We start from the raw sequence: 71,162 nt of genomic DNA on the forward strand, positions 1-71,162 counted from the left end.
CCTGGTGGTGTAGGGGCGTCTAGTTCTGCGTTCGTTGGGTGCTGGTCCGCTCTGGCGCTCTACATGCGTACATGCACTTTGACTAGGGAGTGCTCGATTATTTGGGCACTGACCGCCCATTGCGTGCATGTCCGACTATTGGAGCTAGCGCGCATGACAGAGATAGACAGCGCTGGATGGGTGCGAGCCGCGCTTGCATGCCTGCGAGTCAGAGCGTGTGGGGAGCAGCACCTCCTGCAACATACTAAAATCAGGTGAAATAATTGAAACATACGTTTGCAACATGTCTATAACCACTGCAACATATGCAACATACATCTAAAATAGTTGAAACATTTAGAACATACACATGCAACATGCGTGTATAGTCACTGCAACATATGCAACATCCAAATTAGACAGCTAAAACATTTGGAAAACACACATGTAACATACGGGTATAGCCACTATAACGTATGCAACATTTGATGAAACGCTTGCAACATATGTTTGAAAAAGCTAAAACATTTGAAACATACACTTGCAACACACGTGTATAGCCATCGCAACATACGCAATACCAGATCTACTTTTGTGAAATCCAAATGAAAAATATGCAATATATATCTGAAATGTATCAAACATTCGGCTACAACATTTGCGCATCTACTTGTTGTCGTCCAATGATAACTCATTGACGCAGGCATGGGGGTGCGCAGCGTGAGGCGCGGGTGGCGCGAGGCACGAGCGGGGTGTGCGGCACGAGGCGGGTCTGCCGTGAGGTGTTGGGGCGCGAGGCGCGCGGCACGAGACGGTTCTGTCTCGATGGAAATGTCTAGAATTTTTTTTAAAAAAATGGACCGGTCAGACCTGATCCGCAAGCTAGCAAAAGCGCGTGTTCGATCGGCCGAACGCTCGGTAGAGAGCGTCACCCCAACTGAAAGGAAGGCGCAAGGAGGGCTTTTACCGGCCATGACTATGCCGCGTCTCTCCCCACGACGCACGACGGGTGAGCACGCACTCCCTTCACTCTGGCATGCACGGCCTTATCTAGTTGGTGGCTCGCGCATGCTAAGGCTTGGTTTAGTTCCCAAAAATTTTCACCTTAAACCATCACATCGAATCTTGCGACATATGCATGGAGTATTAAATATAGACGAAAAAAACTAATTGCACAGTTTGATTGGAAATCGCGAGGCGAATGTTTTAAGACTAATTAGTCCATGATTAGCCATAAGTGCTACAGTAACTAACATGCGCTAATGATGGATTAATTAGGCTTAATAAAGTCGTCTCGCAGTTTCCAGACGAGCTATGTAATTAGTTTTTTTATTAGTATCCGAAAACCCCTTCTGACATCCTCAAAACATCCGATGTGACATCCAAACTGGTGATGAAGCTATGCCAAATAAAGTCTTACTTAGCCGAGAATCCTGCTCTCACGTATGAATAAAATGGGATAAGGTGATGAAGCTATGCCAAATAAAGTCTTACTTAGCCGAGAATCTCCAAGAGGTATGGTAAAATTAATTCCCCTAGGTCGCCGTATAGGGTGGATTTGAACTAAAAAAAAAGAGTAAAGTGCACCAACGGTCCCTAAACTTGTACCGTTGTGTCATCCCGATCTCTAAACTCATAAATCAACCGTTTAGATCCTCAGACTTGTTCATCTGTGTCATCTCGGTCCCTAAACTTGTTCGACTGTGTCATCCCGGTCCCTAAACTTGCAAATCACCTGTTTAGGTCCTCAAACTTGTTTAGTTGTGTCATCCCGGTCCCTAAACTTGGTTTTGAGTCTCATCTGGGTCAAAACTGGGTGATCTAAAAACTTTATATCAAAAAATAATTCATAACTTTTTCATATGAACTCGAATGGAGACAAACTTTATATCAAAATTGAAGCCCTCGACGCGATCTACGACTTTGTAGTTGAAAAGTTTTTGAATTAAAATTGTTTAGGGTCCCAAAATATTATTGTATGTTTATAAATTTTAAAAATTGAAATTTAAAATTAAAGTTTGGGACACTAAATGACTTCAAACAAAAAGCTTTTCAACTACAAAATTGTAGATCGTATTGAGAACTATAACTTTCATATAGACTATATCAATATCCAAGATTGTTTGATAATTTTAAATTTCAAATTTCAATATCCAAGATTTTGAAATTTGGAATTTTGAAATTTGGAATTTTGAAATTTGGAATTTAAAATTATCAAACAATCTTGGATATTGATATGCAGCCTGTTCGTTTGGCTGTGGCTTGTCGTAAACGGTCGTAAATTTCCAGTCAGAACAATATTTTTCTCTCACACAAACCAACCAGCAGTACTTCTTCACAAACCAGTAATGATATGAACCAGCCAACCGAACAGACTTGTCGGTGTTTCGGACCGGGGGGTCCTCAACCGACTAGTGAATTTGTTCTGCGTGCTCCCGATTCCGGATGGTGATGCAAAGAGACACAAGGTTTATACTGGTTCAGGCAATCGGCGCCCTACGTCCAGTCTGAGGGATAGAACTTGTATTCCTTGCACCAAAGTACTCGTAGTAGGGGGTTACAAGCTAAGGGAGAGAGGGAACTAGTCCCAGGTCTCGGCAGGGTGTCGTGTGAGCCGTCTGAGACGTTGCTCTCAAGCGGCTGGAATGTGTGCGTGTGTGTGTGTTATCCGGTGTTCCCCCCCTCTAAGTGGCACAAATCCTCTCCTTTTATAGTTGAAGGGAGGACGAGGACAGTACATGTATCACTATGCGGCGTCGTGCCAATAGGAGTGGCACGTTCGAACCCTGTGGCCTGTCCCTATGGCGGCGTGGTCGTAGGAGTGATCCGTCCTTGGAATACTGGGGCGACGTGGTTGTCCCATCAGATCCTGTGCGTCGTGGGAGCCCTGGGAATGTCTTGGAGCGGACGTGGCGGCGAACGTGCAAGCCACGGGGGACAGATTGTGCGCGAGGCTAAGGCCTGGTCGGTGCCGAGGCTTGTACTACGGTGGGGGGTCTCGGCAGGCACGAACCCCGAGATTGCCGAGGCCCCGGTGTACAGTGCTGAGGCCTTGAGCGGACGGCGGATCGTGGGTGCAGCGTTAGGACATAGTGGCCGATAACCCCCGTCATGCCCTGTCCCAGGCGCTGATCGTGGACACAGTGTTGGGACACAGTGGCCGGTGATCCCCGCCGTGCCCTGTCCCGGCCGGTATGGCGCTGATGCGACTTCGGGTCGTGTCGGCCATTCTGTGACGTTGAGCCGCTGTTCAGCTGAGATTGCGGGAGTGGTTGAAAGTATTAATGAGACGTGATGCGCTGTCGGGAGGGTCGGCCGAGGCGGGGGCGATGGACCGTGGACGAGCCGGCCTCGAGCGACACGGAGAATGAGGCCTCACGCGAGACGGAGATCAGGCTCCTTGCCGAGGCCTCGCGCGAGAGGCCTCGCGCGATACGGAGAATGAGGCCTCGCGCAAGACAGAGAATGAGGCCTCGCGCGAGACAGAGATCAGGCTCCTTGCCGAGATGGAGAATGAGGCCTCGCGCGAGACGGAGATCAGGCTCCTTGCCGAGGCCTCGCGCGAGAGGCCTCGCGCGATACGGAGAACGCGCCTCCTGCCGAGGCCTTCCGTGGAGAGCCTCGGGCGAGGCGGAGACGGTGCTCCCTGCCGAGGCCTTCCCTGGGGAGCCTCGCGCGAAGCGAAGTTGGCGCCAGGATGCCGAGACCTCCTTCTCGGGGCTCGAGGCGAGGAGGGGGAGGACCCAGTGGGATTTGGTCGTGGCGGGTGAGGGGCCCACGACTTACCTTCTAGCTTTTATTTTTTAGATGGGACTTTAGCGACCTATTTGATGTTTTGCTTGGGGTACCCCATTCTAAGGTACCCGACAGTAGCCCCCGAGCCTCGGGGGGAGTGCGTGCACTCCCCCTGAGGGTTTGCCGAGGCTTGGTTCATACCTGCCCCGTAGGAATTGGGGTTTGTTTTTTGAGGTTCTGGTGGGTGCGCGCGAGCGCACCCACCGGGTGTAGCCCCCGAGCCCCTGGGGGAGTGGAGTTACTCCTCCAGGGGCTTTCTTCATTTCCATGTCTGAACGAGTAGTTCTTATTGCATTTGCTGAGCCCCCAAGCGCAAGTTCGGGTTGCGGGGGTCTCGGCGAGGCTGCAGGAAAAAAGCCCTCTAGCCTCTGCGCGGAGCGAGAGGTTCGTTAGGGGTCCCCTGACTTCGGGTATGATCCTCACGCTTCCTTTCGCTCGGAAGGAGGGGTGGAATGTGCTCGGCTACCCTCGATGGGCATGAGCGTGGACACTTCCGGTGAGCTGTTAGCGGGTAGTCCGAGTGGAGGCTCGAGCCCCGTTCACTGGGGGACGGCTAGTGGTCTAGGGACGCACTCCAAGAGTACCAGGGGGTTTCTCTAGTGGGTGCAGAGGCCGTTCGCGGGCCTCGGTGGCTCGGTGCCTCCCTACGGTGGGATCCCATTCGGATACTTCCCCACCGGTCTCGAACACGACTTAGGACGCCCCGAGCGACCGTTCGCTCGGGTCTAGGCCATTCGTAGGCTCGCCCCAATGTCGTCCCTGACTCTGTTGCCCTAGGGCGGCTATCAAAACCTTTTGGAGGCCCAGCCTTCGAACCCCTGGACCGTAACGGGCTCAGCGCCCTTTTATCGTGTTTGTAGCGAAACCTCTAGCGCGGTTTTGGACTATTTGTCTTTGTCTTGGGTGTTCTGGCCCTTTCATCTGATCTTCACGTGTCCTTTTCGTTCGGACGGAGGGTTAGTTTGCCGAGCCCATTCTGGTCTCGGCAAGGTTGCAGGAAGAGCCCCTAGCCTCTGCGTGAGAGGGCCATCGGGAGTTCTCCTGACTTTTTATACGCCCCTCGTGCGTGAGGGTTTGTTTGTCGAGGCCCCTTTGGGTGCGAGCCTAGGTCGTGGGGTCTTGGCATATTTGCAGGAGGAGCCCCCTAGCCTCTACATAGGGCGAGAAGGCCGTCAGGGGTTCCCCTGACTTTTTATGTGACCCTCGCGCTTCCTTTTCGCTCGGAAGGAGGGGTGGAATGTGCCTCGCTACCCTCGATGGGCACGAGCGGTGGCACTTCCGGTGAGCTGTTATCGGGTAGTCCAAGCAGAGGTCCGAACCCCGTTCGTTAGGGGACGGCTAGCGGTCCAGAGACACACTCCAAGAGTACCAGAGGATTTCTCTAGTGGGTGCCGAGGCCATTCATTGGGCCTCGGTGGCTCGGTGCCTCCCTACGGTGGGATCCCATTCGGATACTTTCCTGCCGGTCTCGGACACAACTTTGGGCGTCCCAAGCGTTTCGCTCGCTTGGCTCTCGGCCCGTATAGGCTCGCCCGCAGTCGCCCCTGGCTCTGTTATCCTGGGGCAGCTGTCGAAACCCTTTAGGGTCCAGCCTTCGAACCCCTGGATCGTAATAGGCTCAGAGCCCGGTTCCTTCCTATGAAAGGAACAGGCCGTGGGAAATATCTTCCCTATTGGCTCGGCCGCGGGTGGCGTGCCTTTTGAGGCAGTTTCATGGGGAGGCGAAACGACGCCTGCTGCCATAGTGGCCGAGCACGACGTGATGGACGGGATGTAACTGTCCTCGCATTTAATGCAGGAGACATGGGCGCGTGGGCCGCCGAAATCGGCTCATGGTTAACCGCGCCGGACGGGGGAAAACCTCCCCGATTTCTTTGCCCGTTCGTTTCACCTTCTCCCTGCATAAATACCCGAGGAATCTTGCCCCTCCTTGTCTTACCTTGCCTGCATTAGCACCACCTCCGTCGAGCCGTCGCCAAAGCAGCGGGTGCCGGGAAGAAGAGGAGAGAAGAGCGAGCCTAGGGAGAAAGCGAGGAAAAAAGCGAGAGCATGGGAGGGAGAGGGAAAAAACTCACCGCCGCGCCCGATTCCTCCATCGCACTCATGGCCGACAACGTCGTCGTTGTCGAGGCGGACCCTTGGGATCCGTCGGACGTCACCGAGGAGATGCTTCAGTCGCTTGTCGACGGTGGACTCCTCCGCCTGGTGACAGACCCTAGTAGGCCGGAGTGGATTGCTCCGTACGGCGAGCTGGAGCCGAGGCCCCGCGACAGCTACATCGTGAGCTTCGTCTCCTTCCACGAGCGCGGCCTCGGCGTTTCGGCAGACCGGTTCATGCGGGCGCTCCCGCACTACTATGGCATGGAGGTCCATAATTTTAATCCCAACTCCATCGCTCAGGCGGCTATCTTCGTTGCCGTCTACGAGGGGTATTTGGGGATCGCTCCCCATTGGGATTTGTGGCTCCACTTGTTCCGGGCGGGGCATACTACCAAGCCGACGGGCACGTCGGGCAAGAGGAAGGCATCGAGGGCCAGAGGCTGCACTCTCCAAGTGCATCTGGACCGCCTGCACCTCTACATCCCGACCCAACTCGCGTCCTCCAACCGCCGATGGTACATGAGTTGGTTCTACCTCCGCAACGACGACGGAGGACTTCCCCCTTATACTGGGCGGATTGTGGGGAGTTGCCCGGAGAAATAGAAGTGGGGTGTCCCGAAGGTCGACCAGCCCAAGCTGGAGCCACTCCTGGAGGGGCTGGTGAGGCTGCGGAGCCATGGCCTCACCGTCGCTGTGGTCGTGGCCGCCTTCCACCGCCGGAGGGTGCTGCCGCTGATGGCTCAGCGGCGGCGGCTGTTCGAGATGAGGCCGGGTGAGCCCGTCGAAGGCACCCGGATGTCTTCCTCCGCCCTCTCCGACGAGGAAATTCACCGTCGGGTGGGGGAGACGGTAGATGCGAAGTTGAGGGGCGGCAACCTGACCCCCTTCGCGATGCGACCGTCGTGGGGGTTCCTTTCGCTGGTAAGTCGAGTGCCGCGGTAGCCTCTGAACCTCCTCAATCTCCCTTTATCCCTTGTTTCCTTATGCGCGTTTGTCGTTTCTTCAGGGGATGAGGGACGTGCGCTCCTCCCCGCCACCCGTTCCCGAGGACGCGGGGCAGCGGGCGATCAACCGCGCTCATGTCGACGCGCAGAAGAAGCGGAAGGATGCTAAGGCGGCGAAGCGCACGAAGCACATCCTTGCGCGCGAGGCGTTGGATAAGCGCCGCCGTCAACAACGGAAGGATGGTCTCCCGTTGGAGGAATCCCCGTCGACGTCGTTGTCGACGGAGGCCTCGGACGGGAATGACAAGGGCGAGGTAGGGCGAGGCCCCCTAGACCACCTTCCTGACATCATGGAGGTGGCGCCCGGGGCGTCGGCAAGCAGCCCGACACCCCCAGGAAGGGGAGTAGAAGCGGACGTGGGGCCGGCGGTGGCCCTCTCCGGGACCGAGGCGCGGGCGTTAGGCAAACGCGCCATCAGCCCGATAAGCTCGGCGGTCGCGGTGGAGTCGGTGGCGGTGGAGGCGACGCCACCGGCCCGGCAGAGGACCGAAGGGGCGTCAGGGTCCGCTGAGGACCGACCAGCGCCGATGGATACGGATGCGACGCCACTACCGCCGCCTCCGCCGTCGCGGATGAGGTTTGCTGTGGCGAAGCTGGGGCTGCCCCGTTCAAAGTAAGTGTATTTTTGGCGGGGTTATGGTGTCTTCCGTTCGCTTTTTTGGTCTCGTGCTGACCCTGTAGGTTAATTTTCTTTAGTCGGAAGTGGCCTGCGGACGACCTCCCCTTGGTGCCCCTTAAGGCGCTTAAGGCGAGCCCCGGCTCCTCTGCCCACTGGGTGGCGGAGGCACAAGCCGCCATCCAACGCAGCGCGGCGTCGGTGAGGGTCGACCCAAAGGAACCGGCTGCCCAAGGAGGGGTTGCCGAGGTGGCCCCTACACGGTCGGATGGGGCCATCGTGCCCTTTGTTGCCGAGGCTCCCGGGGCCTCTGGGGCTGAGGCGATGGAGGCCCCAGCGCCCATGACCGCCGAGACCGCAGTGTCCACGGTCGGCGTTTCTGCGTCTGCCGAGGCCACAATGACGGAGGCCGGAGCCCCTGAGACCGCCGAGGCCATGATTGTAGAGGCCAGAGCCCCCGAGGTCACCATGGCCGTCGTGATGGCGGCGAGGCCGTCTGTGCAGGAGGCGGAGATGCAGGCGGCGGAGGCCTCGGCCGTGCCCTTGGCTCAGGGCCCGCCGTTGTTGCGGGAGAGTGCTCGGGAGGCGGAGGTCTATCCGATCTCCTCCGATGATACTTCCTGGGCGCGGGAGGTGGTCGGCGCCGAGGAGACCGATGCCATGGAGCAGCCGGCGCCGATCTTAGATGAGGGAAACTCGGCCCTCGTGCGGGTGCGACCCGAGCCCCGCGGGTGGGATCACCCGTGGGTACTGTGGTGGAGCCGGGACGACCCTGAGGGGGAGCCTCTGTTCACCCTCAAGGACACGGCCGAGGGCGGGCGCTAGAGTACCTTCGAGCAGTACCGCGAGCTGGCGGAGCGGTCACTATAGACGGCGCTGTCCGTGGTGGCCGACGAACTGCCCGGAGTCGCCCAGGTTCGTGTTTTCCTTTCTCGCACGACGTTGTTCTTTCCTTGGTTTTGTCGCAATCGACGACCTCTGCTCTGCCTCCTCAGGAGCTCGAGACTCGGTCCCTCGGGAAGTCGGTCTTCCTCCGGTGGGAGAGGGGAATCTGGGACCAGCTTCAGAGGCAGAGGGGCCTTCTTGCCGATGCTAACGAGCTTCTGTCAGCACGAAGCGCGGAGGTGGAGGACCTCCGCCTTCGCTATGCCGATGCGAAGGTCGAGGCGGCCACAACCCAGACACAACTCGCCCCCTTGGCGGCGCGGATCAAGGAGCTGGAGGAGGAGCTTACCCACGCCGTCAGCAATTAGGATGCCTTCAGGTCCCGGGTTGAAGAAGCGACGGCCTCGGGCAAGGCCCTCGCCGGGCAGCTGGGGGTAGAGGAGAGTGCGCATCGGCTGACCAAAGGCGCTCTGAACGAGGCCCTTGCTGCGGTTGAGGCCTCGCAAATCGAGGCTATGGTTTTGAGGGGGACGGTCGAGGGTGAGTTTGAGTTACCTTTTTTTGTTTTCTTCCCCTTATGTTCGCTCCCTAACTTCCTTGTATGACGCAGAGCTGGGGAGTGAAGCTTCCAGAGCGGCCGAGGCCTCTTGGGTCGAGGCCCAGCGGTTGAAGGAGAAAGCCAAGGCCTGTCAGGCCGAGACCCGACGCTGGGAGCTGAAGGCCAAGGGTGAGCTCCGTGGGCTTCCGTGCCTAACTTAGGTTGTTTTTTCTCTGGCTCGACCTCATTCCATTTTCCGTGGTGCAGAGTCAGAGGCGGAGATCATTTGGGCTGCCGAGGCTTCCAGCGCGGTGCAGACGGTGCTCGAGACCGAGATTGGGGAGCACGAGGCGCTAAAGTGTGCTGCCCTTTCTGCCTGCGAGGCCCTGGAGGTCGAGGGGGTTCAGTCGGGCAGCTCCCTTGGGAGCCGCTTGATTACGCTGAGCAGCCAGATGCGCGAGTGGCTCCGAGGGGTGCTGCACACGGGTGTCAAGCGGGCGATGGCCGTCATCTCCTCTCACTACCTTGGCGTCGACCTCCCGGCCATCAGTGATGGCTACGTTCTGCCTGATGATGACGAGGAGGCCCACGCGGCGGTCGCGAAGCTGCTGGAGGCGGCGGAAGGCCCTGGCACGGCGCTGGCGATGCTCTTTGAAGATGAGGTGGTTCCTCCCCTACCATCTACCGGTGCTGGAGGCCCTGAGCCTTAATCTGGGCCCCAGGGGCTATGTAAAGATAGAATAGGGGTTATTTTTGTATCATAACGTTTGTGGCCGTCGAGGCCTTTATTTCTGACGTATTTGTGTTTCTTAGTTGTTTTTCTCATGTTTCCGAGCCTTTGCCCTCTGTTGCTCCTGATCAGATTTCGTTTGCAAAACACCCCTTTAGGGCCTAAGCCGTCCCTTGAGCGAGAGGTAGTGAGGGAGTGCCGTAGCCCAGGGGCGTAGGCCGTCTCGCGACTCTACTGGCCTCTTGCTTAGGAAACAGACCTTGGTCCGAGGAGTCTCTACAAATGATTCGTCAGAGCCTGCTAGAGTCTTGGCGTAGGAATTTTTGTGAAAAAACACTAAGGAGTGGTGCGTGGGACCTAGGGGGAGTCCCCCATTTAGCCCCCGAGGGAGGCTTAGTTCTGCCGAGGCATAGCCGAGTCTCCCTTGTCGTGTTTATTGTACTGCCGAGACCTACGATGGGCCCGAGGGGTTTCTCGAAAAATAAGACCAATTAAAGAACGCTTAGTAATTGTATTTCGAGAAACGACATATACAATGCTTGGAAATTTAGGGATAAAAGCGATGTAGCTGTTCTATGTTCCAAGCGTTGGTGAAGATTTCGCCCTTCTCGTTGGCCAGCTTGTAGGTCCCGGGCTTCAGTACTTGGGCGATGATGTACGGTCCTTCCCATGGTGGGGTCAGCTTGTGGCGACCCTTGTTGCTCTGTGCTAGCCTCAACACCAGGTCGCCTACCTTCAAGTCTCTGCCTCGGACGCGTCGGGCCTGGTAGCACCGCAGGCTCTGCTGGTACTTGGCCAAGTGTAGTAGCGCGATGTCTCGGGCTTCCTCTAGCTGATCGAGGGTGTTCTCTCGGGTGGTGCGGTTGCTTTGTTCATTATAGGCTTGTAGCCTCGGAGAACCATATTCCAGGTCGGTGGGGAGGATGGCCTCGGCCCCATAGACTAGGAAGAAAGGCGTGAACCCCGTGGCTCGGCTTGGAGTGTTCCTCAGGCTCCAGATGACCGACGGGAGTTCGGCGAGCCATTTCTTGCCAAACTTTTTCAACCGGTTGTGAATTCTTGGCTTGAGGCCTTGTAGGATCATGCCGTTGGCACGCTCTACTTGGCCGTTGGTCCTTGGGTGTCCTATGGCCGACCAGGCCACACGGATGTGGTGGTCGTCGCAAAATGTCAGGAACTTTTTGCCGGTGAACTGCGTCCCATTGTCGGTGATGATGGTGTTGGGGACCCCAAACCTATGGATAATGTCAGTGAAGAACAGCACTGCCTGCTCGGATTTGATTCGATTGATCGGACGGGCCTCGATCCATTTGGAGAACTTGTCGATTGATACCAGTAGATGGGTGTAGCCCCCGGGGGCCTTTTGCAGAGGCCCGACCATGTCGAGCCCCCACACGGCGAACGGCCATGTGATGGGGATGGTTTGTAGGGCCAGGGCCGGGAGATGTGTCTACCGAGCATAGTACTGGCATCCTTCGCAAGAGCGTACTAGCTTGGTAGCGTCGGCGACCACCGTTGGCCAGTAGAACCCTTGGCGGAAAGCGTTCCCTACGAGCGTCCGAGGCGCCGCATGGTGCCCGCAGGCGCCTGCGTGTAAGTCCCAAAGCAGGGCTTGGCCCGCCTCGGAACTGATGCATCGTTGAAGGACACCTGAGGGGCTTCGCCTGTATAATTCACCATTGTAGAGGGCGTAGGTCTTGGCTCGGCGCGCAAGCCGTCGTGCTTCAGTTCGGTCGTCGGGAAGCTCCCCCGATCAAGCCAATTGAGGAACGGGACTCGCCAATCCGCGTCCTGATCAGTCTACGGAGGCTCGGCGTTGACTTCCATGACCTCGGGCTCGGTCGAGGGGGTCTTGGCAGCAGAGGGGGCGTTGGGCTTTGCCATGGGTTCCCTAGGTAGGCCCTCCTCTGCTGTCGAGGTGTAGCCGATGGAAGGTTTGTGGAGGTCTCTGGCGAAGACGTTAAGGGGGACCAGGGCCCGTGCCGAGGCCATCTTTGCCAGCTCATCGGCGGCCTCGTTGTACTTTCGCGTGACGTGATTTAGTTCGAGACCGTCGAACTTGTCTTCTAGGCGTCGTACCATCTTGTAGTAAGCCTCCATTTTAGGGTCGAGGCAGTTTGACTCCTTCATCACCTGATCTATGATGAGCCGCGAGTCGCCTCGGACGTCGAGGCGCCATGCCCCAAGCTCGATGGCGACTTGTAAGCCATTGACGAGGGCCTCGTATTCGGCCACGTTGTTAGAGGCGGCGAAGTGGAGCCGCACCATGTAGCGCATGTGTACTCCGAGGGGCGAAATGAAGAGCAGACCCGCGCCTGCCCCGGTCTTCATCAGGGATCCGTCGAAGTACAGGGTCCAGCACTTTGTCTGAATTTGAGCAGGTGGCAGTTGGGTATCTATCCATTCAGCCACGAAATCGGCCAAGACTTGAGACTTGATCGCTTTTCGTGGCGCAAAGGTCAAGGTTTCCCCCATAAGCTCGACAGCCCACTTGGCTATCCTGCCCGAGGCCTCCCGGTTATGAACTATCTCACCCAGGGGGAAGGATGATACCACAGTCACTGGGTGTGACTCGAAGTAGTGGCGCAGTTTGCGCCGGGCCAGGACCACGGCGTAGACTAGCTTCTGGATGTGGGGGTAGCGCGCTTTGGTCTCGGAGAGCACCTCGCTGATGAAATAGATAGGTCACTGGGTAGGCAGAGTATGCCCTTCTTCCTGCCTCTCTACTACTATGGCGGCGCTGACCACTTGGGTTGTTGCGGCGACGTAGAGTAAGAGGGCCTCATCCATGGCCGGGGGTATCAGAATGGGAGGATTGGTGAGCAGCCTCTTGAGTCTGTCGAGGGCTTCCTCGGCCTCGGGGGTCCAAGAAAAATGCTCGGACTTTCTCAAGAGTCGGTACAGAGGCAAACCTTTTTTTGCCGAGGCGCAAGATGAAGCGGCTCAAGGCCGCAAGGCATCCCATGACCCTCTGCACTCCCTTGAGGTCTCTGATTGGTCCCATGCTGGTTATAGCCGAGACCTTTTCTGGGTTGGCCTCAATGCCGTGTTCCGAGACTATGAATCCCAAGAGCATGCCTCGGGGGACCCCGAACACACACTTCTCAGGATTGAGCTTGATGCCCTTCTCTCTAAGGCATTTGAAGGTTACCCTCAAGTCATTTACGAGATTCTTAGCCTTCCTGGTTTTGACCATGATGTCGTCTATGTAGGCCTCGATGGTCTGCCCGATGTTGTCGCCAAAGACCTGGGTCATGCACCGCTGGTACGTGGCACCTGCATTTCTGAGGCCGAAGGGCATCGTCACGTAGCAGTACATGCTGAACGGTGTGATGAAAGAAGTCGCGAGCTAGTCGGACTCTTTCATCTTGATCTGATGGTAACCAGAGTACGCATCAAGGAAAGACAGGGTCTCGCACCCTGCGGTGGAATCAACGATTTGATCGATTCGAGGTAATGGGAAGGGGACCTTTGGACAGGCTTTGTTCAGACTGGTGTAGTCTACACACATCCTCCATTTCCCATTTTTCTTCTTGACTAACACGGGGTTAGCCAACCACTCTGGGTGGGACACTTCCTTGATGAACCCGGCCGCCAAGAGTTTCTGCACCTCCTCTCCGATGGCCCTGCGCTTTTCTTCGTCGAAGCGGCGCAGGCGTTGCCTCGCCGGTCTAGATCCGGCCCGGATGTCCAGGGCGTGCTCGGCAACCTCCCTTGGTATGCTCGGCATGTCCGAGGGACTCCATGCGAATATGTCGGCGTTCGCACGGAGAAAGTCGATGAGCACGGCTTCCTATTTGCTGTCGAGGGTGGCGCTGATCCTCAGCGCTCGGTCGTCGGGGCAGGCGGGGTCGACCGGGATGAGTTTGATGGTTTCCGCGGGCTCGAACGCCCCCGCGCGACGCTTGGAGTCAGGCACCTCGCCACTGAGTTGGTCGAGGTGGGCGATGAGGGTCTCGGCCTCTGCAAGAGCCTCGACGTACTCGATGCACTCGACATCGCAGTCGTATGCATGTTCGTATGTGGACTCGATCGTGATGACACCATTAGGGCCTGGCATCTTGAGCTTGAGGTAGGTATAGTTGGGCACTGCCATGAACTTGGCGTAGCATGGCCGCCCTAGAATGGCGTGGTAGGCTCCCCCGTACCCAACGACCTCGAAGGTGAGGACTTCCTTGCGGTAGTTGGAGGGGGTGCCGAAGCAGACAGGGAGGTCGATGCGCCCGATGGGTCGTGTGCGCTTCCCCGGCACGATGCCGTGGAAGGGGGCGACGTCGCCTTGGAGCCTCAACCGATCGATCTCCAAGAGGTCCAGGGTATTGACGTAGAGGATGTTGAGGCCGCTGCCTCCATCCATCAACACCTTGGAGAGTCGAGTGTTGCCGATGATCGGGTCGACAACTAGTGGGTACTGCCTGGGATTCGGAACATGATCAGGGTGGTCATCCCGATCGAAGGTGATCGCCTCTCGAGACCAGTCGAGGTACTGGGGGGTGGCCACCTTGACCGAGAAGACTTCTCGATGTTCCCTCTTGCGCTGCCGCGCCATAAGGCATGCCGAGGGCCCACCGAAGATCATGAAGGCGTTGCGTACCTCGGGGAACCCATCGTCCTTGTCTTCGTCCCGGTCGCCGGTGCCCTTCTGCTTGGCGTCGTCGTCAGGAAGCCCGAGCCTAGCGTAGTAGCGTCGCAGCATGGTGCAATCCTCGAGAGCGTGCCTGACCGGGCTCTAGGTGGTAAGGGCAGGGTTTCTTGAGCATGTCGTCGAAGGGCCTAGGGCCTTTGGAGCCTTGGGGATTCTTGCGCTCTGTGGCCGTGACCAGATCAGCCTCCAGGACCTCCTGCTTCCCCAGGCGCCCCTTTTTCTTTTTCTTAGGGAGGTGGGAGGCTGAGGCCTCGGGGGCCTCTTCCCTCCGCTTACCCTTGGTGTCGGTGTCGGGGAAGATGGCTCTGACAGCCTCTTCACCTGAGGCGAAGCTGGTGGCGATGTCAAGGAGCACGGCAGCAGAGCGTGGGACGTTGTGACCTAACTCTCGGACCAAGTCCCGACAAGTGGTGCCAGAGAGGAAAGCCTGAACGATCTTCGAGTCGTCGACGCTAGGTAGCTCGGTCAACTATTTGGAGAAGCGTCGGATGAAGTCTCGGAGAGACTCGTCCGGCTTCTGGTGACAGCTCTTAAGATCCTAGGAATTCCCAGGGCACACGTATGTGCCCTGGAAGTTCCCGACGAAGATCCTAACCAAATCGCGCCAGTCGTGGATTTGCGAGGGAGGGAGATGCTCGAGCCAGGCTCGTGCCGAGTCCGACAAGAGCAAAGGGAGATTGCGGATGATGAGCAGGTCATCGTCCGCGCCACCTAGCTGGCAGGCTAGGCGGTAATCGGCGAGCTAGAGTTCCAGGTTGGCCTCGCCGCTGTACTTCGTGAGATTGGCCGGCTGGCAGAACCGGGCGGGGAAAGGAGCAGCGCGGATGGCCCTGCTGAAGACCTGAGGGCCTGGCGGCTCAGGGGAAGGACTGCGGTCCTCACCGCTATCATAGCGACCGCCTCGGTGTGGGTGGTAGCCCCGAGCGGGCCCCTCGTTGTCGTGGCATCGTCGCCTGCTGACCACTTCATGGTCTCCCTGCACCTCGCGTCGATTGCCGAGGCGGTCCAGAAGCACAAGGACCCTGTGGGCTATTGGCGCTCGGTCGGGCTCGGGACAAGCCGGGGCTTCCCTGTCCTGCCGAGGCGGTGCCGTGAGAAGGTTCGAGGCGCCCCTGTGCCGTCGGGAGGCGGAACTCTCGGCCTGCTGAACCGCAGCGGTCTCTAGGAGATCGCGGAGCTCACCGCGGACCCACTGCCCCTCCATGGTAGAAGGCTCGGGCATTGCGCGGACCAGCATTGCCACAGCCGCAACGTTCTGGCTGGCGCGATTGAAGACTGGGGGTTGCTCGCTCCCTTCGTCATCATGGATGCGGTGATGCACATCGCGGGCTCTTCGTCGGGCTCCCCCGCCTTCGCCGCGGCCTCGCTGTTCCTATTCGAGAGAGTCTTGAAGCTACTGCAGAAGGAGTTGGTCTTGTTCGACCTTGGCCTAGAGCTCACGGAGCTGCTCTAGGTCTGGGCGCTGAGGTCACGCAAGAGCGACGTTCTCATTTCGCGCGGCCGGTAGGACATTGCGTGGGGGCGTGACGGCGCCTGCCCCTGGACGAAGTGGGGAGCGGCTACCTACCCCCTCATCCTCTTCGCCTGCCCTCGGCATCCCGAGCCGACGTGAAAACACTCGCGAGTGGGGTCGTAAGTGCCTTCGTCGTCGGAGTCGGAGTAACCGAAGTAGTAGTCGCTTGCGGCCAAGAACTAGCGCAAAGTCCCAGGGTCGTGGAGCCCGAAGAAATCCACTCCGGGCCATGCCTCGTCCTCATCCGAGGAGTCGGCGTGGGTGCTTAGGTCGAGACCAAAGCGCTGGCAGCGCTCTGAGGGACCCTCATGAGCGGCAGCGTATGCGTAGGTGTAAGAAGCGGTGGCATTTCTCAACCCAAAGGGGTATGGGGATGGTGTCATCGCCAGATTCTGCTCCGCCAGGGTCGGTTCTTCAGGGAGTGGTGGAGCGGAGCTTGACGACTAGGCATCATCGCGAGCCACCGGCGATTTCCCTTTGTCCAAGCTCAGGCCAGACAGGTCCCCAGCCAGGGACCTCATACCAACAGCTGGTCGTAGGATATCGGCGGGGAGTGGCGTGCCGCCCTAGGTTCGCATAGCGTCGGGGTGGCCTTGCTCGCGTCGTGCCTGGCGAGCGCGGCGAGAGCGGCCGCCCGGGCGCCGCCTACGCCTGGGCTGCCGGTGCGTAACTTCATCGTCGGACGGTGGGGCTCGAGGGGTGAGGAGTACCATGTCGTACTCGTGCCCTAGAGACATGAACTCTAGGCTCCCGAACCAAACTACGGTGCCGAGACGCAATGGTCGTACGGGGTCTGCCATCCGGAACCTGCTGGGATGACGAAACCGACATGCAGCGCCCCCTACCTGGCGCGCCAACTGTCGGTGTTTTAGACCGGGGGGTCCTCAACCGACTAGTGAATTTGTTCTGCGTGCTCCCGATTCCGGATAGTGATGCAAAGAGACACAAGGTTTATACTGGTTCAGGCAATCAGCGCCCTACGTCCAGTCTGAGGGATAGAACTTGTATTCCTTGCACCGAAGTGCTCGTAGTAGGGGGTTACAAGCTAAGGGAGAGAGGGAACTAGTCCCAGGTCTCGGCAGGGTGTCGTGTGGGCCGTCTGAGACGTTCCTCTCAAGCGGCTGGAATGTGTGCGTGTGTGTGTGTTATCCGGTGTTCCCCCCCTCTAAATGGCCCAAGTCCTCTCCTTTTATAGTTGAAGGGAGGACAAGGACAGTACATGTATCACTATGTGGCGTCGTGCCAATAGGAGTGGCACGTCCGAACCCTGTGGCCTGTCCCTGTGGCGGCGTGGTCGTAGGAGTGATCCGTCCTTGGAATACTTGGGCGGCGTGGTTGTCCCATCAGATCCTGTGCGTCGTGGGAGCCCCGGGAATGTCTCGGAGCGGACGTGGCGGCGAACGTGCAAGCCACGGGGGACAGATTGTGCGCGAGGCTGAGGCCTGGTCGGTGCCGAGGCTTGTGCTGCGGTGGGGGGGTCTCGGCAGGCATGAACCCCGAGATTGCCGAGGCCCCGGTGTACAGTGCCAAGGCCTTGAGCGGGCGGCGGGTCGTGGGTGCAGCGTTAGGACACAGTGGCCGGTAACCCCCGTCATGCCCTGTCCCAGGCGCTGATCGTGGACACAGTGTTGGGACACAGTGGCCGGTGATCCCCGATGTGCCCTGTCCCGGCCGGTATGGCGCTGATGCGACTTCGGGTCGCGTCGGCCATTCTGTGACGTTGAGCCGCTGTTCGGCTGAGATTGCAGGAGTGGTTGAAAGTATTAATGAGACGTGACGCGCTGTCGGGAGGGTCGGCCGAGGCGGGGGGCAACGGACCGCGGACGAGCCGGCCTCGAGCGACACGGAGAATGAGGCCTCGCGCGAGACGGAGATCAGGCTCCTTGCCGAGGCCTCGCGCGAGAGGCCTCGCGCGATACGGAGAACGCGCCTCCTGCCGAGGCCTTCCGTGGAGAGCCTCGGGCGAGGCGGAGACGGCGCTCCCTGCCGAGGCCTTCCCTGGGGAGCCTCGCGCGAAGCGGAGTTGGCGCCAGGATGCCGAGACCTCCTTCTCGGGGCTCGAGGCGAGGAGGGGGAGGACCCAGTGGGCTTTGGTCGTGGTGGGTGAGGGGCCCACGACTTACCTTCTAGCTTTTATTTTTTAGATGGGACTTTAGCGACCTATTTGATGTTTTGCTTGGGGTACCCCATTATAAGGTACCCGACAAGACTGATGGTCTATATAAAAGTTATAGTTCTCAATACGATCTACAACTTTATAGTTGAAAAGTTTTTTTTGTTTGAAGTCATTTAGTGTCCCAAAATTTAATTTTAAATTTTAAATTTCAAAATCATGAAATTTAACACGAGCAGTTCAATTGTTTAGGAAAAACATGAAAATAGAAAGAAAAAAAAATCTTGCTTAGAGACCTTTGACATCCCCGGATCTATGGCAGTTCTTCCATCCATCCCTTTTCCTGACTCTCCTCTCTTCTCTGTAAGAGCATCTCTAAAAAATTAGCCTTCTAAAGATAAATATGATTATTATTAAAGGAAAAACGTCTCCAATGTAAATGACTCTCTAAATTTAGTAGCTCTCCATTCTACTTCATTTGCTCTCTACTTTTGAATTGTCCATCTCACTAGCCATTCTTTATAGAGTCTGTTAGAGTACTCTAATATTTTTTTATTAAATCTATTTTAGAAAGCACGTAGATCAGTAAATCTGGCTAGTCTCTCTCTCTCTTTTTTTTTTTTTTTTTTTTTTGCTAATTTCTTGAACATGCTCTAAAACCCTCGTGAATCCATCCATCATCAACCTCTCGAAACCCCCGTCACATACGGATGACCAACCCCATGGACGCCGTCAATGCCGCCGTCGTCGCTGGCAACCTCCCCCTGCTCAAGGGTAGTACGCACACCCATCTCTCCCTCCCTCACTTTCTTTCTCCTCGTCGGAAAGTGCTATCTGATCCTCTCCTCTGTACTATACTCTCCATTGCTTTTGGCAGAAATGGCGAGCACTGTGGACTTGCGTCGTTTGAGAGGCTTCAAGGGCCGGAACCTGCTCCACCTCGCCGTGGAGGGATCTTGCGTCACGGGGCGGCTGGACGTCTGCAGGTTCCTGGTCGAGGAGAAGGGCTTCGACGCCAACTCCACCTCTACGGAAGGTAAATCCCCAGCTCTGCTCGTTTGTTTTCGGTCAGGGACGAGCACGGCCGCCGGCCGGAGCCACGGTCTGAGACTGAGACGCTACTCTCCGGCCACCTGCAGGCGAGACGCCCATCTTCGTCGCCACCGACACCGATTCCAGATTACTGAACGGGGCCGAGAACGGCGTCGTCCCTCTTCTGACCTACTTCCTCGGCCGCGGCGGCGACCCGGCTGCGCCCGACGCCAAGGGTTGCACGCCCCTGCACAATGCCGCGCAGTACGGTGCGTTTATTTCTCGCCCCCTTCAATCTCTGCGATTTCTTGGGATTAATTAGCTAGGTGTATTTAGTTATACAAATGTTTTTTTCACATATCTTATTCACTATTACTTGCATAATCCCACCAATTCCATAGGTAACTTGTTTCACTGATTGGCGGAGCCGGGAATTTACGGCTGGGTATGCCAAATGTACAAAATTTCGAAGCAAATATGCAATATGATTGACGATAAGTTATAATAGTCATAACATTTAAACAAATCCATAGTAATAACCAAAGTACAAGTTCGAAACATAAATAATTAAGAAATATACTCTCAATCTCAACAGAACGAGCATTTGATGCAGATGTTGAGGGTTTTTTTTTCCTTTGCAGCTTTCTCCCACAATGCAAATATGCTAACACCCTTCTTCTTCATCTACATTATAAGAATGAAGAATACAATCAAAAGAGTTAGAAAAACAATTTTTCAATAGTTCACTGAGGAGTGAATCTAGGGTGCTCTGCATCTGCTATGTTCACCTTGCTTGAAGCTGCCGAGCAGAGGAGGAGGGCCGGTCGCCGGAGCCCAGAGGGTGCTCGGTGCTGCAGATGGGGAGGTGCCGCCCGGCCGCCGCCGGTGGCCGGCTCCTTCGTGCTGGGACTCTGGGGGCAAGCGGCTAGGGGGAGGGGAAGGGGAAAGGGGCGAGTCGGCCGGAGTGGGGGAGATGGCGAGGACGGAAGGACGCGAGGTGCCGCCCGCCGGCGCCGGTCGCTGGAGACCGGAGTGGGGGAGGTCCGGAGGTGGCGCGTGGCGGGCGTCGTGCTGCCGTGCGTGGCTGCGTGCTGCGGCGTGGAGCAGCGAGCGCGAACAGGGAAAGGGGCGCTGGGCAGGGGTAACGCAAGCGACAGTGTGTATTCTGGGCTTTGTTGCTTTCGTTGGCTGCCAGATTGCCAGAAACAGATGTTCTATTGGGCCTATGAGCCAGAAACGTGAATGTATGAAGATATGTATAAAGATGTATATACTTATTAATTTATTCTCTCAAATCTTGGGTATGCCTTGGCATACAGGGGCATACCCCTGGCGCCGCCACTGCTGATAGAGTCAATAGAGATTGAACTTTTAATTTGACCCAGCAGTTACATGGATTGCCGGCATGTAGTTCATGCGAACAGATTGAGTTTGCATCCCAACATTTACATGTGAGTACACACGTGGATGCATATCTATATGCCAAGTTTCATAGTTTATCCACCGAAGATGTGGTTTCCACCATATATTTTCCCATGTACAAAGGACATACTCTATATATAGTCCCTCCAATTCAAAGCAATTTGTTTCATGATTACAGTCAGCCAAGCTCTTTTAGTTTGAACCACCTCCGATATATGTGAAGTTTCATGGATTAGCAGCATGCAGTTGACGCTAACAGTAATGGATTCATATATCACTGAAGAAATTACTTTTGTAATATAAATTTCTCATTAAAAAAATAGGACGTTACAGAAATTGTCCTAAGCGGGCGTATGTACAAGGTCTTTGGAGTTTCTTTTTGGAGTTTCTGCATTCTGTGTATCTCTTTGTACCTCCAGGGCACAGCGATGCTATAAGACTGCTGCTGTCCAAGGGTGTTCCTGTGGATCCTTTCTACCATCATGGGACGCCGTTGCACTTGGCTGCAGGGAACGGCCATGACCAGGCTCTGAAGATCCTGCTTGAGCATGGTGCTGATGTAAGCAATTAAAAGGACATCAGCTAAAAAGATTGTTTTCCTTAGTCTTGATGATAGATTGGGTTAAGAATTGATCTGGACATATTGTAACTGTTATTCACTTCCGTCCCTTTGCAGCCCAATGAACTTATCCGTCGTGTTACTCTGCTCCTGATGGCATGCGCTGGTGCCTCCTTGAAATGCATTAAGCTATTGCTTGAGGTCCAGTTACTTATTGACTTAAACTTCTTGATCATGGCATGCTGATGTTTGTAGGCCATACATGTTCGCTAAAGCTACTTGTATTATCAATTCTGTAGGCTGGTGCTGATGTGAACTTCCATAGTTCACCTGGACCAACTATGTTATGAGCTGCAGTTGGCGCTGGCTCAGCAGACGTTGTCAATTTCTTGCTAGAGATTGGAGCTGACCCTAATGTTCATGATGGGGTAATAAGGGCTCTTTCATTGTCTCTGCTGTTTATTTACTTGATGCTTTAATCTGATGTCCACATTCTCACCGCGTGTTGCATATCCAATGGCTGCGTGGTACAGTAGGGTCAAGCACTGAAACTCTCTGAGATTCTGAGCTAGTTTCACTCCCCATAAAAAATCATTCATGCTGTTTCTACATATATTTAGCAAGTCGTAGCTTTTGCTGAGTGGTCATGAAAGCTTAAGTGGTGCCTGTAGGTCCAGAGCATATTGCTGAAATTATTCTACTTATTAAAAACACTAGTCTAGGCATGCATATATATATAGTTTCCAGCACTTGATCACTGACTGGATTTTAGAGGGAGCACTTTTGCTAGTTTTCCTTAAAATTGTGCTCTATGTAGTTATTTAACAATATATTGGACTCTGGATTTCATTGGTGTGAATTCATGAATGTCTTATTTTTCAAAAAAAAAATCTTTGTTGTTAAGAGGAAAAAAAAAGAATCTGAACTGTTGATATCATTTCAGCTTTCATAAATATTCACTTCGATTTTTGCAAATACAATGCAGTACGGGAAGTTCCCAATCATACTAGCAGCTGCTCATGAGCGCCGTAAGCTTGTTGAAATTTTACTCCCTCAAACAAATCCAATTCCATCCATGCCAGACTGGACCGTTGATGGGATTGTTAACACCATGAAGAATCTACCTCGGGTATGTTAATTAGCACACTTTTCCAAGATAATAGAGGAAAGATGCATGATTATGATTCCATGATTTGAATATAGGAACAAAAATTTGCAAACTGCAGTGTTTCACTTATCTTGCTGTCAGAATCTGTATTAGTAGTGTCATGCATGGAACTGAACATGTGCTGCCGTGTTTATATTATGAGACGGTGCAGGAGATGGTACTAGAACCAATAGCTAATGCAAAGTCACAAGGAAAGGAAGCATTTGCAAATGGCGACTACGGTAATGCCGTCGACTCCTATACGCGGGTATATCCTTGAACCAAAATATGTCGCGTACCTGTTGGGGTGATACAAAATGCTGCACAACAATAGCTATTTATTTAGTTCTGAATATCATAATGCTAAAGAGACATGAATAATGATGGGGCCTCCATTTTGCCTTAACATGAGATGGCTGAACAGAACCAGCTGCTGAATCGAATTCAAGTCACTGTAACTGAAACGAACCATGAGATTACCAAATTCTCACCACTTGTTCATCATGCAGGCAACGGTGATTGACCCGCGTGACGCCACCTCATTCGCCAACCTGAGCCTATGCTTGCTGGAGCTGAGAGAAGGAGAGCGAGCTGTGCTCGCCGCTCAGCAATGCCAAAAGCTGCGTCCTTGTTGGGCCAAGGCATGGTACCGCGAGGGCGCAGGTCTCAGCTTGCTCCAGGTGTATATATATATACACATATAGCTCACATTACATCAAACTTAGTCTGGTCATCTCTAGCTGCACTTGTAATGATGAAATGATCTGACGGGGATAATCTCGGTTTACAGAAGTATGGAGCAGCGGTTGCTGCGTTCGAGGAAGCGCTGAAACTTGACCCTGCGAATGATGAGATCAAGGAGGCGCTGCGGACGGCGAGATCAAGGACGGTGTATGGGGCTGATATACTAAGTGAAGTTGCCAATGCAAAATGTGCTGTGGCAGCAAAGACTAGTTTTATTTCCTCCTTTTTCGTTGAACTCTTAGATCATTTCCTCAGCAGTGTATATGGCTTCCGGTAAGCTTTAGTTTTTAGGCAGCCAGGAAAATGTATGGACTTGGCGGTTATGCTAATGCTCGTGACTTCGTTGAGATTAGTTGGGTCTCACACTTGCAAGCTTGTCGATCCATCCAACTAAGCAAGCCGTTGAGGACTCGGCGCAAGCAATTTCTAGAACAGCAGCAGGTACAATGCTCGATCTGGGGATTGTTCTTAGTCTTTTTTTTTACGGAGTTCATCAGCTCATTTGCCGAGTTGGGAGCTTTGCATGTTGAGGGCTGGGCCGTATTTGACTTGTTTGATCGATCCCGGCGTGTCCGCGTGGGCATGGCGGCCCACTATCTGTATTTCCATTTTTTTTTGTTACACAATCAAAACAAAAAACAAAGTTCCGTTTTGTACTATAACACTATATAAACAAGTTGGGATATATCTATTCGTTCCTTGAACCACAAATAGTAACTAAACCGTTAGCATTCTCTAGTCTTCATTTATTTATACCATTTGTGTTTCAGTTGAACATTACCATATACGAATAGAAAAACGGAGGCCCTTCGCTAGAATCGCCCGTGTACGGTGCCGCTGATAGCTAGCTCCACTAGTGTTTGCCGTGTACCTTCGTTTCGGAATATAAGCTTATTTTAATTACGAAAAAAAATCATAGATTTTGACTCTTAATTTCTCTTATAATACATAATATAGTACTATTTTTTATTTCAATGACAAAAATAGAGTCATATAAAATATATTTTGACGTTTAATTTCTCTTATAATGTGTTGTCATTTTTTTGAGTGGAGGGTGTCGGTGTTTTAGACCGGCGGGCCCTCAACCAACTAGTGAAAATGTATTGTGTGCCTCTAATCCTGGATGGTGATGCAAAGAGACACAAGATTTATACTGGTTCAGGCAATAGGTGCCCTACGTCCAGTCTGAGAGACCGATCTTGTATTCCTTGCACCGAGATGCTTGTAATAGGGGTTTACAAGCAAGGCGAGAGAGGGAACTAGCCCCAGGTCTCTACGCGGAACGGCGTGGGTTGCTTGAGATGTTGATCTCTCGCGGTGAGGAAGTGAATGTGTGTGTGCGTGTTCGTCTATCTCGTATGTCCTCGTCTGTCTGTGCGTGCCTGCCTCCTTAGAAACGGCTCCGATCTCTCCCTTTTATAGTTGAAGGGGGACAGGGGTAATACATGTGTTCGCTACGCGGCGTCCTGTGAGCGGAGGTGGCGTTTCTGAGCCCTGTAGCTTGTCACTGTGGCGGCATGGTCGACGGAGCGGTCCTGTCCTTGATGCACTGGTGCAACGCGCCGGTCACACCCGAGCCTGTGCGACGTGGGAGCTCCAGTGATAGCTTGACGCGGGGTATGGCGGACAACGTGTCGGTCGCTGTGTGTTGACAGTGTAAAAAGCCGAGGCTCAGTTGGTGCCAAGGCCGAGCCATCGTGGGGGGCTCGGCTGGCGTGAATCCCAAGGCTGCCGAGACCCTGAAGTGGATTGCCGAGGCCCGGAGGGAGCAGTTGGTCCTACACACTGATTCTGAGGCTACAGGTACCCGGACTTGACTCCCCACGCCGCGTTGTTCCTGGAGCAGGGGTTAGGTAACACAGTGCAGTGCGGGCGTCAGTCGTGGGCACAGTACCGAGTACAGCGGCCGGTAACCCCTGCCCCGTCCCATCCCGGATGGCATGGTGTTGATGCGACTTCCTATCTCGTCGACCACTCCGTTGTGTCGAGCCGTCGTCTGGCTGACGTCGCGGGAGTGGTTGGTCATGTTTAATTGGACATGACGTTCTGTTAGGGAGATCGGTCGAGGCGGAGGCGACGGGGCTATCGCCGAGCCGGCCTTGAGCGAGATGGAGAATCAGTTTCCCGTCCGAGGCCTTACCTGCGGGGCCTCGAGCGAGATGGAGAATCAGTTACTCGTCCGAGGCCTTACGTGCGAGGCCTCGAGCGAGGCGGAGAACCGGTACCCCGTCCGAGGCCTTTCGTGTGAGGCCTCGAGCGAGGCAGAGAATCGGTTACTCGTCCGAGGCCTTACGTGCGAGGCCTCGAGCGAGACGGAGAATCGGTACCCCGTCTGAGGCCTTTCGTGCGAGGCCTCGAGCAAGGCGGAGAATCGGTTGCCTCAGACAAGGTGGGGGTTAGCCAGTAGTTGTCTCTTGGCTTTGATTTTTGACAGGGTCTAAGCGATTTTTTCGGTTTTTGCTTAGGGGACCCCTTTTTATGGTACCCGACAGTAGCCTCCGAGCCTCAGAGAGGGTGTGAGCGCTCTCCCTGAGGTTTTGACGAGACTTGGCTCATGGCAACTCCTGGCGAGATGGCGTTTCATACTCGAGGCCTCGGTGGGTGCGCGCGAGCGCACCCGCCGGGTGTAGCCCCCGAGGCCATGGAGGAGTGGATTTATTCCTCTAGGGACTTTTCTCATGTCGTGCGAGGGGTTTTATTGCGTTTGCCGAGCCCATGAGGGCGAGTTCGGGTCGTTGGGTCTTGGCTTGGTTGCAGGAAGAGCCCCCGAGCCTCTGCGCAGAGCAAGAGGGTGATCAGGAGTTTCCCTGTCTTTTTTGTGCGGCCCTCACGCATCCTTTTTGTTTAGACGGAGGGGTGGAGTATGCCAGGCTACCCTCGGTGGGCACGAGCAGTGACACCTCCAGTGAGCTGTTATCGGGTAAGTCTGAGTGGAGGCCCGTGCCCCATCCGATAGGGGTCGGTTGGTGGTCCAGAGACACACTCCAAAAGTACCAGAGGGCTTCTCTAGTGGGTCCCAGGGCCGTTCGATTGGCCTTGGGGGCTCGATGCCTCCCTACGGTGGGATCCCATTCAGAGACCTCCCTGCCGGTCTTGGACACGACTTAGGGCATCCCGAGCGGTCGCTTGCTCGGGCCTCGGCCATGTACAGACTCGCCCATAGTTGTCCCTGACTCTATTGTCCTGGGGCGGTTGTCGAGACCCTCGGGGGCCCAGCCTTTGAACTCCTAGACCGTAACGGGCTTGATGCCCTTTATCGCATTTTGCCGAACCTCCGAGTGTGAGCTTGGGTCGCTGGTATTTGACTTGGTTGCAGGAAGAGCCCCCTAGCCTCCGCACGGAGCGGGAGGGCGATCAGGAGTTTCCCTGTCTTTTTATGCGACCCTCGCGCATCCTTTTTGTTCGGAAGAAGGGTTTGTTTGCCGAGCCCTCGAGTGTGAGCCTAGGTCGCTGGGTCTCGGCTAGGTTGCAGGGAGAGCCCCCGAGCCTCTGCACGGAGCGAGAGGGCGATCAGGAGTTTCCCTGTCTTTTTGTGTGACCCTCGTGCATCCTTTTCGTTCGGAAGGAGGGATGGAATATGCCAGGCTACCCTCAGTGGGCGTGAGCGATGACACTTCCGGTGAGCTATTATCGGGTAAGTCCGAGTGGAGGCCTGTGCCCCATTCGATAGGGGTCAGCTAGCGGTCCAGAGATGCACTCCAAAAGTACCAGAGGGCTTCTCTAGTGGGCCCCAGGGCCGTTCGATTGGCCCCGGGGGCTCGATGCCTCCCTACGGTGGGATCCCATTCGGAGACCTCCCTGCCGGTCTCGGACATGACTTAGGGCATCCCGAGCGATCGCTTGCTCGAGCCTCGGCCATGTATGGGCTCACCCATAGTTGTCCCTGACTCTGTTGTCCTGGGGTGGCTATCAAGACCCTCGGGGGCCTAGCCTTCGAACCCCTAGACCGTAACGGGCTCGGTGCCCAGTTCCTTCTTCTGAAAGGAATCGGGTGGGGGATATTCCCCTCCCATCGGCTGACAACGGTAGGTGTGCCTTTTGAGGCGGTTTCTTGGGGAGACGAAATGGCACCTGTCGTTGCTGCGGTCGGATGCGACGCGGTGTCAGCGGATGGGACATAACTGTGCGTGCGATTAATAAGGAAAAGGTGGGTGCATGGGCAGTTAAATCGGATCTGGATTAACTGTGCCAGATTTGAGGGGAACTTCCCTAATTTTGTCGCCCATCCGTTTTGCCCCCTTCCCTCATAAATACGTGATGAGCCTCACCCCTTTCCTCCTTACCTTGCCTGCATTCACCCTTTCTGTCCTCGAGCCGTTGCTAAGAACAGAGAGCGCCGAGGAGAAGAAGGGAGAAGGGAGAGAGAGAGAGAGAGAGAGAGAGAGAGAGAGAGAGAGAGCTCGCCTTACCACTGTGGCCGCATTCTCCACGGCACTCATGGCCAGCGGCGCTACTGTCATTCAGGCGGACCCCTGGGGTTTGTCCGACGTGTCCGTGGAGACGCTGCAGTCGCTTGTCGACGACGGCCTCCTCCGCCCGATTACCGACCCCAACAGACCGGAGTGGATTGCTCTGGGAGGCGAGCCGGAGCCGAGGCCACGCGATGGTTACATCATGAGCTTCGTGTCCTTCCATGAGCGCGGTCTTGGCCTGTCGGTGGACCAGTTCATGCGGGCGCTCCCGCACTACTACGGCGTGGAGCTCCACAACTTCAACCCCAACTCCATCGCGCAGGTGGCCATCTTCATCGCCGTCTGCGAGGGGTATTTGGGCATTGCCCCCCACTGGGAGCTGTGGCTCCACCTCTTTCGAGCGGGGTTCACCACCAAGCCGATGGGCACGGCGGGCATGCGGAAGGCGATGAGGGCCGGTGGCTGCACTCTCCAAGTGCGCCAAGACCGGCAGCACCTTTACATCCTAGCCCAGCTCGTGTCGTCCAATCGCTGCTGGTACAACAGCTGGTTCTACCTCTGTAATGATGACGGCGGACTTCCCCCCTACACCGGGTGGGTCGTGGAGAGCCAGCCGAAGAAGTGGAGGTACGGCGTCCCGCTGGTCGACCAGCCCAAGCTGCAGCTGCTCCTAGAGGAGCTGGAGAGTCTGTGCAGCCGCGGCCTTACGGCGGCTGTGGTTGTGGCGGCCTTCCACCGCAGGAGGGTGCTGCCACTGATGGCTCAGCGACGGCGCCTGTTCGACATGTCACCGGATAAGCCGATAGAGGGCATCCAGATGTCCGTCGTCGCCCTCTCCGACGAGGAGATTCTACGTCGGGTGAGAGAGACGGTGGAGGGGCATCTGAGGATTGGTGGTATGACCCCGTTCGCGATGCGCCCATCACGGGGGTACCTCTCCCTGGTAAGTCATGCGCCGCTACGGCCCCCGAGACCTCCTCGCTCCTTGCGTTTTCCTGTTCCCTTATTTGTGTTTGTCGTCCCCGCAGGGGATGAGGGACATGCGAGCCTCCCTGCCGCCCGTTCCCGAGGACACAGAGCGGCGGGCGGTGAACCGGGCGCACGCCGAGGCGCAGAAGAAGCGGAAGGACGCCGAGGCGGCAAAGCACAAGAGGAAGATCCTTGAGCGTGAGGAGCTGGAGAAACGCCGCCGGCAGTAGAGACAGGATGGTCTCCCGGTGGAGGCGTTGTAACAGAACCAACCAATTATACGAAATTAAGTAAGAAAATCATCCGCCAGAGCAGACGATTTAGCAAACTTAAGCCCGTATAACCCGGTAGTCCGTGAAATCATGAAGGATTTCAAACCAACTTCCATTCCAGCCAAGATCGTAATAAGTTTAGCGGTCACCATCACATATTACATAAAAGTTCGCAATCTCAGATACATCAGAGTTTCAACATAGTTATTACAAAACCAGTTCGAATAAAAGTAGTGGAAGCCATTTGTTCAAACCACACACACACGCGCGGAGTTCAAATATAGTGCCAGCGAATGATCATCTCCAACAAAAGCATCAGACGAGACGTAAGGAATGACCATGCCCATGGTCCTAAGCATCACCCATCGCAGGATAAAGGCAGTTGATACAGTAGTCGTAATACATCTGCCCATCTGCAACAAGTGGGAATAAAACCCTGAGTACGAGAAGGTACTCAGCTAGTCTTACCCGACATAACCAAAAATAATAGACACCAAGGATTATGAAGGGCTTTATAGTAGGGTAGCTGACTCTTTTGCAAAAAGAAGCATTTTTAGCATTTCAAGACCCTTTTTAAAAGCATTATTGCCAAGTTAATTGTTATTAACCTGTCGACTAGATTTGCACCTATACTAGAGCAAACACATGGTTACGCAGATAATGATAACCAATGATCATTAAACAACTTCCATACTGTCATATTCATTATAACCGTCCAAGTGTTCCATAAACATTTACTACGATGAAGTCACTCAAGTCAAGTGCTCACTATCCAGGAGCGATGGCGATTCGAATCGATTCCTAACCAGCTGGTGATTTATTCCTTACACAAACCTCACTCACCCGCTAAAGTGAGATATTGATCACCGAGTCAACTATCCAGGAATCTCGAGTTTGCCAGGAACCACATGTACCCGGGGGCCGACCGACTGCACTTTGGTCTTATCATCTCGCCCCCGTGTCCTACCACACCTGCTCCGGCACAGTGCGCTACAGGCAATCTACTCGGCCCAAATAATCTCCCAGCTTCGTGGTCGGAAGGTACTTTATCCGGCCAGCTAAATGTAAGGCATGCGTTCAACATGACTCGAGACCCAACAACGGTCGGTCCTTAATCGACACAGACGGAAACACTACAGTCCAAAACTCTGCAAGTCTTCGTCCGGTCTCAATTTCATTTAACACTTAGTTATACCATGACTTCATAGTCATCCAAGCAGATCCAGGTAACCACCTATAGCTCGCAGGTGATAGGAAATCACCTGACTTCTATCGGTCTAAGCCAGCTAAGCATTGACTCGGCTGCGGATACCCAGGTAACAAGGATATAGTATAACAAAGGTAGACAAGGTATAATGCAGCAATGGTTGCAAACAACTCCTGAACATAATGCATCAATTAAAGTAAAGCCTTGAATTAATAATTGCAAACTAGGAGAAATGCTCCGGGGCTTGCCTCTCTCGAAGGAGCTCGGACGGTGATCGGGGCACTCCGGAAGTTACTCAACGTCCTCCTCGTCGGCTTCGGGCACTTCCTGCGGCTGCACCTCGAACTGCTCCTCGGGCTCCTCGGGTATGACGACTGGGTTCTCGGTTTGCGATCCTGTATGATGCAATGTGCGTAAGTGCTTATGCAATCGGTGCATCGGATGAGATGAATACAATGGATATGTTTGAATGCAAGGTAGTCAACATCATCCAAGAAAATATACTACAAGCACATGTCATCTACTACATTCTCTTCTACTACTAATATGTTAATTCAACACATTTTATTAAATGCTTCAAAGATACACCAAAGCTTTACTAATTTCTTAATCCCATAAAAAGCAACACTTAATTAAACCCTAATTAATAATAGGTTTGAATAGCAACCTCTATTTTTCTTGCTTAGAAAAATCTTAGAAAATTACTACAGCATAGTACTACCCTAAGTAGTCTACTATCAGATTTTCATGGTATTTGAATGAGTGATTAGCCTACACAAAAATAACAAGCTATGGCATGATTATGAACATGAAAATACTTTGTACTGTGAAAAATGTCAAACAACAGAGTTAGTATTTTTCCTATGTTCTTCATAGCATATAACTACTGTACAAAAATTATCACATGCATGTTTTATACAAAGTTTGCTCTCTAGCTAAAATAACAAAAATCAGCCATTAAAGGCACTTGAACTACACCTCAAAATTTTTCTACAGCACAAGCATGACACATATTTTTCCTAGAAAGTACATTACATAAGAAGATTAACAAACTTAGAAATCATATTTTTCTGAAGCCTATAGATTTTTCTACATATTTTTCAAGTTATTAGCAATATACACTATTAAATAAAATTCTACAGCAAAGTATCTCAAAAATGACATGCAATAATTTTCCTAAGTAGATCTGATGATAAGGAACCGAGACAAATTTATTTCAACAGATTTGGAGCAACTTTGAGTATCCAAACATTTTTCAAACCATTTCTATTTTCAAATAATAAAAAATAAATTGAAAACAATTTATCCTACTGCTACTGGGCCAGCCCGCTGGAATCAGCTAGCCCACGGCCGCTTTTGGCCTGCGCGGCCCGAGCGAATGGGAAGGGGGAGACGGCCCGGCAGGGCGTCGGCCCACGGCCTTTCGACCTGGCTCGGCTGAGGCAGAGGCCACGCCGGCGCTGCGACGTCGCGGCGGCGCGGCTCGGCCATGAGGCCGGCGACCATTCCCGGCCGTGACAGGGCGAGATAGCGGGCGCATGTGGTTCGCGAGAAGATGGCGAAGGCGGGAAGGTAGCTAGGCAGGGTGGAGAAGAGTGGGAAGGGCGACTTCCACGGCGGCCGAGCACGGCGGCGCCATGGCCGACGGTGGCGAAGCTCGAGATGGCTCTACCTGGGCTCAATCAGTCGACATAGGCGCGAGCACGACGTGTCGGAGAGCGAGGCGGAGCTGCGGGCGCACGAACGTTGGCCGAGGTGGAGGAGCCGCGGTGGATTTTGCCGGCGGGTGTGGTGGCACGGCGTGGGGCAGAGTGGGGGCGCTCGGTGCTGGCGGAGAGGAGAGGCAGCACGGGAGTGAGTGAGCGAGCGCACCGGCTTCGGCAGGAGTAGGCGGGCACGTGGGCGCGGGCGCAGGCCGGCTGCGACGCGCGGCGCGTCAGCGAGCAGGCGGACGCGGAGGCAGGCCAGGCACGGCGCTGGGCTGGGCTGGGCCGAGGCGAGGCGCGTGGCGCGGCGGGAGGCTGGCTGGGCCGGCTTCGGTCGTGGGCCTGAAGCGAGGCGGCGGCCCGCGAAGGAGAAAAAGCCCTTTTTCATTTATATTTTCAAGAAATTTTTAAATGCCAGCTTTCAAATATTATTTTGAGCAAGAAAATGACATCTTTTGAAAATGTACCAAAAATGAAAGTTGATTAGAATTTAATTCTCTACAACTTTGCTTTTATGACCAAAGCCAAATTCTTTCTAGATTTTGAATTGTAAAATCAAAGTCCATGTTTAACTCAAAACCCTAATTTTTGGGAAATTACTTTGGAAACAAAATTTTTATTTAATTTGAATACAAACCTTGCTCCAAAAATTGAACTAAATAATCCTAGATGATTTACAATAGTAGCCAATCATGTTTTACTAACCTAGCAAGCAAAATCAAGGCAAAACAATTCAAACAAAGGTATGCAACATTCATGTTTCACAACATGTTTCATATGTTTCGAAGCAGTGTTTCAATTGTTATTTACATGATTAGGCATGTATGATTAGGATGCTTGATGATGCATGATATGTATGATCTGCAGTGCCTAAATGCAGGTATAACACCGGGGTGTTACAGCCCTCCCCCTTATAAAAATCTCATCCCGAGATTTGGGTTACGAACCATTTGTTATAAAAATCTTCATAAGCTTTTTGTAGATACTCTCCTGTTTCCCAAGTTGCATCTCCCTCATCATAATGATCCCACTGTATCTTGTATGTTTTCACCACACTATTCCGAGTAGCACGTTCCTTAGTGTCTAACACCCGGACTGGTTGCTCACGATACACCAAATCTGATTTGAGTTGGATACCTCGAGGTTCTATTCTTTCCTCCGGAACACGTAAACATTTCTTGAGATGTGATACATGGAAAACTAGGAAAACGGTACTCATTGTCTCAGGTAACTCTAACTTGTAGGCTACCGGACCTCTTTGTTCCAGAATCTTGTATGGTCCTACGAATCTCGTGGCAAGCTTTCTTCGGACTCCAAACCTTTTCTTCTTCATTGGCGTGACTTTCTGATAAACATAGTCACCAACTTCAAACACAAGGGGTCTCCTTCTTCTATCTGCATAGCTTTTCTGATGTGATTGGGCCGCTTTCATATTCTGCTGAATAATATGAACTTTCTTCTTGGCTTCTTCTACAAAGTCAATGCCATAATACCTTCTATCACCAGGCTCGACCCAATTCAATGGTGTTCTACATTTTCTGCCATATAAAGCTTCGAATGGGGCCATCTTGATGCTTTCTTGATAACTATTATTATAAGAAAACTCAGCTAACGGTAACCATGACTCCCATGATCCCTTAGAAGACAATACATAGGCTCTTAACATATCCTCCAAAATAGCATTCACTCGTTCAGTCTGACCATCTGTCTGAGGATGATAAGCGGTACTGCGAATCAAACTAGTTCCTAAGCCTTTGTGTAAATGTTCCCAAAAGTGAGCCGTGAACTATGAGCCTCTATCAGATACTATGGTCTTTGGTATACCATGCGACCTCACAATTTCTACGATATACTTCTCGGCATATTGAGGTGGTCGATATGTTGTTTTGATAGGTAGGAAATGAGCGGTCTTGGTAAGACGATCCACAATTACCCAAATCGAATCATGTCCTTTTTGAGTAGTGGGCAAACCTGTGATAAAATCCATGCTGATATCGTCCCACTTCCAACTAGGGACTGATAAGGGTTGCAACATACCGGTAGGTTTCATATGAATAGCTTTCACTCGACAACATGTGTCACATCTGGCAACATATGCTGTAATTTCTTTCTTCGTTTTGGTCCACCAATAACGAGATCTTAGTTCTTGATACATCTTACTACTTCCGGGATGGATAGATAGCTTAGAAAGGTGAGCTTCATCCATGAGTTTATTCCTAAGCTCTCGATCCTTGGGAACCACAAGACGGTCGTCAAACCACAACACGCCCTGTTCATCCACTTTAAAGTGTTGAGACGACTTTTCTTTTATTTTCTCTTTGATGTGGAATATCCCCTTGTCGGTTTTCTGGCCTTCTATTATCTTACTCTCCAAAGAGCAACTAATCTGAATACTATGTAACATAGCAGGATGCATTAGATCGAACCCATCTTCAAGTAATGGCTGCACATTCAAGTAATGTGACTTTCTGCTCAAAGCATCTGCCACTACATTGGCTTTTCCAGGATGATATTGCGCATTCAAGTTGTAATCCTTGATCAATTCCAACCATCTGCGCTGTCTCATGTTTAACTCTGGTTGGGTAAAGATATACTTAAGACTCTTGTGATCTATGAAAATGTTGCACACCTTACCAAGTAGATAATGTCTCCAAATTTTTAGGGCGTGCACAACTGCAGCAAGTTCAAGATCATGTGTTGGATAGTTGACCTCGTGCTTCCTCAATTGATGTGATGCATAAGCAATGACTCTCCTTTCTTGCATAAGAACACAGCCCAATCCAGTCTTCAATGCATCGCAAAACACATCAAATGGTTTCTCGATATCTGGTTGTGCTAGAACAGGAGCAGTGGTCAACAGTTTCCGCAAAGTGTGGAAAGCTGCTTCACACTCCTCTGTGCACACAAACTTGTGATCCTTCTGTAGGAGACTTGTCATCGGTTTGGCAATCTTCGAAAAGTCTGGTATAAAGCAACGGTAATAACCCGCTAGTCCTAAGAAACTTCTAATCTCAGGATATGTGGTCGGTGCTTTCCAATTCATAACTTCTTGCACCTTACTTGGATCGACTGAAACTCCATTTTCTGATAGAATGTGACCAAGGAAAGGAACTTCCTTCAACCAGAATTCGCATTTGCTAAACTTAGCATACAGTTGATGATCCCTAAGTCTGGTTAAGACAGTTCTCAGATGCTCTTCATGATCTTTCTCGTTCTCGAAGTACACCAGAATGTCATCGATGAACACTACCACAAACTTATCCAATTCTGGCATGAAAACTGTATTCATCAAAAACATAAAGTATGCAGGAGCATTTGTCAAGCCAAAGGACATGACAAGATACTCATACAACCCATATCTGGTGGAAAATGCAGTTTTTGGTATATCCTGTGGCCTAATCTTGATCTGATGATAACCGGATCTCAAATCTATTTTTGAGAACACCTTGGCCTTGGATAATTAGTCAAACAGAACATCAATATGAGGCAAGGGATACTTATTCTTTATGGTCATAGCGTTGAGTGGCCTGTAATCTACGCACATTCTCAACGTGCCCTCTTTCTTCTTCTTCACAAACAAGGCGGGACATCCCCATTCGGACTTGCTTGGCCGTATAAACCCCCTTTTTGATAAATCTTCTAATTGCTTCTTCAGCTTAGCTAGTTCATCTGGAGGCATCCGATAGGGTCTCCTTGAAATCAGAGCTGTTCCGGGGACTAACTCAATTCCAAACTCAATCTCCCTATCCGGCAGAAGACCAGGTAGCTCATCCAGGAATACATCCGGAAATTCACACACTACCAGAATCTGATGAATAGGAATGACTGTCGTAGCACATGTAACACTTATAAGGTCTGTTCTTCGAGGCAATGGTACTTGGAAAGTACCCTCACCCAGGGGATCCTTAAGGGTAAGTACTCGACTTCCAGTATCTATGACTGCTCCCCAATCCTTCATCCAATTCATCCCTATAATGACATCCAAAACTAATCCAGGCATAACTATTAAGTTCACTCGGAACTTCCTACTACCTAATTCAAGGGTTGCCCCTCGAACCATCTGGTTGGTCAAAACATCAGCCCCTGCTGAACTTATACAGTACCCATAGCCCAATTCTGTGCATAGTTGTCCATGTTTCTGTGCAAATGCTTGACTCATAAAAGAATACGATGATCCAGAATCAAATAGAACAACTGCAGGGTTTTTGTTGATAGGAAACTTACCAGCAGTGACGGGCTCTCCCTCAGGAATTTCATCCACTATCGTACTATGCACTCTAGCATTATAAGTCTGTTGCTTCTTCTTGGGTGGATACGGACAAAACCTCGAGAAATGGCCGGGTTGATCACAGTTATAGCAGGGTCCTCTCACTGTCCTGGTAGATCCCACAGCTCCCTTGGAACTACCTTGTACCATAGTTGCGGCTGCTTTGTTGGGCTGTACTGCCATCTTGTAAGGCTTCTGGGGTCCACGGAAATTCTGACTTCTTTGCTGAGGTGGCCTAAACCTAGCGCCAGGTGCCGATGGGCGATAAGGAGGACGACCTCCCATAGGTGCTCTAGCTTGGGACGGACCACCTTCAAGGGCTCTCTTGCATGTCTTGGCTACGGTGCTGGCATTGTTATTCTTCTCCTGCTTCAGACAGTCAATGATGAAGTCATTGAATCTGACGCGGTTGTTGGTACCAACATGCTTCATCATTTTTGGATTGAGTCCCCTCTTGAAACTGGCTATTCTTTTAGCATCTGTGTCAACCATGTTGGGAGCATAGCGACACAAGTTGTTGAAGGCATGCAGATATTGCATCACGGTCTTGGTGCCCTGGTTCAACGCCAGAAACTCTGCCAACTTCATCTCGGTCAGCCCGGGTGGAATATAGACTCCACGAAAGGCCTCAGCAAACTCTCTCCAAGAAATCTGAGCATTTGGAGGGAAGGTGGTGTGATGGTGCTTCCACCACATTCCCGCTGGTCCTTGCAACTGAAGTGCAGCATACTCCATTTTCAACACCTCAGTCATCCTCAACACACGGAATTTATCTTCCATCATGTTGATCCATTCCTCAGCATCGAGTGGCTCTGTTGCTTCCTTGAATACTAGCGGCCTGGTGTCCATGAAATCTTTGAAGCTGCTATATTGGTTCACTCCCATGCCACCGCCTTGATGGTTACCACATTGAACGTTGTTGGCGATGGTGCGCAGAAAATCCTCCATGTTCTTCTGGGATTGTTCCGCGTTGCGCTGACTCCCGAGCAGCTGTGCGAGGAACATCTCGGGGGTAAACGGGGGAGGAGGTGGCAAATGCGGTTCATGGGGAGGTTCATTGTTGTTGCCGTGGTTTCCACCACCACCACCACCACCACCGGTCCCCGCACCGTTAGCACTGGTCTCAGCGGCCTCTTACGTGGTTCGGCGAGTGTTTGTCATCTGCATATTTCAGCAACAAGTAATGATTGAGTGAAGCTATAATAATTGCGAGTGAAGGAAAAATTATGCCGTACTGAATTTACTGGAGAGAATAAATTCATACGATAAAATAGAGGCACAACAATCGCATCCCAATTAAAACAACAACACTTAATCAAATTACTTCAATGGCAAACATCGTGTCCATACAATCAAATTGCCAGCATACATACACTGGACTTTTTATGCGTTTAGATATCGCATTCAAAATCCAGTTCCAACCACATGCCAAGTCTCATACGTTTGAAGCAACATACAATAGGTTACATGCCAACAAAAGAAAGGTCATCGCGACAGGACCTAGATACTAGCGCAAGGCAACTAGCCTACTCCTCGGGGCCATCGTCGGGATTGGAGACGTCACCATCGCCCCTAGGTGAAACTACAGGCTCGTCCTCGTTGTCGTCATCGATATCCATGCCAGCGGCGTCCGGCGGAGCATATGGGCCAACCTCATTGTAGAGCGCGTGAAACTCCTCGTGCAGGTTGCCGTTGTATTCCTCTAGCTCATCGACCCTCTGCAGCAGAAGGTCCCTCTCGTCCCAGGCTTCATTCCTTTCCTGAACCAACTGTCCTATCATGTGGTCTGCATTATTGTTGGCTTGAGTCAACGTATGCACTCGCTGCATAGCTCTATCACCTCTCTCAACCGCCTTATCTCGCTGTAAGTTCATATCAACCAACTGCTCCTGCAAGCTAGCTATAGCACATGCCTGTCTCTTCTTCTGCTTTCTCCCCTTGAGCTTATCCTCACCACGCAAGCCAGTCAAAGTCCAGTAGGTACTCTCGAGACCCTCATACGCTCTGATGGCGGTGAACATAGCACTCATTGCCTGGTTGTCGCTAGCCTATCCTTTAGCTAGACCTCTGACCAATGCACTTCCCTGAGGCTAAACCCAAATGGCATCACGAGGATCATCCCTAGGAAAAGTGCCAGCTAGAGCTGCTGCAAGCTCACTGGGAAATCTGCTCATAATATCCCTGATGACACGAAAGGCTGCTCCCTCTGCACCCTCAGCAGGAGTGCGACCCTCAAACTCCAAGTGCCAACCATCCCAATCTGGAGCATCACCGAGAGCAAGAACCGTGATTTCTACCACTGCAAGTCCATCCTCTGCCAACTGGCTCTCATTCCAGGAGTACACCGGCTCTTGACCCTCTGGGTACCCCACATCATGGAGCACTCTCCAAAGCAAAGTTGCCATGCCAAACTCACTCAAGAAGGTGTCCGTGGTACGGTGCTCCCTCAGGGCCAACGGACGTCAAGGTGCTCTTCCTCCAGTGGACTTATGGGCGGTCTGCTTTGTGCGGGCCATCTGTAGCAAAAGTTCTTTCATTACCTCGGGGAAACATATTTTAGGTGATACAACTTTTATCAAAATGAGATAATCAATTTATAAGGGGAGGAATGCATGACCTGAATGAAATGCACAAGTAACATGATGTATGTACGTGCCGTACGTTCTCACAAACTTAGGAAATAAATAATTTCTAACGACGAATTCGGTGGCATACAAACGATCTCTCAATTACATAGCTAATACGTTCTACACGATAGCGTTGTTATGTACCTGTAGAAGATTCATTTCAGCCCAATTCCCAATGAATGCATAAAAGCAGTAAATTTTTTTATCTACACGCTCTACCCGAATCCCCAGATATGTGTACAACGGTAGTAACTACCCGAACCATCGACCTATTGATGGCATCGCCTCAACAGACGGAAGACCCATACATGAGATACCTTTGTAAAACATGCGTAGAACATGTAATTACTCCAGCATCATATAAGCATTCACCCTAGATCGGCGGTGTATCCGATCATGTTCTCACAACTCACACTTACCGAGGCGTAGAGGCAAATGATCCATACATTACCACTCAAACAAGTGGCACTCATACAATAGCACACCGTATGAGCAACGAAAGAGAAATATGATGCAAGAACCCCAGTCAGTACTTAATTAAGCCACCTAGAGTCCTTAACTGGGCATAAAGGATATGATCACTGGCACACTTTATATTTTGAAAATCATGTTTTCCAAATGCCTTTTTGTTTTAAATACACTTGTGAACAGTAACACGCTAAACCATGCCCTGCTGCTAGCTGTAACAGAACCGACCAATTATACAAAATTAAGTAAGAAAATCATCCGCCAGAGCAGACGATTTAGCAAACTTAAGCCCGTATAACCCGGTAGTCTGTGAAATCATGAAGGATTTCAAACCAACTTCCATTCCAGCCAAGATCGTAATAAGTTTAGCGGTCACCATCACATATTACATAAAAGTTCGCAATCTCAGATACATCAGAGTTTCAACATAGTTATTACAAAACCAGTTCGAATAAAAGTAGCGGAAGCCATTTGTTCAAACCACACACACACGCGCGGAGTTCAAATATAGTGCCAGCGAATGATCATCTCCAACAAAAGCATCAGACGAGACGTAAGGAATGACAATGCCCATGGTCCTAAGCATCACCCATCGTAGGATAAAGGCAGTTGATACAGTAGCCGTAATACATCTGCCCATCTGCAACAAGTGGGAATAAAACCCTGAGTATGAGAAGGTACTCAGCTAGTCTTACCCGACATAACCGAAAATAATAGACACCAAGGATTATGAAGGGCTTTATAGTAGGGTAGCTGACTCTTTTGCAAAAAGAAGCATTTTTAGCATTTCAAGACCCTTTTTAAAAGCATTATTGCCAAGTTAATTGTTATTAACCTGTCGACTAGATTTGCACCTATACTAGAGCAAACACATGATTACGCAGATAATGATAACCAATGATCATTAAACAACTTCCATACTGTCATATTCATTATAACTGTCCAAGTGTTCCATAAACATTTACTACGATGAAGTCACTCAAGTCAAGTGCTCACTATCAAGGAGCGATGGCGATTCGAATCGATTCCTAACCAGCTGGTGATTTATTCCTTACATAAACCTCACTCACCCGCTAAAGTGAGATATTGATCACCGAGTCAACTATCTAGGAATCTCGAGTTTGCCAGGAACCACATGTACCCAGGGGCCGACCGACTGCACTTTGGTCTTATCATCTCGCCCCATGTCCTACCACACCTGCTCCGGCACAATGCGCTGCAGGCAATCTACTCGGCCCGAATAATCTCCCAACTTCGCGGTCGGAAGGTACTTTATCCGGCCAGCTAAATGTAAGGCATGCGTTCAACATGACTCGAGACCCAACAATGGTCGGTCCTTAATCGACACAGACGGAAACACTACAGTCCAAAACTCTGCAAGTCTCCATCCGGTCTCAATTTCATTTAACACTTAGTTATACCATGACTTCATAGTCATCCAAGCAGATCCAGGTAACCACCTATAGCTCGCAGGTGACAGGAAATCACCCGACTTTTATCGGTCTAAGCCAGCTAAGCATTGACTCGACTGCGGATACCCGGGTAACAAGGATATAGTATAACAAAGGTAGACAAGGTATAATGCAGCAACGGTTGCAAACAACTCCTGAACGTAATGCATCAATTAAAGTAAAGCCTTGAATTAATAATTGCAAACCGGGAGAAATGCTCCAGGGCTTGCCTCTCTTGAAGGAGCTCGGACGGTGATCGGGGCACTCCGGAAGTTCGTCAACGTCCTCCTCGTTGGCTTCGGGCACTTCTTGCGACTGCACCTCGAACTGCTCCTCGGGCTCCTCGGGTATGACGACTGGGTTCTTGGTTTGCGATCCTATATGATGCAATGTGCGTAAGTGCTTATGCAATCGGTGCATCGGATGAGATGAATACAATGGATATGTTTGAATGCAAGGTAGTCAACATCATCCAAGAAAATATACTACAAGCACAGGTCATCTACTGTATTCTCTTCTACTACTAATATGTTAATTCAACACATTTTATTAAATGCTTCAAAGATACACCAAAGCTTTACTAATTTCTTAATCCCATAAAAAGCAACACTTAATTAAACCCTAATTAATAATAGGTTTGAATAGCAACCTCTATTTTCTTGCTTAGAAAAATCTTAGAAAATTACTACAGCATAGTACTACCCTAAGTAGTCTACTATCAGATTTTCATGGTATTTGAATGAGTGATTAGCCTACACAAAAATAACAAGCTATGGCATGATTATGAACATGAAAATACTTTGTACTGTGAAAAATGTCAAACAACAGAGTTAGTATTTTTCCTATGTTCTTCATAGCATACAACTACTGTACAAAAATTATCACATGCATGTTTTATACAAAGTTTGCTCTCTAGCTAAAATAACAAAAATCAGCCATTAAAGGCACTTGAACTACACCTCAAAATTTTTCTACAGCACAAGCATGACACATATTTTTCCTAGAAAGTACATTACATAAGAAGATTAACAAACTTAGAAATCATATTTTTCTGAAGCCTATAGATTTTTCTACATATTTTTCAAGTTATCAGCAATATACATGATTAAATAAAATTCTACAGCAAAGTATCTCAAAAATGACATGCAATAATTTTCCCAAGTAGATCTGATGATAAGGAACCTAGACAAATTTATTTCAATAGATTTGGAGCAACTTTGAGTATCCAAACATTTTTCAAACCATTTCTATTTTCAAATAATAAAAAATAAATTGAAAACAATTTATCCTACTGCTACTGGGCCAGCCCACTGGAATCAGCTGGCCCATGGCCGCTTTTGGCCTGCGCGGCCCGAGCGAATGGGAAGGGGGAGACAGCCCGGCAGGGCGTCGACCCACGGCCTTTCGACCTGGCTCGGCTGAGGCAGAGGCCACGCCGGCGCTGCGACGTCGCGGCGGCGCGGCTCGGCCATGAGGCCGGCGACCATTCCCGGCCATGACAGGGCGAGATAGCGGGCGCATGTGGTTCGCGAGAAGATGGCGAAGGCGGGAAGGTAGCTAGGCAGGGTGGAGAAGAGTGGGAAGGGCGACTTCCACGGCGGCCGAGCACGGCGGCGCCATGGCCGACGGTGGTGAAGCTCGAGATGGCTCTACCTAGGCTCAATCAGTCGACATAGGCGCGAGCACGACGTGTCGGAGAGCGAGGCGGAGCTGTGGGCGCACGAACGCTGGCCGAGGTGGAGGAGCCATGGCGGATTTTGCCGGCGGGTGTGGTGGCGCGGCGAGGGGAAGAGTGGGGGCGCTCGGCGCTGGCGGAGAGGAGAGGCAGCACGGGAGTGAGAGAGCGAGCGCACCGGCTTCGGTAGGAGTAGGCGGGCACGTGGGCGCGGGCGCAGGCCGGCTACGACGTGTGGTGGCATCGACGGTGCATGGCCGCCACGCGGCGGGCGAGCTCTGCTGCGGTCGGGCGCGGCGCGGCGCGTCAGCGAGCAGGCGGACGCGGAGGTAGGCCAGGCGCGTGGCGTGGCGGGAGGCTGGCTGGGCCGGCTTCGGTCGTGGGCCTGAAGCGAGGCGGTGGCCCGCGAAGGAGAAAAAGCCCTTTTTCATTTATATTTTCAAGAAATTTTTAAATGCCAGCTTTCAAATATTATTTTGAGCAAGAAAATGACATCTTTTGAAAATGTACCAAAAATGAAAGTTGATTAGAATTTAATTCTCTACAACTTTGCTTTTATGACCAAAGCCAAATTCTTTCTAGATTTTGAATTGTAAAATCAAAGTCCATGTTTAACTCAAAACCCTAATTTTTGGAAAATTACTTTGGAAGCAAAATTTTGATTTAATTTGAATACAAACCTTGCTCCAAAAATTGAACCAAATAATCCTAGATGATTTACAATAGTAGCCAATCATGTTTTACTAACCTAGCAAGCAAAATCAGGGCAAAACAATTCAAACAAAGGTATGCAACATTCAGGTTTCACAACATGTTTCATATGTTTCGAAGCAGTGTTTCAATTGTTATTTACATGATTAGGCATGTATGATTAGGATGCTTGATGATGCATGATATGTATGATTTGCAGTGCTTAAATGCAGGTATAACACCGGGGTGTTACAGGCGTCTCCGTCGCCGTCACTGTCGACGGACTCTTCGGGCGAAGATGACGAGAGCGAGGTGGGGCGGGGTCCCCTGGACCATCTCCCTGACGTCAGGGGGACGGCGCTCGGGGCATCGGCGAGTGGCCTAGCATTCCTAGGAGGAGGGGAGGGTGCCTTGGGACCAGCAATCGCCCACCTCGAGGCCGAGGCCGACACGCCTGAGGCACGGGCGTTAGGGAACCACGCCGTCAGCCCGGTGGGCTCGACAACGAAGGTGGAGTAGGCGACAGCGGGGGCGACGCAACTACCCCCGTAGAGGGTCAAGGGGGCACCGGAGTCTGGCGAGGGCCGACCGACACCGGCGGACACAGAGGTCATGCCACCGCTGCCGCCACCGCCGTTGTAGAGGAGGGACGTAGTGCCAAAGCGGTTGTGTCCCAGTTCGAGGTGAGTGTTTTTCGGCGGAGTAGGCAACATCTCCCATTCGTTCCTTGGTCGTATGCTGACCTTGTTGGTGTTTTGCCTTCAGCCGGAAGCGTCAGGCGGAAGTGCCCGCCCTGGCGCCACGTAAGGCGCTCAAGGTGAGTACCAGCTCTACCACCCAATGGGTGGTAGAGGTGCAAGCCGCCATACAACACGGCACGACGTCAGTGAGGGCCGACCCGAAGGAGCTGGTCGTCTAGGGAGAGGCTACCGAGGCGGCCACGAAGAAAGCGAAGGAGGAGGAGCCTACGCCCCGTGAGGCCGAGGCCCACGAGCCAAATGGGGCCGAGGGCGAGGCCGAGGCCCCCCCGGACTTCCGAGGCCGAGGCGGCGGAGGTCGGGGCGCCTAGGACCACCGAGACCAAGGTGGCGTGGACCTAAGCCCCCAGGACCATCGAGGCCAGAGTGGCGGAGGCCGGCGTGAGCGCGGTGAAGCCGGCAGCCCAGGAAGCGGAGACGGAGGCGGGGCAAGCTTCAATACCGCCCCCGGTCCAAGGCCCGCCACCGTTGCAGGAGAGCGCCCGGGAAGTAGAGGTTCATTCGATCTCCTCCGACGATGCTTCCCGGGGGAAGGAGGTGGCGGATGCTGAGGCGGCCAGCACCGTGGAGCAGCCGGCTTCGACCTCTGGTGAGGGAAGCTCGGCCCTCATGTGGGTACAACCCGAGCCCCATGGGTGGGATCACCCGGGTGTCTTGTGGCGGAGCCAGGACGACCCTGAGGGGGAGCCTCTATTCGCCCTCAAGGACGCGGCCGAGGGGGGGCGCTGGGACACCTTCGAGCAATACCACCGTCTGGCGGAGCGGTCGCTACAGACAGCGCTGTTCGTTGTGGCCGACGATCTGCCCGGGGTCACCCAAGTACGCGCCTTCTTTTCTCGTGCGGTGTCGTCTTTTTCCTGAGTTTTCTCGCAGCGCTTGACGTCCATTTTGCCTATTAGGAGCTCGAGGCCCAGTCCCTTGGGAAGTCATTGTTCCTCCGGCGGGAGAGGGACATCTAGGACCAGCTTCGGCACCAGAAGGACCTGCTCGCCAATGCCAACGAGCTTCTGTCGGCGCGGACCATGGAGGTGGAGGACCTCCGCCTTCGCTGTGCCGATATGATGGCTGAGGCGGCCACGGCTTGGGAGCAGGCCGCCCCTTTGGTGGTGCGGATCAAGGAGTTGGAGGAGGAGCTAACCAGGGTGGCCGGCGATCAGAACACCTTTAGGTCCCGGGCTGAAGAAGCGACGGCCTCTGCCAAGGCCCTTGCTGGGCAGCTGGGGGTGGAGCAGGGTGCGCACCTGCTGACGAAAGGTGCCCTCGCAGAGGCCCTCAAAGTGGTTGAGGCCTCCTAGACTGAGGCTTTTGTCTAGAAGGGAAAGGTCGAGGGTGAGTCCTGTTCCACTTGTTTTATTTGTTTTTCTTGTGTTCGACCCCTAACTCCCTGGTGTGATGTAGAGCTGGAGACAGAGGCTTCCAAGGCGGCCGAGGCTTCTCGGGTCGAGGTCCAGTGCTAGAAGGAGAAAGCCGAGGCCTCTCAGGTCGAGGTCCAGCGCTGGAAAGAGAAAGCCGAGGGTGAGTCCTGTAGGCCTTCGCCCCTGTTTGGCTTATTTTCTTTTGCGCTTGACCCCATCCTGCTTGTTTTGGCGTAGGGTTGGAGAAGGAGGTCTCCCAGGAAGCTGAGGCCTCTATCGCAGTGTAGGCGGTGCTCGAGGCCGAGATCAGGGAGCACAACGCACTACAGAGCGCCGCCCGTACCATCTGCGAGGTCCTGGAGGTTGAGGGGGTCGAGTCAGGCAGCTCCCTTAGGAGCCGCTTGATCGCATTGAGCGGCCAAGTGCGCGAGCAACTCCGAGGGGCGCTGCACATGGGCGTCAAGCATGCCCTAGCCATCATCTCCTCACACTGCACCGGCGTCGACCTCGAGGCCATTAGCGATGGCTATGTCCTAGCCGAGGATGACGAGGAGGCCGATGAGGAGTGTCGGTGTTTCATACAAGCACCGGCAAGTAGATTTATAGTAATGCGCGTTATGCTCGGATGGTGCGCTAAAGGACACAAGATTTATACTAGTTCAGGCTGAATATCCCTACGTCCAGTTTGTTGCTGCTCGTGTTATTAGCACCGAAAACAGTTTGTAGTAGGGGGTACAAATGATCGAGAGAGGGACTGGTCCCAAGTCTCTGATGGAAGGGTTGAAAGGAGGCCAAGAGCTTGATCACAGCTTGACTGTGTGGGTGTTGTGTGTTATGCTATCCAAAGTCAGTCTCTCTGTTGGAGGAAGCGCATCCCCTTTTATAGATGAAGGGGATGGCTTTACAAGGATGAGGGCTCAGGATGCGTACTCTACCTAGCCTTGTGGCTCACATCTACCCAGCCTGGTTTCCTATTCCGATGGGTGCGAAAGGATGATAAGCGCCTACAATACTATCGACGCCTCTGTAGAATGTCAGGATGGTTACAGAATACTGCCCTGCGCAGGGTATGGGCTATAGTACAGTGGTTTTGACTTATGAGCCTTGCCCAGCCTTGCTCCGCACGCCTTCTGGTTCCTATGAGTCTTTGTTGGAGGGGCGCGGGGTCAGGGTCTGGAGTAGCACCGTGGGCGAGGTCTTCTGATTTGGTGGACCCGAGGGGTCGGGAAGTGGGCACCGCTCCCTTGGGTTCATAACGTGGTGACGGTATATCCATCGTTCGTGGAGATCGCAAATCCTTTTCTGGAGCATAGTGGTTGTCGTATATCTTCGTCGGGTTCCATGTCCCAGAGCTGAAGGCGACGCCTACAACTCTACAGGGCATGGAGCACATACTTGCAATACTTTTCAGGCTCTACGACGCCTAGAAGGGTCTAAAGCACCCATCCCGTCGTTCCCTGGTAGTACCTTTCCTACCGGGGCGTAGGGTATGGTCCTTGAAGCCGTGGTTGACCCGAACGTCTTGTCTTGCCCTGTACCCATCATCATGAGGGAACAGGGAGAAGTTGTCAGGTAAGATGAAACCAGTCTTTAGACATCGAGTAGGGTGAGGTTTGTCCTCGGTCATCGGGTGAGGCAGAGACCAGTCCTTATCTCTTGGGCGAGACCGAGCCCGCCCCTCAAGGGTTGGGCGAGGCGGAGTCTATCCCTCAGCCTTCGGGCAAGGCGAGGTTGGCCCAAAAGGCGTCGGGCGAGGCAGAGACTAGCCCTTAGCCCTTAGGCAAGACCGAGCCCGCCCCAAAGGCGTCGGACGAGACGGAGACTAGCCCTTAGCCCTCAGGCGAGGCGGAGCCATCCCAAAGGCGTCGGGCGAGGCGGAACCAAACTCCTGTCATTTGAGCAAGGAACGTAACGGCGCCCTTATCCATCCAGAAGTTTTTAACGTTTGGTGGTTATTGGTTCCACCTTCTGGGGTACCCCGGTATTAGGTCCTCGACAGTAGCCCCCAAGCCTCTGGGTGATTCGGATAGAATCGCCTGGGGGTGTTTTTGATTCCATTAGAGTTACTTTGCCAGAGGGTGCGCGCGAGCGCACCCGATGGGTATAGCCCCCGAGCCCCCGAGGGATTTGAGTAGAGTCGCCCAGGGGTAGTATCGAGCCCTTCGTGGGTGATGCTGAAAGGCTCAGTTTTTTGTCAACTGGATATTTTTAAGGGAATCGTGGTATTCCTTTCGCGGGAATTTTATCCAGTGTTGACCCAGCTATGACCCGACTGTGGATCGAGGCCCTGGTGATTTGTGGGCCTATCCCTCGTTGGGACGGCCCCTTGGCTCTGGGATCCTAGGTGGGCCGACCTCCGGTCGTTATGGGCCCAGATGAGTTTAGTGAAGAGATTTTTCTAGCCCACGTCCCCTCTGTGGGAAAAGAGTCCGGTTGCTTCGGGAAGGCGAACCACCCGGCATGATTTTGGCAGGAGAGGATAGGGATCGTGGGCGCGTGTCCCACGACACGATGTGATGGTGCGCGTGGCCAGCCTGGGAATCGAGGTGGACGGTTGCCCTTCTCGCATCCGTCGCTACTATAAAACCCCGGGGTTCACCCCCAAGGTTTCGTATTTCGCCTCCTCGCCTTCGCATCCGTAGCTTTCGCCGCCAATCGCCCTAGCTTCCCATGCCAAAATCATCACCGCCGTTAGGGTTGCTTCTGCGTTTTTCGTCGCCGTCGAGCTCGCGTCCGCGTCGCCGCCCTCATTTGAGCTCGCACCCACCTTTCCCCCGACGTTTCAATGGAGCTATGGGGTAGATCCAGCATTACTCCTCGATGTTTGGAGGGCCTCGTCTGCCATGGCCTCCTACGCCCACTGTCCGCCATCGAGGAGTGGCTGCTGCCCGGTGATGAGAGTGAGCCTGCGCCGCCCGAAGGGTACGTCGTGTCTTTTGCCATCTTTCATGAGCGGGGTTTTGCCGTACCCATGCATAGATTTCTTTGGGGGTTGTTGGATTATTACCAAGCAGAGCTACAGCATCTTACCCCCAATGGTGTCCAACACATGGCGGCGTTTGTTGCCCTCTGTGAGGGTTTCCTAGGGATCGATCCCCACTTTGATTTGTGGAGGCATTTTTTCACCGTTAGTTTGTCGAAGAGGAAGATTAGGGGGAAGGATGTGAGCGCGCCGATGGGATGTGCCAGCATTCATTTGCGCCACACCCGGTCAAGGGACTACCCGCTGATGCGTCTATCATCCTCAAATAAGGGATGGCACTCGCAGTGGTTTTATATCAGGGATGACCTGAGCGCCACATTGCTAAAGTACTCTGGGCGCCTCATCAACGAGGCTCTAGAGTCGTGGTAGTGGGGCTGTCCAGGTTTGGAGAAGAAACACCTTGCCGACCTTCTCGCCGCCATTCATGCTCTGAAGGTCCAGGGCGTGAAGGGGTCAGGGATCATTGGTGCCTACCATGCGAGGAGGGTGGCGCCACTAATGGCGTGCACGCTTCCCCTGTACCAGATGGTTCCTGGAGAGTCATTCAAAGGAACGGTGCTCGCTGATGAGGCGCTTGCTCCTTCTGAAGTGGCACAGCGTATCAGGGAGGCGATGGAGCCTACGAAGGACACCTTCGACTCTGCCCTCAAACCTTGGGATGGTAGGACCAGCCGAGGAGGCTATTCTTCAAGGACTACCCGGTCCCGCTGCCGAAGGATCGGGTCATGGCGGTGGCGAATCACGTCATGGCCGAGTGGGAAAAGAGGGCAAGGGAGCAAAAGAAAGCCGAGGAGCGGTGGAAACAGGAAGCACGGGACCGAGGAGGGGATGTAAGCAGCGATGATGATGATGATGACAGTGATGATGATGGCGATGATGAGGTTGATGAGGTTACTGCCGGTGTGGATTGGGGTGTCCTAGAGGACGAGGGCACGCTGACCAATGTCCCCTCATCTATGCAGGAACCCCCTCATCCCGCGTGGAGGGAAGTGAGTCTACAAGGATGGAGGAGGTTGGAGCTAAGGAGTCTGCCGTTTCGCGTGGGGTGCCGGCAGAGGATCGGTGGGTGGGTGGATCTGAGGGGGCCCCTGAGGTGCTGATGGAGGACAGGGGCCTATTGCCACGTCTTATGAGAGGACGGAGGTGAGTGGATCTGCCACCCTGCCTAAGGTGTTGTCCAAGAGGGGTGCCTCTGCAGCCGCGCCCTCAGAAATGAGGGAGATAAGCTACCCTACCCAGGAGCAGGGGACAGGTTCGAAGTGGTCCTATCCTGATGAGTTGGGGCTAGGGTCTAGGGGTTCGTCCCCAAAGCATTCCCATCGGCCGAAGGTGTCGGGGTAAGCCACTGACCCCCCCTATTTTTCTTTTATTTTGTTTTTCTGTTTTGACTTTATGCCTTTTTCTTTCGTGTAGACTTTTGTGGACGGGCCACATTCTAGGGATGGCGCCCAAGAAGAGCCTTGCCCGTTAGGCGGGATGGGCGGCGTCGCTTGACGTTGCTCCTGTTTCAGGAAGGAGTGGTGACGATGCCGCGGCTGCGTTGGTCGACTCAACGGCGGTCGTGGCGGCACCCGCGCCTTTGGTGGCCGCTGAGCAGGCGGGATCTTCCGCAGTGGGTGCGGCATCGCCGGTCGAGGGTCATGTATCGCCGGTGGAGGTGGTCGTGGCCGTGCCAAGCTAGGATCTGCCGGGTGCAGCCACGGTGGTGCTCGAGGGCGTAGCGTAGTCCGTGCCACCATGGGGCCCAGGTGGATCCGCCTGTGGCGCTCGAAGCGGCCTAGATGGAGGAGGATCCGGTCAGAGGGTCCTCGGGCATCGTGGCGGTGGTGCAGAGGACCAGGAGGGAGTCACCCCTGGCCCCTTTGTCGGGAGGCAGCCGCTTCCCCTGCGCGGGGCGAGCTGCCACTTCAATGGATGGACGCTCAGGACCCAACATCGGCCCTTTTCACACTCGACGACCATTCTGAGAGCATGGAGCGGGAGAGTCTTGACTTCGGTCTTTCAACTATGATGAATGCCCTGGATCAGGTCAGAGGGGCCCTGCGTGAAATTGTCGTTCCTACTAGCCAGGTATCTGCTCGTTCTTCCTTGTTTTCCTCCTTCAAGTACTTTTGTGTTTTCGTATTTTTTATACCGGTCTTCTTTTCAGGTCATCATTGCTCGCAGTCGGAGCAAATCTCAGTTCCTTCGTGAACAGAAAGCGGAATGGGATCGCCTTGTCGAGGAAGCCCGGCTGTGAGGAGATGTGGGCGCACAGCTTGCTGCTGCCCAGCAGCGGGAGGCCCAGGCACGTCAGGACACGGAGGAGGCCCATGGGATGTTTGAGGACTTGTCAGCGAGGACAAGGCTAGATGAGGAGGAAATTGCTAGGCTCCAAAAGGAGCGAGATGAGCTACTGCAGAGGAATGCTACGGCTAGTGAGAAGGTCGGCGAGCTCCTGGCGGAGCTATAGATGGAGCGGGACCTCAAGCTGAAGGCTGAGGAGAGGTCCACGACGTTGCAGGAGAAGGTGAACCAGGACATTGTGGTGGTCGATCGGACCATCCAAGAGCGCGACGAAGCGCGTCAGGAGGCCAAGGCACGCCAGGCGGATCTTGGAGTCGAGGTGGCCCGACCGCTAGAGGCCGAGGAAGTTTCTGCCAGTCTACGCATCGATCTTGCCGAGGTTTGGGGGCTTCTTCAAGCTGAAAGTGATGAGTATGATCGCCTATCTCTTGCTGTTCTGGCAGTCTACGACAACCTGCAGGTGGTATAAGAGGAGGGGACCAGCTCGCTTGCGACCCGTGCCGCTAGTATCACGGCTCGGGTGGGCCAACTTGAGGAGAGTGCTTTTCACACCAGGATTACCTAGACCTTCACCATCGCCCATGCTCATTACGAGAAGGAGATCAACCTGGTGGTGATGAGTGAAGGTTTCCCGCCTACTTATGAGGATGAAGAGCTGGACAAGATTGAGAAGGTGGTGGCTCCTCTTGCGAAGAACCTGGTGGATAATCTAAAAGAAATGGTTCTCCCTTCATGGAAGTAGTTAGTTGAATAATTTTGAACAAAACTTATATGTAATATGTGAACAAGTGTCGGTACTTTTGAGTCTGGACGCAGTTTCATGATTTTGCTTTGTAATTTCGTTTTGTTTGATTTCACTTTCTTCCTTTTTGCAATAAAAAAGAGTGTTTATTTGATCCGACCCTCCCCTTTGCCTAAGGCCGCAGGGCTGGTGGTGCTTTCAGGGAAAAATTTGGGTTGTGCTGCTTGAGCAAAACATACCGTAACCGTCTGGTCGTTTGGTTTTTTTTGCGGTCTTACCAATCTGTTCCCCCGAGTCTTGCCGCTGGCCTTGACGCGAGGAGGGAATCTTAACCAGCCCCCGAGTAAGGTCCAACCCCCTGCATTTGCTGGGGTCGGGTGTTACTGGAGACTAGAACGTTCAGATGGAATCCCATTTCATGGTTTTTGTGATAGGGTCGGCGAAGTCCTTGGATGGCGTTGCACTATTCCCCGCCCTGCCTTCCAACAAAATTCCCCAAATGGGGACTCTATGGGCTCGGCAAGGGGGGGGCTTCGAACATGTGTCCCTGTATCGAGCGGCTCGAGCCCCTGGGCCTTGTTAGGGTCTGATAGGGGTCGGCCATAATTCGCGTGTTACCCCATCCTTGACTTTTGTAATTGGAGGGGCTGAGTAAACAACACTTGCCTCGGTGGCTTGAGTGTTGTGCTCAATGAGCTTGCTAACGGGTACGTTCGTGTGGAATTCGTGTCCGTCATTTGCTGATGGGGTCGGAAGAGCCCTCTGGTGGCATTCCACAACTTCTTAACCCGCCTCCTAGCATATGCCCGAGCCGTTCGATAGGCTCAGGTGGCCCGATGGCCTCTCCTCGATGGAGATTCTGTGGGTTTGGCTCGGGGTTAGAATCAAACAAGAAAAGGTTGAGACGTCCCTATCCGCTTCTGAGCGGGGTCGGGCCGGGCCATTGGGCTCGTCTTAGTTATTTCTCCCTGGCTCTGTTTGGCACGAGGCGGCCTCGAGCCCTTCGTGGGCCAGCCTTCGAACCTCGGCCTGCTGCCACCCATATCAAATGAGGCGACGGTCGTTTCTTGACGTGACACGAAGCGTTGGGATGCAACGTTTTTGCATATGTAATATTTGAATGTATAATTTAATCGAAATAAAGGTGGGGTCGGTAACATTACCTTGGTAGCACGAGTGACGGGAAGCTCCTACCAGATGTGTTCGAGACAGGTTTCAGGTCCGATGTTTCCGACGAGGCCGGCGCAAAGGTCGGTCGTTCGTTCGTTGTTTTGCCTGGGCTGACCGATCGACCTAGGGGGTCGCTGGGATTCCCCTGGAAGGAGGTTCCATTGTTGGGTCATCCCTGGTCCTGCCTGGGGAAGCGGAGAGTCGCCTGTAGGTGAGTGTGCCCCGGCTCTTACGTTCGGGGCGCGTTAGTGGTGGGCCATGCCCAGGTGATGTTCTGGCTTACCAGGCGGTGTCCCGTCGATCAGAGCGCATCCCATCATTTCGGGTGCGTCACCTCAGATTCCTGTCAGCATTGATTTCGCATTTGTATTGAATAGAGGAAGGCAGAGATTTTTTCGTCCGAACCTTTCGCCTTTCCTTAGCTGCCAAGCCCCCTCTTTAAATAGGAAGGGGGGGAGAGTTCTCGCTGCACCTCCTCGCCAGCCTTTGAACCACCACCTCTTCTCCTTCCTTTCCACCGAATGTATCAGTTCCTAAGTAAGAGAGGGTAATGCTAGAAAGAGAGAAACTCATAGGTCCGCCCGTGATTCCAGAGCGCGATGTCGAGCTGGAGGTTATCCAACGTAGATGAGATGGCATGGTTCACTTGTGCTGAGAAGGGGTTGCCATTGCTGGAGGAGAAGAGGCGCCGGAGAGTGACGAGCATTGTTGATTTTGCAGCCGTTGGTCACGGCCTTCCTTCAACGGGAGGCGCTTTCTGCCCCAACGCCATTGTTGGGGTTGGGGCTGATGATGATGTAGTTCCTGAACATCTCGGCGGAGGGGCACCGCATTCACCGGCGCGGTGCTCGACGTTGCAGATGGACGGCGCCTTCGAAGGTCCTTCGATGCGGCAGGATGTTGCTGATGGAGAGCGTGGTACGGCGGCCGCAGTAGATGAACTAGCCCGTGTACATGCCCAGACGTTGCCGATGGAGAGCTTGGCACAGAGGTCGCAGAAGTACTCATAGTAAAGTTTAGCAGAGAATGTAATTGAATAAGTTTGGGGGAGCCTCCGAGTGAACAGTCCTTTTGATTTTAGGAGTACGCTAGTCTTTTGCATGATGAAATCATTTTGTAAGTGGCTAATTTATGCAAAAATGATCGAATTTTCATCTTTTGTTACGGCAAACAACTTTTCAGTTCTCTCTTCTTGTAGAAGAGGTTTTGGTGCCCTCTAACGCTTCCCGTGGTCCGAGTTGTAAGAAACTAGGAGTGCGGGCGAATGAATTCTGATCATGCTGGTGAGCAAAGAGGTTGTAGCCGCTGGGGCGTGGGTCTCTCGTAGTCCTACCAGTTGTACTTGGAATTTGTTCCCGAAATCTTAGTCCTTAGGACTTGTTTACGAGAAGATCGGAAAACTTAGATAAAGTTTTGAAAGATAATACAAGAAGTGTTTGCAAGATAAATGTACTTGTACTTATATCAGCCCCCGAGTGAGGTTTGGCCCCTCACAATTTTACAGGGGTCGAATGTCACTAAAGATCGGGGTTTTGTAAAGACAAAGACTGATAAGAAGAAACATGCGTTTATTTAAGGGTAAAAACGACGTAGCTGCTCAATGTTCCAGGCATTGGTGAAGACTTCGCTGTTGATGATTTTCAACCTATAGGTGCCCGGGCGAAGTACTTCCACGACAACGTAGGGCCCCTCCCAGGGCGGGGAGAGTTTGTGGCGGTCCTTGTTGCTCTGCACAAGGCGGAGGATGAGGTCCCTGACATTGAAGGCTCGACCCCGCACCCATCGGTTGTGGTACCGTCGCAACGCCTACTGGTACTTAGCTGAACGTAGGAGGGTGATGTCGCGGGCTTCATCCAGCTGGTCCATGGCGTCCTGTTCATCGTACGCTCTGATTCTTGGTGCTCCATAGTCAAGGTCCGTTGGGAGAATAGCCTCGGAACCATAGACCATGAAGAAGGGTGTGTAGCCGGTGGCCCGGCTGGGAGTTGTCCTTAGGCTCCAGAGTATGGCTGGAAGCTCAACGAGCCAGCGCGCACCGAACTTGTTCAACCGGTTGAAAATTCTGGGCTTAAGGCCTTGCAGGAGCATGCCATTTGCGCGCTCGACCTGCCCGTTCATTCGGGGGTGCACGATGGCTGCCCAATCAATCTGGATGTGTTGTTCATCATAGAATCGAATGAATTTCCTACCGGTGAACTGTGTGCCGTTGTTTGTGATGATGGAGTTCGGTACTCCAAAGTGATGGATGATGTCGAGGAAGAATAGCACAGCTTGCTCGGATTTGATCGTGGAGATCGGTCGAGCTTCAATCCATTTTGTAAACTTGTCTATAGTGACAAGAAGGTGGGTGAAGCCTCCGGGCACCTTTTTAAGTGGCCCAACCAAGTCAAGCCCCTAGACCGCGAAGGGCCACGTGATGGGGATCATCTGGAGTGCCTGGGCCGGGAGGTGAGTCTACCGAGTGTAGTACTGACACCCTTCGCAGGTGCGTACAATTTGCTCAGCATCGGCTACTGCGGTGGGCCAGTAGAAGCCTTGTCGGAATGCATTTCCAACCAAGCTCCCTAGTGTGGCATGATGACCGCAGACCCCACTGTGGATATCGCTCAGCAGAAGTTTTCCCTGTTTGCTAGGGATATAGAGCTGCAGGATCCCAACGTGACTCCATTTGTAGAGTTCGCCCTCTACAAGAACGAAGGACTTGGCGCGGCGCGTGAGCCGTTGGGCTTCTATCTTGTCTGCTGGTAGTGTGTCATGGAGGAGGTAGTCAAGGTAGAGCGCTCTCTAGTCGTTGGGAGGGTCGGATCCTGCTGCTGGATCCTCTTCAAGCTCCATGACCTCAGGGTCGGGTGGAGCAGTCGGTGGGTCGATCCCCAGGACAGGATCAGGCGGGCCATCGTTGGCTCATTCCGACCCTTCGTAGCGTACCGAGGGCTTATGTTGATTGCTGGCGAAAACACCCATCGACACTGGCTCGAGGCTGGATGCTGCTTTCGCGAGCGTGTCGGCTGCTTCATTAAGGCGCCTTGGGATGTGATTGAGTTCGAGACCGTCGAATCTATCCTCTAGCCGTTGGACTTCTTGGCAGTATGCCTCCATCTTGGCGTCATGGCAGCTTGACTCCTTCATGACCTGGTTGACAACTAGCTGGGAATCGCCCCTGACGTCGAGGCGTCGGATGCCCAGCTCGATGGCGATTCGTAGGCCATTGATGAGCGCTTCGTATTATGTGGTATTGTTTGATGAGGGAAAATGGAGCCAAACCATGTTCCTCATGCGGACCCCGAGGGGAGATATGAAGACTAGTCCTGCACCGGTGCCCTTCTTCATCAGCGATCCGTCGAAGTACATCGTCCAATGTTCTTGATCGACGACTGCTAGTGGCATCTGGACCTCAGTCCACTCCGCGATGAAGTCAGCCAGCACCTGGGATTTGATCATTGTTCGGGGGGCATAAGAAATGCCCTGATCCATCAGCTCGAGTGCCCACTTTGCAGTTCTTCCTATAGCGTCCTGGCTACGGACGACCTTGCTGAGGGGGAACGATGTCACGACTGTCACAGGGTGTGACTCGAAGTAGTGGCGTAGCTTCCTCTTGGTGATGAGGATGGTGTATAGGAGTTTCTGGATTTGGGAGTAGCGGGTTTTGGAGTCGGATAATACCTCACTGATGAAATATATAGGGCGCTGCACGCTGAAGGCGTGCCCCTCTTCTTCCCGCTCTACTACTAAGGTGGCGCTAACCACTTGCGTGGTGGCCGCTATATATAGGAGGAGGGATTCTCCGTTGCTTGGAGGGACCAGAACCGGGGGTTTAGTTAGAAATTGCTTAACCATGTCAAGCGCCTCCTGAGCCTCGGCTGTCCACTCGAAGCAGTCGGACTTCTTTAGGAGTCGATAAAGGGGGAGTCCTCGTTCGCTGAGGCACGAAATGAATCGGGTGAGGGCGGTAAGGCACCCTGTGATCCACTGAACCCCCTTTATGTTTTGGATCGGGCCCATCTTTGCGATGGCTGATATCTTCTCTGGGTTGGCTTTGATGCCATGCTCGGAGACAATGAAGCCGAGCAGCATGCCCCTCAGAACCCCGAAAACACATTTTTTGGGATTGAGTTTGATGTCGTTTGCCCGGAGTTTCACAAAGGTTTGTTCAAGATCGGCGACAAGGAGGTCAGCTCGCTTGGACTTGACTACGATGTCATCAACGTAGGCCTCAACGGTCCACCTGATGAGGTCTCCGAAGCAATTGAGCATACAGCGCTGGTAAGTTGCCCCAACGTTCTTCAGACCGAACGACATTGAAATGTAGCAGAACGATCTGAAGGGGGTGATAAAAGATGTCACGAGCTGGTCGGACTCTTTTATCGTGATTTGGTGGTAGCCGGAGTATGCGTCAAGGAAGCAGAGGGTTTCGCACCCTAAGGTGGAATCAACTATTTGGTCTATTCATGGCAAAGGAAACAGATCCTTTGGACACGCCTTGTTAAGGCATGTGTAATCTACACACATTCTCCATTTCCCGCTCTTTTTTCGTACAAGAACAGGATTTGCTAACCACTCTGGGTGGTATACTTCCTTAATGAACCCTGCAGCCAATAGTTTTGCTATCTCCTCGCTGATGGCCCTGTGTTTCTCCTCGTCGAAGCGATGCAGGCGTTGCTTCAATGGCTTGGAGCCTGGGTGGATTTTTAAGGTATGCTCGGTGACCTCCCTTGGCATGCCTGGCATATCCAAGGGTTTCCACGCAAAGATGTCTTTGTTATCGCGGAGGAAGTCGATGAGCATGCTTTCCTATTCAGAGGAGCGCAATACCAATGCATACCCTTTTAGTCTCGGAGCTACTGGGGTCCACGAGGACCTCCTTGGAGCCTTCTATCGATTTGAACGACTCGGTTGATTTCTTGGCGTCGGGCGTTTTTTCGGCAACCTCCTCCCTAAGGGTGGCAAGTTCCTTGGAGGCGATGACTATGGATGCGTGACCGCAGCATTCGACTTTGCACTTGTAAGCACGCTGGAAGGACGTGCCGATGGTGATGACCCCACGGGGGCCCGGCATCTTCAGCTTAAGGTACGTATAGTTGGGGACGGCCATGAACTTCGCATAGCATGGTCATCCCAGGATGGCATGGAAAGTTCCTAGGAACCCCACTACGTCGAAGGTGAGGGTCTCAGTCCTGGTAATTGGATCGATCCCCGAAAGTGACGGGTAGATCGATCTGCCCTAGTGGCACGGCTTGCCTACCAGGCACGATGCCACAGAAAGGCGCTCGGATGGGGCGGAGGTTTGTTCGGTCGACGCCCATCTCGTTGAGCGTCTTGGCATACATGATGTTGAGGCCGCTGCCTCTGTCCATCAGTACTTTCATGAGCCGCTTTGGGCCGACGATCGGATCGACGACAAGCGGGTACCTTCCCAGGTGTGGGACGACATCCGGATGGTCGGTTCGGTCGAAGGTTATGGTGGATTCCGACCACCAGAGGAAGGCAGGCGTGGCCAGTCTTGCTGTATAGACCTCGCGGTGCGTGACCTTCTGGCGGCGCTTGGAGTCGTAGGCCGTTGATCCTCCGAACATCATGAGAGCGCCGGTTAGCATTGGGAAGGTGTCGTCCTTCTCCTCTGCGTCGTCTGTGGTGGGAACAGGTTCCTTCCCCTGCTCCCCTTTGTTGAGGCCCACGGACAAGTATTTGCGCATGAGGCCGCAATCCTTGTATCGATGCTTGGCCGAGAAGGCGTGGTTTGGGCATGGCCCCTCGAGCATTTTTTTGAAGTGGTTCAGAGTGCCCTCTGCGGGCTTCCGGTCACCTTTGCGGTCGGTAGCGGCCACGAGCTAGTTGTCGCGCCATTGCTTCTTATTTTTCCTTGTGGTGGGACGGTTGGAGGCGCCCTCGCCGGCGTCCTCGTCCCGCCTCGTCTTTCCGTTAGAGCGGTCGAAGATGGCTTCGACCGCCTCCTCTCCTGAGGCATGACGGGTGGCAATGTCCAGGAGTTCCTTAGTAGTCTGTGGGGCCCAGTGTCCTAGCTTATGGACCAGGGATTCACAGGTTGTCCTGGATAGGAAGGCTCCTATCACGTCGGCCTCAGCGACATTAGGGAGCTTGTTGCACTACCGAGAGAAGCGCCGGATGTACCCGCGGAGGGTTTCATCGGCCTTCTGGCGATAGTTCTTGAGGTCCCACGGGTTTCCGGGGCATTTGTACGTGCCCTGGAAGTTGCCCACGAAGATCTCCATCAGATCTGCCCAACTTTGAATGGCGTTGGACGGTAGGTGCTCCAGTCATGCTCGCGCCAAATCGGCCAAGAACTGTGGGAGATTGCGAATAATGAAATCGTCATCACTCGTGCCACTGGCCTAACATGCAATCCGATAGTCTTCGAGCCAAAGCCTAGGATTTGTTTCGCCAGAATATTTAGGGATGTTGGTAGGCGGTCGATACCTTAGGGGGAACACAGCATTGAGGATGTGTCGGCCGAAGGCCTGAGGGCCTGGTAGGCCAGGGCTCGGGCTTCGGTCCTCGCCGCTGTCGTAGCGTCCGCCGCGTCGAGGATGGTAGCCACGGCGGGCCACCTCTCCTACGTCGCCGTGGACTGCGCCTGTGGGCGTTGATGGTGCTGCGCAAATCGCGGTCGTGGCCGAGACATTGATGTACCGGGATGGCAGAGGGCTGCCTGCCGCCTAGCGGTGTCTGGTGAACGAACGCATCCTTGGTGGGGCGCACCGAGGGCGTACGCTGGCTGGCATTGGGCTCGTGTCGTTGGGACAACGAACTTTTTGCCTGCTACGCCACCGCCCGCTCGAGCAACATGTGGATTTCTTGGCGGGCGCGGCGATCCTCAGATGTCGCGGCCTCCGTAGGCCATGCAGCAAGGCGGTTGCTGCGGCGATGTTTTGGCTCGCCCGAGTGAAGTGAGGAAGGGTCCCATCATCGGTGAGGATCCTTTAGTGTACGGTGCAGGCCATAGCGCCCCCCTGTCTTTGCGGCGTTCAATCTCGCAATTAATGTCCGCGTACTCCTGGACGAGCCCTTGCCCGACCTCATCGATCTCCAGCTTGTGGGCCCTTAGCTGCTCCATCCTTAGGCAAGATGGGGCTGCCGTCTCTTCCCCGGATCTGCCATTAGGGTTGTTTGTCGGGGTGACCTCTTCCTTGGAGACACTTTCGACGTGCCCCTTGGGGGTCTATGCCATGAAGCATTCCTGAGAAGGGTGGTGGCTCCCCCTGCTGGAGTTTGAGCTAGAGAACGATCCTGGCTCCTCAGTGAGGAGCCTGTAGAGAGTCTCTATATCATGCTCAATTGTCCCCATGAACTCACTGTCCGTGGGTGGCTGAACCATACGTAGTGCTAGAAGGTGGCCAGTGGTCGCTGTAGCGTTGCGGAGACTGAACAGAAACGCTGTCGGGGAGTTCTGTACGGGGTCTTTTAGGGATAGAGTGATGTAGCGCGGGTCCTCCCTAGATAACTGGGGTCCAAAGGAGTCACCTGGCTGGCCCTTGAGCCTCTGGTGGCTGAGGTTGACAGAAGGGAGGGACTGTGCGACCGTGTCGGCCAGCGCCAGCTCCCCCCCAGTGTAATGATAAAATCTAGGTTATCGAAGCGCACGTGTGCGCCTGGGACCTAGCTGATTGCGTGGGTGGCCATCCGAGGCCTGATTTGGAACGCGCAAGCTCCCCTACCTGGCACGCCAACTGTCGGTGTTATTAGCACCGAAAATGGTTCGTAGTAGGGGGTACAAATGATCGAGAGAGGGACTGGTCCCAAGTCTCTGATGGAAGGGTTGAAAGGAGGCCAAGAGCTTGATCGTAGCTTGACTGTGTGGGTGTTGTGTGTTATGCCGTCCAAAGTCGGTCTCTCTGTTGGAGGAAGCGCATCCCCTTTTATAGATGAAGGGGACGGCTTTACAAGGATGAGGGCTCATGATGCGTACTCTACCTAGCCTTGTGGCTCACGTCTACCCAGCCTAGTTTCCCATTCCAATGGGTGCGAAAGGATGATAAGCGCCTACAATACTATCGATGCCTCTGTAGAATGTCAGGATGGTTACAGAATACTGTCCTGTGCAGGGTATGGGCTGTAGTACAGTGGTTTTGACTTATGAGCCTTGCCTAGCCTTGCTCCGCATGGCTTCTGGTTCCTATGAGTCTCTGTTGGAGGGACATGGGGTTGGGGTCCGAAGTAGCACCATGGGCGAGGTCTTCCGATTTGGTGGACTCAAGGGGTCGGGAAGTGGGCGCCGCTCCCTTGGGTTCATACGTGGTGACGGTATATCCGTCGTTTGTGGAGATCGCAAATCCTTTTCTGGTGCGTAGTGGTTGTCGTATATCTTCGTCGAGTTCCATGTCCCAGAGCTGAAAGCGGCACCTACAACTCTATAGGGCGAGGAGCACATACTTGCAATACTTTTTAGGCTCTACGGCGCCTGGAAGGGTCTAAAGCACCCGTCCCATCGTTCCCTAGCAGTACCTTTCCTTCCGGGGCACAGGGTATGGTCCTTGAAGCTGTGGTTGACCCGAACATCTTGTCTTGCCCTGTACCCATCATCATGAGGGAACAGGGAGAAGTTGTCAGGTAAGACGAAACCAGTCTTTAGACATCAAGCAGGGCGAGGTTCATCCTCGGTCGTCATGTGAGGCAAAGACCAGTCCTTATCTCTTGGGTGAGACCGAGCCCACCCCTCGGGGGTCGGGCGAGGCGGAGTCTATCCCTCAGCCCTCGGGCGAGGCGAGTTTGGCCCAAAAGGCGTCGGGCGAGATGGAGACTAGCCCTTAGCCCTCGGGTGAGACCGAGCCCGCCTAAAGGCGTTGGACAAGACGGAGACTAGCCCTTAGCCCTCGGGCGAGGCGGAGCCATCCCAAAGGCGTCGGGCGAGGCGGAACCAAACTCCTATCATTTGAGCAAGGAACGTAACGGCGCCCTTATCCGTCCAGAAGTTTTTAACGTTTGGTGGTTATTGGTTCCACCTTCTAGGGTACCCTGGTATTAGGTCCCCGACAAGGAGGTCACGAAGCTGATGGAGGTGGCTAAGGGCCCCGACACGGCACTGGCCAAGCTGTTCGAAGAGAAGGTGGTTCCTCCCACACCGTCTGCCGACGCTAGAGACCCTGAGCCTTGACCTGGGCCAAAGGGGCCGTGTAAATAAATTAGGATTATTATTGTACCGTAACGCTTGTGGCCATCGAGGCCTTTTCTAAAGTACTTGCGTCTACGCTTCTTAATCGTTTTTTATTGTATTTCCGAGCCTCTGCCCTCTGTCTTGTCTCTGAACATATCTCTTGCAAAAAACTTCCTCGGAGCCTAAGCTGCACCTCGGGCAAAAGGTGGTGAGGGAGTGCCGTAGCCTGGAGGCGTAGGCCGTCTCGTGACTCGGTCGGCCTTTTGGCCTTGAGACGGTCTTTCGGTCCTTAGGTTTTTTACGATCGATTTGTCAGAGTACGCTAGAGAGTTTGGCGTAGAAATTTTTTTCGAAAAATGACTAAAAAATGGTGCGTGGGACTTAGGGGGGAGTCCCCCCTTCTAGCCCCCGAGGGAGGCTCAGTTCTGTAGAGGCAGAGCCGTGTCTCATTCGAGCCCCGTAGTGGGCATCTCTGCAGAGGCAGAGCCGAGTCTCCCTTATGATGTTATTGTAACGCTAAGGCCCGCGATGGGCTCGAGGGTTTTCTAAAAAATTAGAACAATTAAAGAACGCTTCTTTATTGTATTTTGAGAAACAATGTATACAATGCTTGGAAATTTAAGGGTAAAAGCGACGTAGCTATTCTATGTTCCAAGCATTGGTGATGATTTCGCCCTTCTCATTGGCTAGCTTGTAGGTCCCGAGCTTTAGCACTTGGGCGATGATGTATGGTACTTCCCATGGCGGGGTTAGCTTGTGGCGGCCTTTGTTGTTCTGCCTCAGTCTCAGCACCAGGTCGCCCACCTTCAGGTCTCGTCTTAGAATGTGCCGAGCTTGATAGCGTCGTAGGGCTTGCTGGTACTTGGCCGAATGTAGTAGCGCAACATCTCGGGCTTCCTCTAGTTGGTCGAGGGCGTCTTCGCGGGTAGTGCGGTTGCTTTGCTTGTTGTAGGCCTGTAGCCTCGGGGAACCATACTCCAAGTCAGTGGGGAGGATGCCCTTGGCTCCATAGACCAGGAAGAACGGTGTGAATCCCATGGCTCAGCTCGAGGTGTTCCTCAGGCTCCAGATGGCTTCGGCAAGCCATTTCTTGCCAAATTTCTTCAACCGGTTGTATATTCTTGGCTTGAGGCCTTGTAGGATCATGCCGTTGGCACGCTCTACTTGGCCTTTTGTCCTAGGATGTCCCACAGCCAACCAGGCCACACGGATGTGGTGGTCATCGTAGAATGTCAGGAATTTATGGCCGGTGAATTGTGTCCCATTGTCGGTGATGATGGTGTTCGGGACCCCGGACCTGTGGATGATATCAGTGAAGAACAGCACCGCTTGCTCGGATTTGATTCGGTTGATCGAACGAGCCTCGATCCACTTGGAGAACTTATCGATCGCTACCAGTAGATGGGTGTAGCCCCCAAGGGCCTTCTACAGAGGCCCAACCATGTCAAGCCCCCATACGGCGAACGACCATGTGATGGGGATGGTTTGGAGGGCTTGGGCCAGGAGATGCGTCTACCGCGCATAGTACTGGCATCCCTCGTAGGAGCGTACCAACTTGGTGGCGTCAGCAACCGTCGTCGACCAGTAGAACCCTTGGCGGAAGGCGTTTCCGACAAGCGTTCGAGGTGCTACATGGTGCCCGCAGGCTCCCGCATGCAAGTCCCAAAGTAGGGCTTGGCCTGCCTCGGTGGTGATGCATCGTTGGAGGATGCCAGATGGGCTTCACCTGTACAACGCGCCGTTGCTGAGGACATACGTTTTGGCTCATCGCTCGAGCCGTCGTGCTTCGGTCCAATCTACAGGAAGCTCTCCTTGAACGAGGCAATCAAGGAGCGGGACCCACCAGTCCATGCCCTGGTTGGCCTTGGGAGGCTCCGCGTTGACTTCCATGACCTCAGGCTTGGCCGAAGGGGTCTTGGTGACAGAGGGGGCCTTGGGCCCTATGGTGGGCTCAACCGGTGGGCCCTCTCCCATCGCTGAGGCATAGTCGATGGAAGGCTTGTGGAGGTCTCTAGCAAAGACGTTTGGGGGGACCGGGGCCCGTGCTGATGCCATCTTTGACAGTTCGTCTGCGGCCTTGTTGAATTTATGCGTGATGTGGTTGAGTTCAAGATCGTCGAACTTATCTTTAAGGCGACGTACCAGCTTGCAGTATGCCTCCATTTTGGGGTCATGGCAGTTCGACTCCTTCATCACTTGATCGACGACGAGCTGTGAATCACCCCGTACGTCGAGACGCCGTACTACAAGTTTGATGGCGATCTGCAAGCCATTGACGAGGGCTTCGTATTCAGCTGTGTTGTTGGATGTGGCGAAGTGGAGCCGAATCATGTAGCGCATGTGCACTCCGAGGGGTGAGATGAAGAGCAGACCCACGCCTGCCCTAGTCTTCATCAGGGACCCGTCGAAGTACATGGTCCAGCATTCTACCTGGACTTGGGCAGGTGGCAGTTGGGTGTCGGTCCACTCAGCCACAAAGTCGGCCAAGACCTGGGATTTAATTGCTTTCCAAGGCACAAAAGATAGGGCTTCCCCCATGAGTTCGATGGCCCACTTGGCTATCCTACCCGAGGCCTCCTGATTATGGATTGTCTCTCCCAAGGGGAAAGATGACACCACGGTCATCGGGTGGGACTCGAAGTAGTGACACAGCTTGCGTCGAGCCAAGACTATGGCGTAGATTAGTTTCTAGATGTGGGGGTAGCGTGTCTTGGTTTTGGAGAGCACTTCGTTGATGAAGTAAATAGGTCGTTGGATGGGCAGAGCATGCCCTTCCTCCTGCCTCTCAACCACCACGGTCGCGCTGACCACCAGGGTCATTGCGGCGACGTAGAGTAAGAGGGCCTCATCCTTGGCCGGTGGTACCAGGACAGGAGGATTGGTGAGTAATGCCTTGAGCTTGGCGAGGGCTTCCTCGGCCTCGGGGGTCCAAGAAAAGCGTTCGGATTTTCTCAAGAGGCGGTACAGAGGCAAGCCTTTTTCGCTAAGGCATGGGATGAAGCGGCTCAGGGCCACAAGGCATCCCATGACCCTCTATACTCCCTTGAGGTCTCAGATTGGCCCCATGTTGGTCATGGCCGAGACCTTCTCCGGGTTGGCCTCGATGCCACGTTCCGAGACTATTAACCCTAAGAGCATGCCTCGGGGGACCCCGAAGATACACTTCTCGGGGTTGAGCTTGATGCGCTTCTCTCTGAGGCATCTGAAGGCTATTTCCAAGTCATCGACAAGATCACCGGCCTTCCTGGACTTGACCATGATGTCGTCCACATAGGCCTCGACGGTCCACCCGATGTGCTCGCCAAAGACCTGGGTCATGCACCGCTGGTATGTGGCCCCTGCATTTCTGAGGCCGAATGACATAGTCACATAGCAGTACATGCCAAATGGTGTGATGAAAGAAGTCACGAGCTGGTCGGACTCTTTCATCTTGATTTGATGGTAACCGGAATACGCATCAAGGAAAGATAGGGTTTCGCATCCCGCAGTGGAATCAATGATTTGGTCGATTCGAGGTAATGGGAAAGGGACTTTTAGACATGCTTTATTTAGACTGGTGTAGTCTACACACATTTTCCACTCCGGATGGGACACTTCCTTGATGAATCCGGCCGCCAAAAGCTTCTGCACCTCCTCGCCGATGGCCCTGTGCTTTTCCTCATCGAATCAGCGCAGGCACTGCTTCACCGGTCTGGAGCCGGCCCGGATGTCCAAGGCATGCTCGGCGACCTCCCTCGGTATGCCCGGCATGTCCGAGGGACTCCACGCGAATACATCGGCATTCGCGCAAAGAAAGTCGACGAGCACGGCTTCCTATTTGATGTCGAGGGTGGCGCTGATCCTCAGCGCCCGGCCGTCGGGGCAGATGGGGTCGACCGGGATGAGCTTGACGGCCTCCGTGGGCTCGAAAGTCCCAGCACGACGCTTGGAGTCAGGCGCCTCGCTACCAAGCCAGTCGAGGTTGACGATGAGGGTCTCAGCCTCCACGAGAGCCTCGGCGTACTCGATGCATTCAACGTCGTAGTCGTATGCATGTTCGTACGTGGACTCGACAGTGATGACGCCGTTGGGGCCCGGCATCTTGAGCTTGAGGTAGGTGTAGTTGGGGACCGCCATGAACTTGGCGTAGCATGGCCGCCCTAGGATGGCGTGGTACATTCCCTTGAACCCAACCACCTCGAAGGTGAGGACCGCCTTGCAGTAGTTGGAAGGAGTACCGAAGAAGACGGGCAGGTCGATGCGCCCGAGGGGTCACGTACATTTCCTCAGCATGATGCCGTGGAAAGGCGCGGCATCGCCTCGGAGCTGTGCCTGGTCGAGCTCAAGGAGCTCTAGGGTGTTGGTGTAGAGGATGTTGAGGCCGCTGCCTCCGTCCATCAACACCTTGGTGAGCCGGGTGTTGCCGATGATGGGGTCGACGACAAGTGGGTACTGCCCGGGGTTTGGGATATAATCGGGGTGGTCATCCTGATCAAAGGTGATCACCTCCTAAGACCAGTCGAGGTACCGGGGAGTGGCCACCTTCACCGAGAAGACCTCCCAGCATTCCCTCTTTCGCTGGCGTGCCATGAGGCACGCCAAAGGCCCGCCAAAGATCATGAAGGCGTTGTGCACCTCGGGGAACCTGTCGTCCTTGTCGTTGTCCCTATCGTCGGCGTCCCTCATCTTGGCATCGTCGCCGGGGAGCCTGAGCTTGGCGTAGTAACGCCGGAGCATGGTGCACTCTTTGAGGGTGTGCTTTACCGGGCCCTGGTGGTAAGGGCAAGGTTTCTTAAGCATATCGTCGAAGAGCCCGGGGCCTCTGGGGCCTCGGGGGTTCTTGCGCTCTGCGGCCGTGACTAGGCTGGCCTCGAGGACTTCTTGCTTCCCTTGGTGACCCTTCTTCTTTTTCTTGGGGAGGTGGGGAGCCGAGGCTTCAGGGGCCTCGTCCCTCCGCTTCCCCTTGGCTTCATTGTCAGGGAAGATGGCTCCAACAGCCTCTTCGCCCGAGGCGAAGTTGGTGGCAATGTCGAGGAGCATGGCCGTCGAGGTTGGCATGTTCCGGCCTAACTCTCGGACTAGGTCACGGCAGGTGGTGCCGGAGAGGAAAGCCTGGACAATTTCTGAGTCACCGACGCTTGGCAACTCGGTGCATTGCTTGGGGAAGCGTCGGATGAAGTCTCAGAGAGACTCATCCGGCCCCTGGCGACAACTCTTGAGGTCCCAGGAGTTCCCAAGGCGCACGTATGTGCCCTAGAAATTCCCAACAAAGACCCTTACCAAGTCGTGCTAGTTGTGGATCTACGAGGGAGGGAGGTGTTCGAGCCAGGCTCGTGCCGAGTCTGACAGGAACAACGGGAGGTTGCGGATGATGAGCAGGTCATCGTCCGCGCCGCCTAGCTGACAAGCCAGGCAGTAGTCGGCCAGCCAAAGTTCGGGATTGGTCTCGCCATTGTACTTCATGAGGTTGGCTGGTTGTCGAAACCGGGCCAGGAAATGAGCAGCGCGGATAGCTCTGCTAAAGACTCGAGGGCCAGGTAGCTCAGGAGAAGGACTGCGGTCCTCCCCACTATCGTAGCGGCCACCTCAGTGTGGATGGTAGCCTTGGGCGGGCCCCTCATTGTCGTGGCGCCGTCGCCTGCTGACCACATCGTGGTCGCCTTGCGCCTCGTGTCGGTCACCGAGGCGATCATGCACCGAGGGGACCCTGTTGGCCGTTGGTGCCCGAGCGGGCTCGGGACGAACCGAGGCCTCCCTATCCTACCGAGGTGGTGCCATGGGAAGTTCTGAGGCACCTCCACGCCGTCGAGAGGCAGAACTCTCGGCCTGCTGCACCGCGGCAGTCTCAAGGAGGTCTCGGAGCTCGCCATGGGCTCATTGCCCCTCCGTGGTAGAGGGCTCGAGCATCGTTCGGAGCAGCATCACCGCTGCCGCGACGTTCTGGCTAGCGCGATGGAAGATAGGGGGTTCATCGTCCCCTTCGTCGTTGTTGATGCGGCGGTGGACGTCGTGGGCCCTCCGCCGGGCTGCTCCGCCATCACCGCGACCCCGCTGCTCCTGCTCGAGAGTGTCTCAGAGCTGCTGTAGAAGGAGTCGGTCTTGTTCGACCTTGGCCTGAAGCTCACGGAGCTGCTCCAGGTCCGGGCGTCGAAGTTGCTCGGGGGCAAGGTTCTCGTTCCGCGCTGCCCGGGGCTCGACGTGTGGAGGTGCGGCGCCGCCTACCCCTTCGGGGGGCGGGGGAGCGAGATCCTGCCCCTTCGTCCTCATCGCCCATGCTTGGCATCCCAAGTTCGACGTGGAAGCACTCACGAGTGGGGTTGTAAGTGCCTTCGTCATCAGAGTCGGAGTAGCCGAAGCAGTAGTCGCTCGCGACTAGGAAGCGGCGCATGGCTTCAGGGTCATGGAGCCCGAAGAAGTCCGCTTTGGCCCACACCTCATCCTCATTCGAGGAGTCAGCGTGGGTGTGGGTCGAAGTCATGGCGTCGAAGTCGAGGGCGAAGCGTTGGTGGCGTCCTGAGGGCTCCGCGTGAGCGAAAGCATAGGCAGAAGCATAGGTGGCGGCGACATTTCTCAACCCGAAGGGGTACGGGGATGGTGCCATTGTCGGACCTTACTCTGCCGGAGTCGACTCCTCAGGAGGTGGCGGGGCAGAGCTTGATGATGGGGCATCGCTGCGCGCCACCGGCGCCTTTCCCTTGTCTAGGCTCAGGCTAGACAGATCCCCAACCAGGGACCCTGTGCCAACAGCTAGGCATGGGATACCGGTGGAGTGCGGCGTGCCGCCCTGAGCTTGCGCGGGGTCGGGGTGGTCCCGCTCACGTTGCGCCTGGCGAGCGTGACAAGAGCGGCGGCCCGAGCACCGTCTGTGCCTGGGCTGCCGGTGCGTGACGTCGTCGACGGTTGGTGGGACTCTAGGTGAGAGGAGTACCATATCATACTCATGTCCTAGAGACATGAACTCTAGGCTCCCGAACCAGATTATCACGCCAAGACGCAGTGGTCGCACGGGGTCTGCCATCCGGAACTTGTCGGGATGACAAAGATGACACGCAGTAGATCCCCTACCTGGCGCGCCAACTGTCGGTGTTTTAGACCGGCGGGCCCTCAACCAACTAGTGAAAATGTACTGCGTGCCCCTAATCCTGGATGGTGATGCAAAGAGACACAAGGTTTATACTGGTTCAGGCAATAGGTGCCCTACGTCCAGTCTAAGAGATCGATCTTGTATTCCTTGCACCGAGGTGCTTGTAGTAGGGGTTTACAAGCAAGGCGAGAGAGGGAACTAGCCCCAGGTCTCTGCGTGGAACGGCGTGGGTTGCTTGAGATGTTGATCTCTCGCGGTGAGGAAGTGAATGTGTGTGTGTGCGTGTTCGTCTATCTCGTATGTCCTCGTCTGTCTGTGCGTGTCTGCCTCCTTAGAAATGGCCCCGATCTCTCCCTATTATAGTTGAAGGGGGGATAGGGGTAATACATGTGTTTGCTACGCGGCGTCCTATGAGCGGAGGTGGCGTTTCTGAGCCCTGTAGCTTGTCACTGTGGCGGCATGGTCGACGGAGCGGTCCTGTCCTTGATGCACTGGTGCAACGCGCCGGTCACACCCGAGCCTGTGCGACGTGGGAGCTCTAGTGATAGCTTGACGCGGGGTATGGCGGACGATGTGCCGGTCGCTGTGTGTTGATAGTGTAAAAAGCCGAGGCTCAGTTGGTGCTGAGGCCGAGCCATCGTGGGGGGCTCGGCGGGCGCGAATCCCAAGGCTGCCGAGACCCTGAAGTAGATTGCCGAGGCCCGGAGGGAGCAGTTGGTCCTACACACTGATTCCGAGGCTACAGGTACCCGGACTTGACTCCCCACGCCGCGTTGTTCCTAGAGCAGGGGTTAAGTAGCACAGTGCAGTGCGAGCGTCAGTCGTGGGCACAGTACCGAGTACAGCGGCCGGTAACCCCTGCCCCGTCCCATCCCGGACGGCATGGTGTTGATGCGACTTCCTATCTCGTCGGCCACTCCGTTGTGTCGAGCCGTCGTCCGGCTGACGTCGTGGGAGTGGTTGGTCATGTTTAATTGGACGTGACGTTCTGTCAGGGAGATCGATCGAGGCGGAGGCGACGGGGCTGTCGCCGAGCCGGCCTCGAGCGAGACGGAGAATCGGTTCCCCGTCCGAGGCCTTACCTACGGGGCCTCGAGCGAGATTGAGAATCGGTTACTCGTCCGAGGCCTTATGTGAGAGGCCTCGAGCGAGGCGGAGAATCGGTACCCCGTCCGAGGCCTTTCGTGTGAGGCCTCGAGCGAGGTGGAGAATCGGTTACTCGTCCGAGGCCTTACGTGCGAGGCCTCGAGCGAGACGGAGAATCGGTACCCCGTCCGAGGCCTTTCGTGCGAGGCCTCGAGCGAGGCGGAGAATCGATTGCCTCGGACAAGGTGGGGGGGTTAGCCAGTAGTTGTCTCTTGGCTTTGATTTTTGATAGGGTCTAAGCGATTTTTTCGGTTTTGGCTTAGGGGACCCTTTTTATGGTACCCGACAGAGGGGAAAATAGGATGGAGCTCGGAGATAATTTTGTTTTCTTATTCTTCGGATAAACTTCAGCAAGTTTATTGCGCTCTCTCCTAGTGCATATACGTAGCTGAAATTTGTTATTTTCGTAATATTTTTTATAAAATGAGTTTGAATCTCAAATTGGCGGCAATATATATCGACAGGTGCATTATGGATGCGCATCGTTTTAGATTTTTTGAAAAAAATTCAGACGTATGTTTGCAAGTGTGTTTATCTAGATGTTGCATGTGTTTCACACATATATTGCATGTGTTTTATTTGGATGTTACATATATTTTGCAATGGCTTTTTTCAAGCGTTTTTAAGTGTTTTTATAAGTGTTTCAGACGTATGTTGCAAGTGTTTCAACTGTTTCGAACATATGTTGCAAATGTTTTATTTGGATGTTTCAAAAGTAGATCAGGTGTTGCATCTTTCTCCTCGCCTTCTGTTGCTTCGCCTCGGTGTCTCATCCTCTTCTCGATGCTGGTGATGTTCGAATGGCATGGGCTCGCGTGGGGACGAGCAACGTGGGTGGGGCGAATCGTTCGAGCAGCGTGGAATCCGAGCGGGCGGGGCGTGCGGCACGGAACAGGCGCGGGGAGCTGCGTTCGGATGCGGGCCTAGGGCTGAACGTCCAGGCGCCTGACCGTTAGGATAAACTTCAGCAAGTTTATTGCTCTATCTCCTGGTGCATATATACAGCTGAAATTTGTTATTTTCATAATGTTTTTTTTATAAAATGAGTTTGAATCTCAAATTTGGCGGCAATATATATCTATAGGTGCATTATGGATGTGCATCGTTTTAGATTTTTTGAAAACTCCTAACTATGTTTTTCTAGGGGGGTCTTCACGATTCCACCGAGAAAGTAGTTTGAGCAAATATTTTCCCTTTCATATGTTGTGTTGCAAGAAGAATTTTCCTGTTCTCTTTTCATTGGCCCTCCCTCCTTCCATGCATCCAAGGGATCTTGGATCCCAAATACGTAAAAATTATAGATTGCATCAACGGTCATTGATTGGCCTAGTTTGCACCGGTGGTCATTGATTGGCATCTCTACACTCTACGGGCATGTTTGGTTTGATGCTTCCAAAAACTTACTGGCCTAGGCATGGCTGGAGGCGTCTGATTTTGGATGCCTAAGGCCAGGATTGCTTGCCAACCTAAACTCGCCCTACGTATTTGAATGACGACCTGGCTGGCAGCTCCCTGCCAGGCAAAACATCCTGACCATAGTCATAGGAATCGGACGTCTGGTGGCCTTGCGTGAGCCAGACAAAAATCCCACGCTTGTTTAGTTTTTGGCCGGACCTCATGTAATCTTTTGTACTCCTGTGCTTATATGAGAATACATAAATCCTCCTAGGTCGATGCAAACTTGCGCTAGTTCCCAACGAAGGGTTAGAAACGCCTTTAAGTTTGAATTTAGCAAAAAAAAAAAAAGGATAGATTTCGAACGTAGCCACTCGAAATTCAGTTCATTTGCTGGGACGCTTTGCATGTTGGGTGAGGTAGCACAATCCCCCAACTGCTCACCCAGTCAACGGTTGCCACCAAAAAAAAACCTGGACAGAAACGCCCTCCGGCTCACTGGCCGCGTTCATGCATTTTGTTCGTGCTGAAACTGAAGCGCATGCAGATTCTGCAGGCTGTGCAGCGCATCGCCGGCCGGACGGTCAGA

General features: G+C 53.5%; 1 pseudogene; it reads left to right on the plus strand.

Moving 5' to 3' along the window:
* The first annotated feature begins 18,573 nt into the window (after positions 1-18,573).
* On the plus strand, positions 18,574-23,078 carry LOC136509157 (uncharacterized; annotated as a pseudogene).
* Positions 23,079-71,162: the final 48,084 nt, after the last annotated feature.

Source organism: Miscanthus floridulus, chromosome 15, assembly GCF_019320115.1.
Source record: "Miscanthus floridulus cultivar M001 chromosome 15, ASM1932011v1, whole genome shotgun sequence".
NCBI lineage: Eukaryota > Viridiplantae > Streptophyta > Magnoliopsida > Poales > Poaceae > Miscanthus > Miscanthus floridulus.